Source organism: Arachis stenosperma, chromosome 5 (genome assembly GCF_014773155.1).
Source record: "Arachis stenosperma cultivar V10309 chromosome 5, arast.V10309.gnm1.PFL2, whole genome shotgun sequence".
Classification (NCBI taxonomy): domain Eukaryota; kingdom Viridiplantae; phylum Streptophyta; class Magnoliopsida; order Fabales; family Fabaceae; genus Arachis; species Arachis stenosperma.
The window spans coordinates 74,290,984-74,363,072 of record NC_080381.1 but is presented as its reverse complement, the minus strand read 5'-3'; the positions used below and the strand labels follow the sequence as shown (position 1 = coordinate 74,363,072).

Sequence of the window (72,089 nt, the reverse complement as noted above, 5' to 3'; positions counted from 1 at the left end):
AAATGGTTGCAAATAACCAATTCATGTACACTTCTGAAAGGAATCCTGTGAACAATGGGACAAATCAGAAGAAAGGAGTTCTTGAGATTGATACTCTGAATGCCATACTGGCTCAGAACAAAATATTGACCCAACAAGTCAATTTGATCTCTCAAAGTCTGTCTGGAATGCAAAATGCACCAGGCAGTACTAAGGATGCTTCATCTGAAGAAGAAGCTTATGATCCTGAGAACCTTTCAATGGAAGAGGTGAATTACATGGGAGAACCCTATGAAAACACCTATAATTCTTCATGGAGAAATCATCCAAATCTCTCATGGAAGGATCAACAGAGACCTCAACAAGGTTCCAACAATAATAATGGTGGAAGAAACAGGTTTAGCAATGGCAAGCCTTTTCCATCATCTTCTCAGCAACAGACAGAGAATTCTAAGCAGAACCACTCTGACTTAGCAACCATGGTCTCTGATCTAATCAAAACCACTCAAAGTTTCATGACTAAAACAAGGTCCTCTATTAGAAACTTGGAGGCACAAGTGGGACAGCTGAGCAAGAAAATTACTGAACTCCCTCCTAGTACTCTTCCAAGTAATACAGAAGAAAATCTAAACGGAGAGTGCAAGGCCATCAACATGGCCGAATTGGGAGAGGAGGAAGAGGCAGTGAATGCCACTGAGGAAGACCTCAATGGGCGTGCACTGACCTCCAATGAGTTCCCTAATGAGGAACCATGGGAATCTGAGGCTCACGCTGAGACCATAGAGATTCCAATAGATTTACTTCTGCCATTCATGAGCTCTGATGAGTATTCTGCCTCTTAAGAGGATGAGTATGTCACTGAAGAGCAAGTTGCTAAATACCTTGGAGTAATCATGAAGCTAAATGACAAGTTATTTGGTAATGAGACTTGGGAGAACGAACCTCCTTTGCTCACCAAAGAACTGGATGACTTGTCTAGGCAGAGATTACCTCAAAAGAGACAAGATCCTGGGAAGTTTTCAATACCTTGTACCATAGGCACCATGACCTTTAAGAAGGCTCTATGTGACTTAGGATCAAGTGTAAACCTCATGCCTCTCTCTGTAATGGAGAAGCTAGGGATCTTTGAGGTACAAGCTGCAAGAATCTCATTAGAGATGGCAGACAATTCAAGAAAACAAGCTTATGGACTTGTAGAGGATGTTTTGGTGAAGATTGAAGACCATTACATCCTTGCTGATTTCATAGTCCTAGAGACTGGGAAGTGCATGGATGAATCCATCATCCTTGGCAGACCCTTCCTAGCCACAGCAAAGGCTGTGATTGATGTTGACAAAGGAGAATTGATCATTCAAGTGAATGAAGAATCCTTTGTGTTTAAGGCTCAAGGATATCCCTCTGTCACCATGGAGAGGAAGCATGAAGAGCTTCTCTCAAAACAGAGTCAAATAGAGCCCCCACAGTCAAACTCTAAGTTTGGTGTTGGGAGGTTCCAACAATGCTCTGAGTGTTTGTGAGGCTCCATGGTAGCCCTCTGTCAAGCTACTGACATTAAAGAAGCGCTTGTTGGGAAGCAACCCAATGTTATATTTTATCTATTTTCCTTTGTTATTTTATATTTTCTGTAGGTTGATGATCATGAGAAGTCACAAAATCAATTGAAAAAGCAAAAACAGAATGAAAAACAGAAAGAAAAATAGCACACCCTGGAGGAGAACTTGATGGCGTTTAAACGCCAGTGAAGCTAGCAAATGGGCGTTTAACGCCCAGCCTGGCACCATTCTGGGCGTTTAACGCCAGAAAGGGGCACCAGACTGAAGTTAAACGCCAGAAAAGGGCAAGCACCTGGCGTTAAACGCCAGAAATGGGCACTAGCCCGGCGTTTAATGCCAGAATTGGCAAAGGGTGCATTTTTGCACGCCACTTGGTGCAGGGTTGATTTTTCCTTGATACCTCAGGATCTGTGGACCCCACAGGATCCCCACCTACTCCACCACCCTCTCTCTTCTTTACCCATTCACCAATCACCTCAACCACTCTTCCCCAAAAACCCCTCACCTATCAAATCCCATCTTTCTCTTCACCACTCAAAATTCAATCCATTTTCATACACCCTAAACACTACTTCTCCCCCCTTTGGCCGAACCACAAAGCCACCTCCATCTCCTCCATTTCTTCTTCTTCTTCTCTCTTCTTTCTTCTTTTGCTCGAGGACGAGCAAACCTTTTAAGTTTGGTGTGGTAAAAGCATTGCTTTTTATTTTTCCATAACCATTTATGGCATCCAAGGCCGGAGAAACCTCTAGAAAGAGGAAAGGGAAGGCAAAAGTTTCCACCTTCGAGTCATGGAAGATGGAGAGATTCATCTCAAGGGTGCATCAAGACCACTTCTATGAAGTTGTGGCCTTGAAGAAGGTGATCCCCGAGGTCCCTTTCAAACTCAAAAAGAGTGAATATCCGGAGATCCGACATGAGATTCGAAGAAGAGGTTGGGAAGTTCTTACCAACACCATTCAACAAGTCGGAATCTTAATGGTTCAAAAGTTCTATGCCAATGCATGGATCACCAAGAACCATGATCAAAGTGTGAACCCGGACCCAAAGAATTGGCTTACAATGGTTCGGGGGAAATACTTAGATTTTAGTCCGGAAAATGTAAGGTTGGCATTCAACTTGCCCATAATGCAAGGAGATGAACACCCTTACACTAGAAGGGTCAACTTTGATCAAAGGTTGGACCAAGTCCTCATAGACATCTGTGAAGAGGGCACCCAATGGAAGAGAGATACAAGAGGGAAGCCGGTTCAACTAAGAAGGCATGACCTCAAACCCGTGGCTAGGGGATGGTTGGAGTTTATCCAACGCTCAATCATTCCCACTAGCAACCGGTCCAAAGTTACTATAGACCGGGCCATCATGATTCATAGTATCATAATTGGAGAGAAAGTGGAAGTCCATGAGGTTATAGCCCAAGAACTCTATAAGGTGGCGAACAAGTCCTCTACCTTGGCAAGGTTAGCCTTTCCTCATCTCATTTGTCACCTCTGTTATTCAGTTGGAGTGGACATAGAAGGAGACATCCTCATTGATGAGGACAAGCCCATCACTAAGAAAAGGATGGAGTAAACAAGAGATCCCACTCATCATGAAATCCCTGAGATGCCTCAAGGGATGCACTTTCCTCTATAAAACTATTGGGAGCAAATCAACACCTCCCTAAGAAAATTGAGTTCCAACATGGGACAACTAAGGGTGGAGCACCAAGAACATTCCATCCTCCTCCATGAAATTAGAGAAGATCAAAGAATCATGAGAGAGGAGCAACAAAGACAAGGAAGAGACATTGAGGAGCTCAAGCACTCCATAAGATCTTCAAGAGGAAGAACAAGCCGCCATCACTAAGGTGGATCTGTTCTTTAATTTCCTTGTTCTTTATTTTCTTGTTTTTTCGAAAATTATGCTTATGTTTATCTATGTTTGTGTCTCATGATCATTAGTGTCTTAGTGTCTATGCCTTAAAGTTATGAATGTCCTATGAATCCATCACCTTTCTTGAATGAAAAATGTTCTTAATTGAAAAAGAGAAGAATTGCATGAATTTTAAATTTTATAACAGATTAATTATTTTGATGTGGTGGCAATACTTTTGTTCTCTGAATGTATGCTTAAACAGTGCATATGTCTTTTGACTTTGTTATTTATGATTGGTTTGCTCTTGAAAGAATGATGAAAAAGGAGACATGTTACTGAGGATCTGAAAAATCATAAAAATGATTCTTGAAGCAAGAAAAAGCAGTGAATACAAAAAAAAAAGAAAAGAAGCGAAAAAAAAAGAGAAAGAGAAAAACAAAAAAAAGGGGGAGAAAGAGAAAAAGAAAAAGAAAGAGATAAAGTTGTGATCCAAGGCAAAAAGAGTGTGCTTAAGAACCCTGGACACCTCTAATTGGGGACTCTAGCAAAGCTAAGTCACAATCTGAAAAGGTTCACCCAATTATGTGTCTGTGGCATGTATGTATCCAGTGGTAATACTGGAAGACAGAGTGCTTTGGGCCACGACCAAGACTCATAAAGTAGCTGTGTTCAAGAATCATCATACTTAACTAGGAGAATCAATAACACTATCTGGATTCTGAGTTCCTATAGAAGCCAATCATTCTGAATTTCAAAGGATAGAGTGAGATGCCAAAACTGTTCAGAGGCAAAAAGATAAAAGCCCCGCTCATCTAATTAATACTGATCTTCATAGATGTTTTTGGAATTCATTGCATATTCTCTTCTTTTTATCTTATTTGATTTTCAGTTGCTTGGGGACAAGCAACAATTTAAGTTTGGTGTTGTGATGAGCGGATAATTTATACGCTTTTTGGCATTGTTTTTAGTATGTTTTTAGTATGTTTTAGTTAGTTTTTAGTATATTTTTATTAGTTTTTAGTTAAAATTCACTTTTCTGGACTTTACTATGAGTTTGTGTGTTTTTTTGTGATTTCAGGTATTTTCTAGCTGAAATTGAGGGACCTGAGCAAAAATCTGATTCAGAGACTGAAAAGGACTGCAGATGCTGTTGGATTCTGACCTCCCTGCACTCGAAGTGGATTTTCTGGAGCTATAGAAGCCCAATTGGCGCGCTCTCAACGGCGTAGGAAATTAAACATCCTGGGCTTTCCAGCAATTTATAATAGTCCATACTTTGCCTGATATTTGATGGCCCAAACCGGCGTTCCAAATCAGCTCAAAACTGGCCGGCGTTTAACGCCGGAACTGGCACAAGAATGGGAGTTAAACGCCCAAACTGGCACAAAAGCTGGCGTTTAACTCCAAGAAGAGTCTCTACACGAAAATGCTTCAATGCTCAGCCTAAATACACACCAAGTGGGCCCGGAAGTGGATTTTTATGTCATTTACTCATCTTTGTAATTCTTAAGCTACTAGTTCCCTATAAGTAGGACCTTTTGCTATTGTATTTGACATCGGGGTAGCTATCTGGAGATCTTTGAATCTTTTGATCACTGGGGGCTGGCCTCACGGCCATGCCTAGACCTCATTCTTATGTATTTTCAACGGTGGAGTTTCTACACACCATAGATTAAGGTGTGGAGCTCTACTGTACCTCGAGTATTAATGCAATTACTATTGTTCTTCTATTCAATTCGGCTTGTTCTTATTCCAAGATATTCATTCGCACTCAAGAACTTGATGAATGTGATGATTATGTGACGCTCATCATCATTCTCACTTATGAACGCGTGCCTGACAACCACTCCCGTTCTACAAGCAAACAAGGCTTGAATGTTCATCTCTTGGATTCTTTAACCGGAATCTTCGTGGTATAAGCTAGAATTGATGGCGGCATTCAAGAGAATCCGGAAGGTCTAAACCTTATCTGTGGTATTCTGAGTAGGATTCAATGATTGAATGACTGTGACGAGCTTCAAACTCGCGATTGTGGGGCATTAGTGACAGACGCAAAAGAATCACTGGATTCTATTCCGACATGATCGAGAACCGACAGCTGGATAGCCGTGCCGTGACAGGTTACGTTGAACATTTCCACTGAGAGGACGGGACTGTAGCCATTGACAACGGTGATGCCCAACATACAGCTTGCCATGGAAAGGAGTAAGAAGGATTGGATGAAGACAGTAGGAAAGCAGAGAGACGGAAGGGACAAAGCATCTTCATACGCTTATCTGAAATTCTCATCAATGAATTGCATAAGTATTTCTATCCTTATCTTTATGTTTTATTCATAAATCATTCATAACCATTTGAGTCTGCCTGACTGAGATTTACAAGATGACCATAGCTTGCTTCATACCAACAATCTCCGTGGGATCGACCCTTACTCGCGTAAGGTTTATTACTTGGACGACCCAGTGCACTTGCTGGTTAGTTGTGCGAAGTTGTGTTTATGCCATGGTATTGAGCACCAAGTCTTTGGGGCCATTACTAGGGATTATTTGAGTAGTGAAGAAAATAGATCACAATTTCGTGCACCAGCATGCATGTATCTTCTCATAATTCATACCAAGCTTCAAGATAGTTTTCTTTGCTTCATAAAATGAACTTGAAAACTCTGCAAGTTCAAATGCATCATGTAAGAGTTCAAATATCATCGACATTGCCTTGTCAGTCATCCCACATATACACTTAATATGATACATCTTCACCAAAAAGAATAATCTTGAATATCTTGTACACTCTCCATACAATGGTAGTTCTGCATGACTTGCTAATTCTTCAAACTCCGCTGCATCATGTTGTTCATGAGCTACATTTGCCATCACTCTTTCAACTCCATCAATGTCTTCATCTGACTCTAATGATACTTCATTTGCCCAGTGCATATCAGTCCCAAGAGCATCTCCAAGCATGTCATGAATAGAATCCTGATTAAGCAAATCATCAAAAGCATTTGAAGCATCACTATTTGAGACATTACTACTGGGATCCCTTACCTCAATCTCACCATGACAAAACCAAAGTGTATATTCTTTCGGGAATTGGGTACATACCAAGTGATCGTACATCTCACCCTTTGTCACTTTTTTTCTAAAACCCCACTACAAATAAGGGCATACAGTTGTTTCAGCTAAACTAATTTCAAAGGCAAAATCAATAAACCTCCTAACCCTTTGCTCATACTCTATTGAGTTTCGCGGCTTTGTGATCCATGACTTATCCATTAAACCAATATAAGAATCTTCCTTCAAATTTAAAACAAGAGTATATCCTTAATTCTATCTACAATGCAATAAATACTAAACTATGAAAAGTACCATGCAATAAAAATATAGTTTGTTGATGAGCGGATAATTTATACGCTTTTTGGCATTGTTTTTAGTATATTTTTAGTATGATCTAGTTAGTTTTTAGTATATTTTTATTAGTTTTTTGTTAAAATTCACTTTTCTGGACTTTACTATGAGTTTGTGTGTTTTTCTGTAATTTCAGGTATTTTCTGGCTGAAATTGAGGGTCCTGAGCAAAAATCTGATTCAGAGACTGAAAAGGACTGCAGATGCTGTTGGATTCTGACCTCCCTGCACTCGAAGTGAATTTTCTGGAGCTACAGAAGCCCAATTGGCGCGCTCTTAACGGCATTGGAAAGTAGACATCCTGGGCTTTCCAGCAATGTATAATAGTCCATACTTTGCCCGAGATTTGATGGCCCAACCCGGCGTGGCAAATCAGCCTCAGAATTTCCAGCATTTAACGCTGGAACTGGCATAAAACTTGGAGTTAAACGCCCAAACTGGCATGAAAGCTGGCGTTTAACTCCAGAAAAGGTCTCTACACATGAAAGCTTCAATGCTCAGCCCAAGCACACATCAAGTGGGCCCGGAAGTAGATTTTTCTGTCATTTACTCATTTCTGTAAACCTTAGGTTACTAGTTCACTATTAATAGGATCTTTTGACATTGTATCTGCACCTCATGACACTTTACACATTTCTTTGTGTACTTCTTACAGCATGAGTCTCTAAACCCCATGTTTGGGGGTGAGGAGCTCTGCTGTGTCTTGATGGATTAATGCAATTACTACTGTTTCTTATTCAATCATGCTTGCTTCCATTCTAAGATATCACTTGCTCTTAACCCGGATGAATGTGATGACCTGTGACACTCATCATATTCTCAACTATGAACGTGTGCCTGACAACCACCTCCGTTCTACTTTAGATTGAGTAGATATCTCTTGGATTCTTTAATCAGAATCTTCGTGGTATAAGCTAGAACTGATGGCGGCATTCAAGAGAATCCGGAAGGTCTAAACCTTGTCTGTGGTATTCTGAGTAGGATTCAATGATTGAATGACTGTGACGAGCTTCAAACTCCTGAAGGCGGGGCGTTAGTGACAGACGCAAAAGAATCACTGGATTCTATTCCGGCCTGATTGAGAACCGACAGATGAATTCCGCTATGCTGTGACAGAGCATATGCAATCGCTTTCACTGAGAGGATGGGAGGTAGCCACTGACAACGGTGAAACCCTACACACAGCTTGCCATGGAGGGAGACTTGCGTGTTTAAAGAAGAAGACAGTAGGAAAGCAGAGATTCAGAAGATGGAGCATCTCCAAACCTCAACCTATTCTCCATTACTGCAATACAAGTAACCATTTCATGTTCTTTTGCTCTTTACAATCAATCCTGATAATTTCTGATATCCTGACTAAGATTTACAAGATAACCATAGCTTGCTTCAAACCGACAATCTCCGTGGGATCGACCCTTGCTCACGCAAGGTATTACTTGGACGACCCAGTGCACTTGCTGGTTAGTTGTGCGAGGTTGCAAAAGTGTGATTGCAATTTCGTGCACCAAGTTTTTGGCGCCGTTGCCGGGGATTGTTCGAGTTTGGACAACTGACGGTTTATTTTATTGCTTAGATTAGGACTGTTTTATTTTTGTTGGTTTAGAGTCTTTTAGTTGAATCTAGTTTCATATTTTAAGTTTGGTGTCAATTGCATGCTGTTGTTTTTCTTTTGATTTTCGAATTTTTCTTGTTCTTAGTCCTTTTTTGATTCATAAAAGTTCTAAGTTTGGTGTCCTCTTTGTGTTTTTCCTTTAAAATTTTCGAAAAAATTAGTGTTTGATTTTCTAAAATTTTAAGTTTGGTGTCTTTTTGTGTTTTTCTCTTTCCTCTTTTTAAGAATCAAATCTTTTTCATAAAAATTTTTCAATCATATCTTTTTAATTGCTGTTTTCAAAATCTTTTTTTTTACTAATTGATTCAGTTCTCAATTTGCTTTGATCTCATTTTCCCTTTTGATTTTCGAATTTTTTTTATTTTTTATTTCCTTTTGTTTATTTTTTTCGGTTATTCAAAAAAAAATAAAAAATAAAAATAAACAAAATTTATCTCTTTGCAATCATTATCATTTCCCTTTTGTCCATTATGGACTTAAGTGGAATTGATCAGTCCAGAAGGACTCTGGGGTCATATGCTAACCCCATTACAGCTGCATATGGGAGTAGCATCTGCACGCCCCCCATCAAAGCAAGCAGCTTTGAGCTAAATCCTCAATTCATTATCATAGTGCAGCAAAATTGCCAGTATTCCGGTCTTCCACAGGAAGAACCTACTGAGTTTCTGGCACAGTTCTTACAAATTGCTGACACAGTACATGATAAAGAGGTAGATCAGGATGTCTACAGACTATTACTGTTTCCATTTGCTGTAAAAGATCAAGCTAAAAGGTGGTTGAATAACCAACCTACAGCAAGCATAAAGACATGGAAACAGTTGTCAGACAAATTCCTGAATCATTTTTACCCTCCAAAGAGGATGACACAGCTAAGGCTGGACATCCAAGGCTTTAAACAAGAGGATAATGAATCCCTTTACAATGCCTGGGAGAGGTATAGAGGTATGCTAAGAAAATGCCCCTCTGAAATGTTTTCAGAGTGGGTACAGTTAGACATTTTCTACTATGGGCTTACAGAGAAAGCTCAGATGTCTTTAGACCACTCAGCTGGTGGATCTATACACATGAGGAAGACAATTGAAGAAGCTCAAGAGCTTATAGACACTGTTGCTAGAAACCAATATTTGTACTCTAGCAATGAGTTCTCTCCAGAAGAGGAAGTCATGACAGTAGTCACTGACTCTAATCCTCAAGAACAGATAATGGAGCTTAATCAACAACTACTCCTGATGACAGAACAGTTAGCAGAATTTAAAGAGATGCTCCATGAAACTAAAGTTGCTAATAAGAGCATAGAACTACAGTTGAATCAAGCAAAACAGCAAATATCTAAACAGATAACAGAGGAGTCTCAAGCAGTTCAATTGAGGAGTGGGAAGAACTTGAATACCACTGCTCAAAAGAGCAAAAAGCCTAATAAGGAACAAATAACAGAGGACAACCAAACCACTGTTCAAAATCCCTCAGAGGACAGTAAGAGCCCAGAGAGGAATATTGGCGTTCAAACGCCAGAAAGGGAAGGAAAGTTGGCGTTAAACGCCCATTCCTTGCCCAGTTCTGGCGTTCAAACGCCAGAAAAGGGGGAAAAGTTGGCGTTAAACGCCCATTTTCCACCCAATCCTGGCGTCCAAACGCCAAGGGAAAAACAGACACCCGAGAGTGCTGACAGTAATCCCTCTAACAAGGCTTCTTCAACCACTTCTGTAGGGAATAAACCTGCAGCATCTAAGGTTGAAGAATATCAAGCCAAGATGCCTTATCCTCAGAAACTCCGCAAAGCGGAACAGGATAAGCAATTTGCCCGCTTTGCAGACTATTTAAGGACTCTTGAAATAAAGATTCCGTTTGCAGAGGCACTTAAGCAAATACCTTCTTATGCTAAGTTCATGAAGGAAATCTTAAGTCATAAGAAGGATTGGAGAGAAACTGAAAAAGTGTTTCTCACTGAAGAATGCAGTGCAGTCATTCTGAAAAGCTTACCAGAAAAGCTTCAAGATCCTGGAAGCTTTCTGATACCATGCACATTAGAAGGCACTTGCACCAAGACAGCTTTATGTGATCTTGGAGCAAGCATCAATTTAATACCTGCATCCACTATCAGAAAGCTTGGGTTGATTGGAGAAGTCAAACCAACCAGGATATGCCTCCAACTTGCTGATGGCTCCATTAAACACCCATCAGGCATAATAGAGGACATGATTGTCAAGGTTGGGCCATTTGCCTTTCCAACTGACTTTGTGGTACTGGAAATGGAGGAGCACAAGAGTGCAACTCTCATCCTAGGAAGACCTTTCCTAGCAACTAGACGAACTCTCATTGATGTACAAAAGGGGGAAGTAACCTTGAGAGTCAATGAGGATGAGTTCAAGTTGAATGCTGTAAAAGCTATGCAGCATTCAGACACACCAAATGACTGCATGGGCGCTGACATTATTGACTCTCTGGTAGAAGAGATCAATATGGCTAAAAGCCTAGAATCAGAGCTTGAGGACATCTTCAAAGATGCTCAAACTGATCAGGAAGAGCCAGAGGAGGCAAAGGAATTTTTGAAAATTCCTCAGGAGAAGGATAAACCTCCCAAGCCTGAACTCAAACCACTACCATCATCCCTGAAATACGCATTTCTGGGAGAGGATGAAACTTTTCCAGTGATCATAAGCTCTGCTTTAAATCCACAGGAAGAGGAAGCACTGATTAAAGTGCTAAGGACGCACAAGACAGCTCTTGGGTGGTCCATAAGTGATCTCAAGGGCATTAGCCCAGCTAGATGCATGCACAAGATCCTGTTGGAGGATAATGCCAAACCAGTGGTTCAACCACAGAGGAGGCTAAATCCAGCCATGAAGGAGGTGGTGCAAAAAGAGGTCACTAAATTACTGGAGGCTGGGATTATTTATCCTATTTCTGATAGCCCCTGGGTGAGCCCTGTCCAAGTTGTCCCCAAAAAGGGAGGCATGACAGTGGTTCATAATGAAAAAAATGAACTGGTTCCTACAAGGACAGTCACAGGGTGGCGCATGTGTATTGATTACAGAAGACTCAATACAGCCACCAGAAAGGATCATTTTCCTTTACCATTCATAGACCAAATGCTAGAAAGATTAGCTGGTCATGATTATTACTGCTTTTTGGATGGCTATTCAGGCTACAACCAAATTGCAGTAGATCCCCAGGACCAAGAGAAAACAGCATTCACTTGCCCTTCTGGCGTGTTTGCCTACAGGAGGATGCCTTTTGGTCTGTGCAATGCACCTGCAACCTTTCAGAGGTGCATGCCCTCTATCTTCTCAGATATGGTAGAGAAATTTCTGGAAGTCTTCATGGATGACTTTTCAGTATATGGAGACTCATTTAGCTCCTGTCTTAATCACCTAGCACTTGTCTTGAAAAGGTGCCAAGAGACTAACCTGGTTTTAAACTGGGAGAAATGTCATTTTATGGTGACTGAAGGAATTGTCCTTGGGCAAAATTTCAAGCAGGGGAATAGAGGTGGATAAGGCAAAGGTAGAGGTAATTGAAAAATTACCACCACCTGCCAATGTTAAGGCAATCAGAAGCTTTTTGGGGCATGCAGGATTCTATAGAAGGTTTATCAAGGATTTTTCGAAAATTGCAAAACCTTTAAGTAACCTGCTAGCTGCTGACACGCCATTTGTGTTTGACACACAGTGTTTGCAGGCATTTGAGACCCTGAAAGCTAAGCTGGTCACAGCACCAGTCATCTCTGCACCAGATTGGGCACTACCATTTGAATTAATGTGTGATGCCAGTGATCATGCCATTGGTGCAGTGTTGGGACAGAGGCATAACAAACTTCTGCATGTCATTTATTATGCTAGCCGTGTTCTAAATGATGCACAGAAGAATTACACAACCACAGAAAAAGAATTACTTGCAGTGGTCTATGCCATTGACAAGTTTAGATCCTACTTAGTGGGATCAAAGGTGATTGTGTACACTGACCATGCTGCTCTTAAATACTTACTCACAAAGCAGGATTCAAAACCTAGGCTTATAAGATGGGTGTTGCTTCTGCAAGAGTTTGATATAGAAATAAGAGACAGAAAAGGGACAGAGAACCAAGTGGCTGATCATCTGTCCCGGATAGAACCAGTAGCTGGGACGTCCCTCCCTTCTACTGAGATCTCTGAGACTTTCCCAGATGAGCAACTCTTAGCCATTCAGGAAGCTCCATGGTTTGCAGATATTGCAAACTATAAAGCTGTGAGGTTCATACCCAAAGAGTACAGTTATGTGCAGAGAAAGAAACTAATTTCAGATGCCAAGTACTACCTTTGGGATGAACCATATCTCTTTAAGAGATGTGCTGACGGAGTGATCCGCAGGTGTGTACCCAGAGAAGAAGCACAAAGGATCCTATGGCACTGCCATGGATCCTAGTATGGGGGACATTTTGAAAGTGAGCGAACAGCCACTAAAGTTCTCCAGTGCGGCTTCTACTGGCCTACTCTCTATAAAGATTCCTGAGAGTTTGTGCGTAACTGTGACAGTTGCCAAAGAGCTGGTAACCTGCCTCACGGATATGCCATGCCTCAACAAGGGATATTAGAGATAGAATTGTTTGATGTATGGGGAATTGATTTCATGGGACCATTCCCACCATCATACTCAAACACTTATATTCTGGTGGCAGTGGACTATGTATCTAAGTGGGTAGAAGCAATTGCTACACCCACTAATGATACCAAGACCGTGCTGAAATTCCTCCAGAAAAACATTTTCAGCAGGTTTGGCGTTCCCAGAGTGCTAATCAGTGACGGGGGCACTCATTTCTGCAACAAACAGCTATACTCTGCTATGGTTAGATATGGAATTAGCCATAAAGTGGCAACTGCATATCATCCACAGACAAATGGGCAAGCTGAAGTCTCTAACAGAGAACTAAAAAGAATCCTGGAACGGACTGTAATGGCCCGAAGAAAGGATTGGGCAAAGAGCTTGGATGATGCTCTGTGGGCATATAGAACAGCATTCAAGACTCCTATAGGAACCTCCCCATACCAACTAGTATATGGGAAGGCCTGTCATTTGCCTGTAGAACTGGAACATAAGGCCTACTGGGCAACCAGATTCCTAAACATGGATGCACAGTTAGCTGGTGAGAAAAGGCTGCTCCAGCTAAATGAGCTAGAGGAGTTCAGACTCAATGCCTTTGAAAATGCAAAAATTTATAAGGAAAAGGCAAAGAAGTGGCATGACAAGAAGTTGTCAACCAGAGTCTTTGAGCCAGGACAAAAAGTTCTGCTCTTCAACTCCAGGCTCAAATTGTTTCCAGGAAAACTCAAATCCCGGTGGAGGGGTCCGTATGTGATTACAGGAGTATCACCATATGGATATGTTGAGCTTCAGGATATTGATTCTGACAAGAAGTTCATTGTTAATGGACAGAGAATCAAGCACTATCTTGAAGGAAATTTTGAGCAGGAATGCTCAAAACTGAGACTCGAGTGACTCTCAGTGAAAGTCCAGCTAAAGACAGTAAAGAAGCGCTTGCTGGGAGGCAACCCAGTCATTAGAAGGTTGTATGAATTGTTCTTACAGAGGCAAGTATCAAAAATGAAGGAATTCACAGAGTTACAGAAGGATTCAGCTCAAAAAGCAGAGAAAATGAGCTTACTAGCGAAAAAACGCCAGTAAGAGGCATTTTGGGCGTTAAACGCCAGAATGGGCACCATTCTGGGCGTTTAACGCCAGTAATGGTACCATTTTGGGCGTTAAACGCCAGAATGGGCACCATTCTGGGCGTTTAACGCCAGGTGTGCAGCATCCTGGGCGTTTTGGAAAAACGCCCAGTGACAAAGGATTTCTGGCGTTTAACGCCAGCCAGGGCACCTGGCTGGGCGTTAACGCCCAAAAGGGGTAGCAAATGGGCGTTAAACGCCAGAATGGGTGCCATTCTGGGCGTTTAACGCCAGAAAGGTGGGGGGACCACATTTTTGTTTTCAACTCAATTTTTTTCAAACTTTCCTCTTTTTAACCATACTCTTCTACATAAATGCACTTCAACCTTTCATCATTCACTTTCAAATCTTCACAAATCAAAACCATTCTTCAAATCTATTTCAAATTAATCCCAAATCTTCTTCAAAAACTCACCCTTTCCTCAATTTCTTTTCATATCTTCTCAAATCTCCTTTCAAATTTTTATTTTTTTCGAAATCTCTTCTCCCCTCCCTTATAAATTCACGTTTGGAACCCCCTTTACCCACACCATTCGAATTTCCTCTTTCTCTCTCTCTCTTCTTTCTTTTCTTTTGCTTGAGGACAAGCAAACCTCTAAGTTTGGTGTGCTTTTCCGTGATCACTAAGCCAAGATTCATCAATATCATGGCTCCTAAGGGAAAACAAACCAATTTAAGAGGCAAGAAAGAGAATAATCCAAAGAATCTTTGGAATCAAGAGAAGTTCTTAACCAAAGAACATGAAGACCATTATGACAAAATAATGGGTCTGAGGTCAGTGATCCCGGAAGTTAAATTTGATCTGAAAGAAGATGAATATCCGGAGATCGAAGAGCAAATTCGAAACAGAGGATGGGAAGTTCTGACCAATCCTGAAATAAAGGTTGGAAGGAACATGGTTCAGGAATTCTACTCAAATCTGTGGCTAACAGATAAACAGAGAATGACTGGAACTGCTTACCATACCTACAGAACCATGGTCAGAGGGAAAGTTATGTACTTCCATCTGGACAAAATAAGAGAAATCTTCAAGTTACCCCAACTACAAGATGATCCTGACTCCTTCAATAGGAGGATGGTGAGAGTAGATAAAGGGTTGGATCAAGTTCTAGAGGACATATGCCTCCCTGGGACTAAGTGGATAACCAATTCAAAGGGTGTCCCAAACCAACTCAAGAGGGGAGACCTCAAGCCAATTGCAAGAGGTTGGCTAGACTTCATTGGGCGCTCCATATTGCCCACTAGCAACCGTTCTGAGGTCACCATCAAGAGAGCAGTGATGATTCATTGCATTATGCTTGGAAAAGAGGTGGAGGTCCATCATGTGATTGCTTGTGAGATCTACACAATTGCAAATAAGAATTCCACTGAAGCAAAATTGGCTTATCCAAGCTTGATTTCCTTGCTCTGTAAAGAGGCTGGGGTGAAGATGGGAGTAGATGAGTTCATACCCATTGAACACCCAATCACCAAGAAGTCAATGGAAGGACAAGTGCAAGACAACTCCATCAAGAGGAGGGCGCAGGAATTCCTCCCTGAATTCCCAAGAATTGACTACTGGTCCAGCCTAGAAGCATCTATCACCAAGTTGCAAGAGACTATGGAGCAACTGAAGGAAGAACAGCAGAATCAGAACTGCATGCTCTGCAAATTGCTGAAGGAACAAGAGAAGCAGGGGCGTGAACTCCAAGAGTTGAAACGCCAAAAGTTCTCCTCTCAAGCTGAGGGAGCATCCACTTCTCAAAATCAAGGTTGTTGAGTCCTAACTCTGTGAAAACCTCTATCATTAGGAGCCTATTTTTTTCGTTTTTCTTGTTTTGTTTTCTATTCTTATATCTATATTTGAGTCTTATTCTTAATTCATAATTAATAAAATTTATGTTTATGCCTTAAAGCTATGAATGTCCTATGAATCCATCACCTCTCTTAAAAGAAAAATGCTTTAATCACAAAAGAACAAGAAGTACAGGATTTCGAAATTTATCTCTGAAACTAGTTGAATTAGTTTGATGTGGTGACAATACTTTTTGTTTTTTGAATGAATGCTTGAACAGTGCATATGTCTTTTGAATTTGTTGTTTTTAAGAATGTTAAATTTGTTGGCTCTTGAAAGAATGAGGAGAAAGAGAACTGTTATTGAGGATCTGAAAAATCATCAAAATGATTCTTGAAGCAAGAAAAAGCAGTGAACACAAAAAAAAAATTTTCGAAAAAAAAAAAGAGAAAGAAATAAAGTTGTGATCCAAGGCAAAGAGTGTGCTTAAGAACCCTGGACACCTCTAATTGGGAACTTTAGCAAAGCTGAGTCACAATCTAAAAAGGTTCACCCAATTATGTGTCTGTGGCATATATGTATCCGGTGGTAATACTGGAAGACAGAGTGCTTTGGGCCACAGCCAAGACTCATACACTGGCTATGTTCAAGAATCAATATACTTAACTAGGAGAATCAATAACACTATCTGAGTTCTGAGTTCTTATAGATGCCAATCATTCTGAACTTCAAAGGATAGAGTGAGATGCCAAAACTGTTCGGAGGCAAAAAGCTACTAGTCCCGCTCATCTAATTGGAGCTATGTTTCTTTGATATTTTGGAGTCTATAGTATATTCTCTTCTTTTTATCCTATTTTGATTTTCAGTTGCTTGGGGACAAGCAACAATTTAAGTTTGGTGTTGTGATGAGCGGATAATTTGTACGCTTTTTGGCATTGTTTTTAGTATGTTTTTAGTATCTTTTAGTAAGTTTTTAGTATATTTTTATTAGTTTTTAATTAAAATTCACTTTTCTGGACTTTACTATGAGTTTGTGTGTTTTTCTATGATTTCAGGTATTTTCTGACTGAAATTGAGGGTCCTGAGCAAAAATCTGATCCAGAGACTGAAAAGGACTGCAGATGCTGTTGGATTCTGACCTCCCTGCACTCGAAGTGGATTTTCTGGAGCTACAGAAGCCCAATTGGCACGCTCTCAACGGCATTGGAAAGTAGACATCCTGGGCTTTCCAGAAATATATAATAGTCCATACTTTGCCCAAGATTTGATGGCCCAAACCGGCGCTCAAAGTCACCTACAAAAATTCCAGCGTTAAACGCCGGAACTGGCATAAAATTTGGAGTTAAACGCCCAAACTGGCATGAAAGCTGGCGTTTAACTCCAGAAAAGGTCTCTACACGAAATTCCTTCATTGCTCAGCCCAAGCACACACCAAGTGGGCCCGGAAGTGGATTTTTCTGTCATTTACTCATTTCTGTAAACCTTAGGACACTAGTTTACTATTAATAGGATCTTTTGACATTGTATCGGTACCTTATGACCTCATGACATTTTTTTACACGTTTCTTGTGTACTTCCACAGCATGAGTCTCTAAACCCCATGGTTGGGGGTGAGGAGCTCTGCTGTGTCCTGATGGATTAATGCAATTACTACTGTTTCTTATTCAATCATGCTTGCTTCCATTCTAAGATATCACTTGTTCTTAACCCGGATGAATGTGATGATCTGTGACACTCATCATATTCTCAACTATGAACGTGTGACTGACAACCACTTCCGTTCTATCTTAGATTAAGTAGATATCTCTTGGATTCTTTAATCGGAATCTTCGTGGTATAAGCTAGGACTGATGGCGGCATTCAAGAGAATCCGGAAGGTCTAAACCTTGTCTGTGGTATTCTGAGTAGGATTCAATGATTGAATGACTGTGACGTGCTTCAATCTCCTGAAGGCGGGGCGTTAGTGACAGACGCAAAAGAATCACTGGATTCTATTCCGGCCTGATTGAGAACCGACAGATGAATTCCGCTATGCTGTGACAGAGCATATGCAATCGCTTTCACTGAGAGGATGGGAGGTAGCCACTGACAACGGTGAAACCCTACACACAGCTTGCCATGGAGGGAGACTTGCGTGTTTAAAGAAGAAGACAGTAGGAAAGCAGAGATTCAGAAGATGGAGCATCTCCAAACCTCAACCTATTCTCCATTACTGCAATACAAGTAACCATTTCATGTTCTTTTGCTCTTTACAATCAATCCTGATAATTTCTGATATCCTGACTAAGATTTACAAGATAACCATAGCTTGCTTCAAGCCGACAATCTCCGTGGGATCGACCCTTGCTCACGCAAGGTATTACTTGGATGACCCAGTGCACTTGCTGGTTAGTTGTGCGAGGTTGCAAAAGTGTGATTGCAATTTCGTGCACCAATGATCCTATGGTAATAACCATGATCCTAGCGAGTGCTAATCTCCACCGGAACTTGATAGACTAAGGTAGCTCGGCTGATATTTTGTTTAAACCCATCTTTGACAAGCTTGGGTTAGAAGAAAAGGATTTAAAGGCATATCCCGACAACCTCTTCGGATTGAGAGATACCTCTATCCGACCCCTTCGTTATATCTCATTATACACCACTTTTGAAAAAGGTATCCGATCAAAGATGCTAAGCATCGACTACACAGTAGTCGATGTAACTTCGGCCTACAATGCCCTGATAGGTCGTACTACCTTAAACTGACTTGCAGCTATCCTCTCTACTCCTCACCTCTGCATGAAGTTCCCAACAACAGATGGGATTACTACTGTAAAAGGGGACTAAAGGTTAGCTCGAAAATATTAAAATGAGAGCCTCAGTTTGAAAGGCAATCCAAGGGGAAAAGAGGTCAACACCTTTGAGCTAGGGGGGTCCGAACCCGTGAAGAATTATGCCCCCAACCTAAGGGTAAAATAGAAGAAGTGAAAATCAGAAACCATTCTGATAAGACAACGAGCATAGGGGCAAACCTAGAAGAAAACTTGAAGAAACAGCTCGTACACCTGTTAAGGGAAAACTTTGACTTCTTCGCCTGGAAAGCTTTCGACAAGCCTTACATAAATCCTGAATTGATGTCCATAAGCTTGCAGTGTATCTGGGTTCTCAACCTATACAGCAAAAATGCAGGAAGCTCGGACCAGAACGTACGCAGGTCATAGAAGAGCAAGTACAAGCATTGCTGGAGGCAAGGTTTATAAGGGAGGTAAAATATCCACTTTGGTTAGCTAACGTAGTGTTAGTGAAAAAAAAAACACAAAGTGGAGAATGTATGTTGCTTATATCGACCTCAACAAAGCCTGCCCTAAGGACACTTTTCCACTCCCCAATATTGATGCCCTGGTCGACTCAGCATCAGGCTACAGATACTTATCCTTTATGGATGCATACTCGGGGTATAATCAAATCCCGATGTATAAGCTGGATCAAGAAAAGACCTCGTTCATAACTCCAAAGGCTAACTATTGCTGCGTAGTAATGACTTTTGGATTAAAGAAGAGGGGGCTTTGATGACTAGAATTCACTACCCATTTCAAAAATTAGTGAATTAGTTCTTTTGGCAAGCGCACCAAAATTATCGCCAAGTAATAACCCACAGTGGAGTGGGATCGTATCCACAGAGATTGGCAAATTCAAGCAGTTTTAATTGATTGATGAATTAGTCAAGCGGATCAATAAGATTATGAAGTGCAGAATTGTAAATGACATAAATGTAAATGACTAGAATATAAAGAAAAGCTATAAAGTACAGAAATGGAAATTGCAGAATGCAAAGTGCTGAATCATAAATGACTTGAATGTAAATGGGAGTGGGGATTTGCTGAATGTAAAATTAAGCACTAAAGAAATGGATAAATAAGAATGGGGAAGTTCATTGAGAATGGGAGATGTTGTCTCTTTGGATCAAATCTAGCTTATATCCTCTTCAATCATGCAACTCATTGACCCCTTGGCAATCATGATTGATTGAGCCCCAATCCCTTGGTGACTCAATCTCTCATATCTTTATCAATAGCCAATTCTTTGGTCTAATTTCTCATGAAGAGAGATATGCTTGGTCCTTGATTATACCACACACCCTTATAGGTCTAGGTAGAGGGAGGATTATATGTCACGTATCCAAACACCAAAACCCAGATTCTACTCAAGTGTGAGAAGGGATTTCAAGCATGGTTTTATGTTTCCTTTCCCAAGGTTCTCATGAAACCCAATTGCATTCAATCTCTTTCCCAAGATAATTGAACACTAAGCATTAAGAACGAAATTCCTTCTAGCAAAACCAAAGAGAAGATGAAGAGAAGAAGAATTTCACTATTATCAATCCATCAAGTACAACAGAGCTCCCTCTCTCAATGAGAGGGAAGTTAGCTACTCATAGCTCAAAAAGTGCTCAAAAGTGAAGTGTAAACGTAGATCTAAAACTAACTACTTAACCCCCTCTTTAGTACTCTTTAGGGCTATTTATACTACTCCTAGTAAAATAAAAGAATTACAAAAGTGAAAAGGGAAAATTACATTTTGGAGGGAAAAGAAAACACTCAATAAGCGTGACTTCCTAGCTGGCCTGTGGCTGGCGCTTTACTGGCGTGTCACGTGCCTTTCATTTCTAGCTTGGCGTGCCACGCCCAATCCTTCAAGTGGCACGCTCGTCCCTTTGTCAACCTTGGCGTGCCACGGCTTCGAACTCAAGTGGTACGCCATAGTGGAGTTCTTGTGTTGGCGTGCCACGCCTTCGAACTCAAGTGGCATGCCCTTTGCCTTTTTCCACTTTTATTTGCCTCTGGAAACTTGAACTAGCGTGGCACGCCAAGGATCTGGCATGCCACGCCCTTGCTGTGTGCTTGGCTAAGCTCCTCTGGAAAGTTGCACTAGCATGGCACGCCCAGGGTCTGGCGTGCCACGCCTCTTTGTGAGTGAGTGGTTACTTTGTTTGGCATGACACGCCACGAACTGAAGTGGCACGCCCCAATGCTTCTTTGCCCTCTGAATGACACTGGCGTGCCACGCCTGGTTCCTCAAGTGGCACGCCTAAGTGAAGAATAGTGAGTGGCGTGCCACGCCTTTGATACCAAGTGGCACGCCCCATGTAATTGGCCTCTTTCATCCTCTCTGAAAACATATACCAGCGTGCCATGCCTGATGAATGGCGTGCCACGCCCATGATATTGTCTTGTTCCAGTAGTTGGTGTGCCACGCCTCGGCCTTCAAGTGGCACACCATAGTGACATGCTCGGGTTGGCGTGCCACGCCTTCGACACCAAGTGGTACACCCAGTCCTTGCTTTCGTTATCTTTGTGCATTGGCGTGCCACGCCTGGTTGCTTGATGAGCGGATAATTTGTACGCTTTTTGGCATTGTTTTTAGTATGTTTTTAGTATGTTTTAGTTAGTTTTTAGTATATTTTTATTAGTTTTTAGTTAAAATTCACTTTTCTGGACTTTACTATGAGTTTGTGTGTTTTTCTGTGATTTCAGGTATTTTCTGGCTGAAATTGAGGGACTTGAGCAAAAATCTGATTCAGAGACTGAAAAGGACTGCAGATGCTGTTGGATTCTGACCTTCCTGCACTCGGAGTGGATTTTCTGGAGCTACAGAAGCCCAATTGGCGTGCTCTCAACGGCGTTGGAAAGTAGACATCCTGGGCTTTCCAGCAATGTATAATAGTTTATACTTTGTCCGAGATTTGATGGCCCAAACCGGCGTTCCAAATCAGCTCAAGAATGCCCGGCGTTAAACGCTGGAACTGGCACAAGAATGGGAGTTAAACGCCCAAACTGGCACAAAAGCTGGCGTTTAACTCCAAGAGAAGTCTCTACACGAAAATGCTTGAATGCTCAGCCCAAGCACACACCAAGTGGGCCCGGAAGTGGATTTTTATGTCATTTACTCATTTCTGTAAACCCTAGGCTACTAGCTCTCTACAAATAGGACCTTTTTGCTATTGTATTTTCATCTGGGGATCTTAGATCATCTTTAGATCTTTGAATCTTTTGATCACATTTTGGGGGCTGGCCTCACGGCCATGCCTAGACCTTGTTCTTATGTATTTTCAACGGTGGAGTTTCTACACACCATAGATTAAGGTGTGGAGCTCTGCTGTACCTCGAGTATTAATGCAATTACTATTGTTCTTCTATTCAATTCAGCTTGTTCTTATTCCAAGATATTCATTCGCACTCAAGAACTTGATGAATGTGATGATTATGTGACGCTCATCATCATTCTCACTTATGAACGCGTGCCTGACAACCACTCCCGTTCTACAAGCAAACAAGGCTTGAATGTTTATCTCTTAGATTCTTTAATCGTAATCTTCGTGGTATAAGCTAGAATTGATGGCGGCATTCAAAAGAATCCGGAAGGTCTAAACCTTGTCTGTGGTATTCTGAGTAGGATTCAATGATTGAATGACTGTGACGAGCTTCAAACTCCTGAAGGCTGGGCGTTAGTGACAGACGCAAAAGAATCAATGGATTCTATTCCAACCTGATTGAGAACTGACAGATGATTAGCCGTGCCGTGACAGGGTGCGTTGAACATTTTCACTGAGAGGACGGGATTGTAGCCACTGACAACGGTGATGCCCAACATACAGCTTGCCATGGAAAGGAGTAAGAAGGATTGGATGAAGACAATAGGAAAGCAGAGAGACGGAAGGGACAAAGCATCTCCATACGCTTATCTAAAGTTCTCACCAATGAATTACATAAGTATCTCTATCTTTATATTATGCTTTATTCATATATCATCCATAACCATTTGAATCTGCCTGACTGAGATTTACAAGATGACCATAGCTTGCTTCATACCAACAATCTCCGTGGGATCGACCCTTACTCGCGTAAGGTTTATTACTTGGACGACCCAGTGCACTTGCTGGTTAGTTGTGCGAAGTTGTGTTTATACCATGGTATTGAGCACCAAGTTTTTGGATTCATTACCGGGGATTATTTGAGTTGTGAAAAGTAGTGATCACAATTTCGTGTACCAAGTTTTTGGCGCCGTTGCCGGGGATTGTTGAGTTTAGACAACTGACGGTTCATCTTGTTGCTTAGATTAGGTATTTATCTTCAGAGTTCTTAAGAATGAATTCTAGTGTTTCAAGGTGATGTTCTTATCATCACCAAAGCTGATTGATTCTCATCAATTTAGCTCTTGAATGCAATGTCCTTGATGAGCGGATAATTTATACGCTTTTTGGCATTATTTTTAGGTAGTTTTTAGTAAGTTCAAGCTACTTTTAGGGATGTTTTCCTTAGTTTTTATGTTAAATTCACATTTCTGGACTTTACTATGAGTTTGTGTGTTTTTCTGTGATTTCAGGTAAATTCTGACTTAAATTGAGGGATTTGAGCAAAACTCTGAAAAAGGCTGACAAAAGGACTGCTGATGCTGTTGGAATCTGACCTCCCTGCACTCAAAATGGATTTTCTGGAGCTACAGAACTCCAAATGGCGCGCTCTCAATGGCGTTGGAAATTAGACATCTAGAGCTTTCCAGCAATATATAATAGTCCATACTTTATTCGGAAATTGACGACGTAACTTGGCGTTGAACGCCAAGTTCATGCTGCTGTCTGGAGTTAAACGCCAGAAAAACGTCATGATCCGGAGTTGAACGCCCAAAACACGTCATAACTCGGAGTTCAACTCCAAGAGAAGCCTCAGCTCGTGGATTGATCAAGCTCAGCCCAAACATACACCAAGTGGGCCCCGGAAGTGGATTTATGCATCAATTACTTACTCATGTAAACCCTAGGAGCTAGTTTATTATAAATAGAACATTTAACTAATGTATTTGACATCTTGGGACGCATAGTTCTCAGATCATGGGGGCTGGCCATTCATCCATGCCTGAACCTTTTACTTATGTATTTTCAACGGTGGAGTTTCTGCACACCATAGATTAAGGGTGTGGAGCTCTGCTGTACCTCAAGTATTAATGCAATTCTATTTTCTTTTATTCAATTCTCTTTTATTCTTATTCCAAGATATTCATTCGCACCCAAGAATATGATGAATGTGATGATTAGATAACCCTCATTATCATTCTCACTTATGAACGCGCGTGATTGACAACCACTTCCGTTCTACATGCAACAGAGCTTGAATGTGTATCTCTTAGATTCCCCAACAGAATCTTCGTGGTATAAGCTAGATGGATGGCGGCATTTATGAGGATCCGGAAAGTCTCACCTTGTCTGTGGTATTCCGAGTAGGATCCTGGGAATCCGGAAAGTCTATCCTTATCTGTGGTATTCCGAGTAGGATTCCGGTAATGAATGACTGTGACGTGCTTCAAACTTGCAAGTGCTGGGCGTTAGTGACAGACGCAAAAGAATCAAGGGATTCTATTCCAGTAGGCGCGGGAACCAACCAGTGATTAGCCGTACTGTGACAGAGTGCGTGAGCATTAGTTTTCACTGCGAGGATGGGATGTAGCCATCAACCATGGGTGATGCCTCCAGACGATTAGCCATGCGAGTGACAGCCGCATAGGATCATTTTCCCGAGAGGATTGAAAGTAGCCACCGCTGATGGTGAACCCCTATACAAAGCTTGCCATGGAAAGGAGTAAGAAGGACTGAGTAGAAGCGGTAGGAGAGCAGGCGTCCTTGAGTCATACAGCATCTCCATTCACTTATCTGAAATTCCTACCAATGAATCTGCATAAGTATTCTATCCCTTTTATTATTTTCTTATTATTAATTTCCGAAATCTTAAACAATTTTAATCTGCCTAACTGAGATTTGCAAGGTGACCATAGCTTGCTTCATACCAACAATCTCTGTGGGATTGACCCTTACTCACGTAAGGTTTATTACTTGGACGACCCAGTACACTTGCTGGTTAGTTGAACGGAGTTGTGAATTTAACCAAGAGACACAATAGTTTTTGTGTACATACCAAAGAGCCAATATTGATGATCACAATTTCGTCCACCAAGTTTTTGGCGCCGTTGCCGGGGATTGTTCGAGTATGGACAACTGACGGTTCATCTTGTTGCTCAGATTAGGTAATTTTCTTTTCAAAAACTTTTCCAAAATCTTTCTTTTCTTTTTCGTTTTTCTAAAAATATTTTCGAAAAAAAAAATAATAATAAAAATACAAAAAAATCATAAAATCATAAAAACCAAAAATATTTTGTGTTTCTTGTTTGAGTCTTGAGTCAATTTTTAAGTTTGGTGTCAATTGCATGCTTTAAAAATCATTCTTGCATTTTTTCGAAAAATCCCATGCATTCATGGTGTTCTTCATGATCTTCAAGTTATTCTTGGTAAGTCTTCTTGTTTGATCTTGATGTTTTCTTGTTTTGTGCAGTTTGTTGTTTTTCATGTGCATCTTTGCATTCATATTTTCCATGCATTAAAGATTTCTAAGTTTGGTGTCTTGCATGTTTTCTTTGCATTACAAATTTTTCAAAATTATGTTCTTGATGTTCATCATGATCTTCAAAGTGTTCTTGGTGTTCATCTTGACATTCATAGCATTCTTGCATGCATTCATTGTTTTGATCTAAAAATTTTATGCATTGAATATTGTTGTTGTTTTTCTCTCTCATAATTAAAAATTCAAAAATCAAAAAAAATATCTTTTCCTTATTTCCCTCCAAATTTTCGAAATTTTGGATTGACTTGGTCAAAAATTTTCAAAATTAGTTGTTTCTTACAAGTCAAGTCAAAATTTCAATTTTAAAAATCTTATCTTTTCAAAATCATATTTTTTTCAATTTTTTTATTATTATTTTCGAAAATTTCAAAAATATTTTTGAAAATTATTTTCAAAATCTTTTTCTTATCTTTATATCATATTTTCAAAAACTCACTAATAATTAATGTGATTGGTTCAAAAATTTGAAGTTTGTTACTTTCTTGTTAAGAAGGGGTCAATCTTTAAAGTTCTAGAATCTTATCTTGTAGTTTCTTGTTAGTGAAGTAAATAATTTCAAAATTTTTGAATTAAATCTTTTTATCTTTTATTTTCTCTTTTTCAAAAAAAAAATATTTTATATTTTTCAAAAATTTGATTTCAAAATATCTTATCTAGCTTCTTATCTTCTTATCTTTTTAAATTTTGATTTCAAATCTTTTTCAATCAACTAACTAACTTTTTGTTTGTTTCTTATCTTTTTCAAAACCACCTAACTACTTCTCTCTCTTCTATTTTCGAAAATATCTCACTCTTTTTCAAAAATTCTTTTTAATTAACTAATTGTTTCAAATTTTAATTTTAATTACATTTATCTTTAATTTTCGAAAATTACTAACTCCTTTTCAAAATTATTTTCGAATTCTCCCTCCTCTTCTCTTCTTCTATTTAATTATTTAATTACTAACACTTCTCTTCACCTCTCTTCATCCAAAAAATCCGAACCCTCTTCTTCATTCTTCTACCCCTTTCTTTTTCTACTAACATAAAGGAATCTCTATACTGTGACATAGAGGATTCCTCTCTCTTTTCTTGTTTTCTTCTCTTTCATATGAGCAGGAACAAGGATAAAGGCACTCTTGTTGAGATTGATCCAGAACCTGAAAGGACTCTGAAGAGAAAATTAAGAGAAGCTAAATTACAACAATCCAGAAACAACCTTTCAGAAATTTTCGAACAAGAGAAGGAGATGGCAGCCGAAAATAATAATAATAATGCAAGGAGAATGCTTGGTGACTTCACAAAGCCAACGTCCAAGTTTGATGGAAGAAGCATCTCCATTCCTGCCATTGGAGCCAATAACTTTGAGCTTAAGCCTCAACTAGTTGCTTTAATGCAACAAAACTGCAAGTTTTATGGACTTCCATCTGAAGATCCTTATCAGTTTTTAACTGAATTCTTGCAGATCTGTGAGACTGTAAAGACGAATGGAGTTGATCCTGAAGTCTACAGACTCATGCTTTTCCCTTTTGCTGTAAGAGACAGAGCTAGAATATGGTTGGATTCACAACCCAAGGATAGCCTGGACTCATGGGATAAGCTGGTCACTGCCTTCTTGGATAAATTCTTTCCTCCTCAAAAGCTGAGCAAGCTGAGAGTGGATGTTCAAACCTTCAAACAAAAAGATGGTGAATCCCTTTATGAAGCTTGGGAAAGATACAAGCAGTTGACTAAAAGATGTCCATCTGACATGTTTTCAGAATGGACCCTATTAGATATATTCTATTATGGTCTCTCTGAATTTTCGAAAATATCATTGGACCATTCTGCAGGTGGATCTATTCACCTGAAGAAAACGCCTGAAGAGGCTCAAGAACTCATTGACATGGTTGCAAACAACCAGTTCATGTATACCTCTGAGAGGAATTCCGTGAATAATGGGGTACCTCAGAAAAAAGGAGTTCTTGAAATTGATGCTCTGAATGCCATATTGGCTCAGAACAAAATGTTGACTCAACAGGTCAACATAATCTCTCAAAATCTGAATGGATTGCAACATGCATCCAACAGTGCTAGAGAGGCAGCTTCTGAAGAAGCTTATGATCCTGAGAACCCTGCCATGGCAAAGGTTAATTACATGGGTGAACCTTATGGAAACACCTACAACTCATCATGGAGAAATCACCCAAATTTCTCATGGAAGGATCAACAAAAGCCTCAACAAGGCTTTAACAATGGTGGACGCAATAGGCTGAACAATAGTAAGCCATATCCATCATCTTCTCAGCAACAGACAGAGAACTCTGAACAAAACAATTCTAATTTAGCCAATATAGTCTCTGATCTGTCAAAGGCCACTTTCAGTTTCATGAATGAAACCAGATCCTCCATTAGAAATTTGGAAGCACAAGTGGGCCAGCTGAGTAAGAAAGTTATTGAAACTCCTCCCAATAGTCTCCCAAGTAATACAGAAGAAAATCCAAAAGGAGAATGCAAGGCCATTGACATAGTCAATATGGCCGAATGCACAAGGGAGGAGGAGGACGAAAATCCTAATGAGGAAGACCTCCTGGGACGTTCCTCAAGCAAGAAGGAGTTTCCTATTAAGGATCCTGAGGAATCTGAGGCTCATCTAGAGACCATAGAGATTCCTTTAAATCTCCTTCTGCCATTCATGAGCTCTGAAGAATATTCATTCTCTGAAGAGAATGAAGATGTGACTGGAGAGCAAGTTGCTCAATACTTAGGAGCTATCATGAAGCTGAATGCCAAGCTGTTTGGTAATGAGACTTGGGAAAGTGAACCTCCCTTGCTCATTAGTGAACTAGATACTTGGATTCAGAGAACTCTACCTCAAAAGAAACAAGATCCTGGCAAGTTCTTAATACCTTGCACCATTGGCACCATGAGCTTTGAAAAAGCTCTATGTGATCTTGGGTCAGGGATAAATCTTATGCCACTCTCTGTAATGGAGAAGCTGGGGATCATTGAGGTACAACCTGCCTTGTTCTCATTACAATTGGCAGATAAGTCCATAAGACAAGCTTATGGAATAGTGGAGGACGTGCTAGTAAGGGTTGAAGGCCTTTACATCCCTACTGATTTCATAATCCTAGACACTAGGAAGGAAGATGATGAATGCATCATCCTAGGAAGACCTTTCCTAGCCACAGCAGAAGCTGTAATAGATGTCAACAGAGGTGAGTTAGTCCTTCAATTGAATGGGGACTGATGAGCGGATAATTTATATACTTTTTGGCATTGTTTTTAGTATGTTTTTGGTTTGATCTAGTTAGTTTTTAGTATATTTTTATTAGTTTTTAGTTAAAATTCACTTTTCTGGACTTTACTATGAGTTTGTGTGTTTTTCTGTGATTTCAGGTATTTTCTGGCTGAAATTGAGGGACCTGAGCAAAAATCTGATTCAGAGACCAAAAAGGACTGCAGATGCTGTTGGATTCTGACCTCCCTGCACTCGAAGTAGATTTTCTGGAGCTACAGAAGCCCAATTGGCGCGCTCTCAACGGCGTTGGAAAGTAGACATTCTGGGCTTTCCAGCAATATATGTTAGTCCATACTTTGCCCAAGATTTGATGGCCCAAACCGGCGTTCAAAGTCACCTCAAGAAATTCCAGCGTTAAACGCCGGAACTGGCACCCAAATGGGAGTTAAACGCCCAAACTGGCACCAAAGCTGGCGTTTAACTCCAAGAAGAGTCTCTACACGAAAAATGCTTCATTGCTTAGCCCAAGCACACACCAAGTGGGCCCGGAAGTGGATTTTTATGTCATTTACTCATTTCTGTACACCTTAGGCTACTAGTTTTCTATAAGTAGGACCTTTTACTATTGTATTAAAAATCTTCGGATCTTTGGAACCTTTTTCTTTAGATCTTTTGATCACTTTGGGAGGCTGGCCATTCGGCCATGCCTAGACCTTGTTCTTATGTATTTTCAACGGTGGAGTTTCTACACACCATAGATTAAGGTGTGGAGCTCTGCTGTACCTCGAGTATTAATGCAATTACTATTGTTCTTCCATTCAATTCCGCTTGTTCTTGTTCTAAGATATCACTTGTTCTTCAACTTGATGAATGTGATGATCCGTGACACTCATCATCATTCTCACCTATGAACAAGGTGACTGACAACCATTCTTGTTCTACAAGCAACCAAGGCTTAGTGAATATCTCTTGGATTCTTTAACCAGAATCTTCGTGGTATAGGCAGGACCTGATGGCGGCATTCAAGAGAATCCGGAAGGTCTAAACCTTGTCTGTGGTATTCTGAGTAGGATTCAATGATTGAATGACTGTGACGTGCTTCAAACTCCTAGCAGGCGGGGCGTTAGTGACAGACGCAAAAGTATCGATGGATATTATTCCGGCCTGACCAAGAACCGACAGCTGAATTCCGCTATGCCGTGACAGGACATATGCAATCGCTTTCACTGAGAGGATGGGAGGTAGCCATTGACAACGGTGAAACCCTACACGAGCTTGCCATGGAAAGGAGTAAGAAGGATTGGATGAAGGCAGTAGGAAAGCAGAGAGACGGAAGGGAAGGCATCTTCATGCGCTTATCTGAAGTTCCTACCAATGAATTACATAAGTATCACTATCTTTATCTTTTATGTTATTTTCGTTCATCATCATATACATTTTAGTTTGCCTGACTAAGATTTACAAGATGACCATAGCTTGCTTCAATGCTAACAATCTCCGTGGGATCGACCCTTACTCACGTAAGGTATTACTTGGACGACCCAGTGCACTTGCTGGTTAGTTGTGCGAAGTTGTGTAATGCCATGGAATTGAACCACCAAGTTTTTGGAGTTCATGACCAGGGATTATGAGAGTTGTGAAAAGTATTGTTCACAATTTCATGCACCAAGTTTTTGGCGCCGTTGCCGGGGATTGTTCAAGTTTTGAGCAAGCTTTTAGTAACAATGCCGGGGATTGTTCAGTTTGGACAACTGACGGTTCATCTTGTTGCTTAGATTAGGCATTTATTTTTTTTCGAAATTCTTGAAGATGAATTCTAGAGTTTCATGATGATTTGTTGAAATCTGGCTGGCTGAGAAGCCATGTCTAATCTGATTGGACCGAGGTTTCAACTTATCACCACAAAAGCTTGTTGATTTTCATCAATTTTGCTTTTGGAGCAGTGATCTGCTAAGGCTTGGCTGACCTTTGGTCATGTCTAGTGTTTTGGACCGAAGCTTTCTTTGAAAGCTTGGCTGGCTGTGAAGCCATGTCTAATTCCTGGACCGGAGTCTTAGACTAGCATTGCACTGATTCCTGGAATTCTCATTAAGAATTTTGATACCTTTTTCCACTTAATTTTCGAAAAACACAAAAAAAATTACAAAATCATAAAAACCAAAAATATTTGATGTTTCTTGCTTAAGTCTAGTGTCTCATCTTAAGTTTGGTGTCAATTGCATGCATTCATTCATGTGTCTTAAGGATCTTCAAGAAATTCTTGATGATTTCTTACTCTGATCTTTGAATTCTTTTGGCTTGAGTGTTTATGCGTCTCATATAGTGTCAGTAGTATACAAACTGCTAAGTTTGGTGTCTTGCATGCATTGTTATTTGATTCTTGTTGCATTTTGATTATTAAAAATCCAAACATATTTTTAATTTGTGTCTTTTCAAGTCAATGATACAAAGAATTGAAGATTCAGAACATACTGCAGAGGAATTATACAGAAAAAGCTGAGCATTCAAAAATGCCCAGTGAAGAAGACAGACTGGCGTTTAAACGCCAGCCAGGATACCTGGTTGGGCGTTTAACGCCCAAAGAGGTAGCATTTTGGGCGTTAAACGCCAGAATGTATACCATTCTGGGCGTTTAACGCCAGGATGGTGCTAGGGGGAAGATTTTGTTTTCAAAATCAATTTTTTTTCAAGTTTTCAAAGTTTTTCAAAATCAAATCTTTTTCAAATCATATCTTTCAATCAAATGTTTTCAAAATCAATTTCTTTCCTTTTCAAAGATACTTCCTAACAATTAATGATTTGATTGAACATCTCAATTTGTTACCTTTTCTGTTGAGAAAGGTTTAATGTTTGAATCATATCTTTTCTTGTTAGGCAAGTCACTAATCTTCAAAATCAAATCTTTTAAAATAATTTTCAAAACATATCTTTTAAAAATTGTTTTCAAATCATATCTTCTCAATCACATTTTTTTTAAAACCAATCATATCTTCTCAACCACATCTTTTTCAAAATAGTTTTCAATCAAATCTTTTTAACTTCTAATCTCAAAATCTTTTTCAAAAATCACTTTATTTCTTTTCCACTTTCAATTTTCAAAAATTATCAATCAATTTTTAAAATGTTTTTGACATCTTTTTAATTAATTTTCGAAAATCCTCTTCCCTCCTTCTCACATCCTTCTATTTATGGAGTACTGCTCCTTCTTAATGCACAATTCGAACTCTATCTCATCAAGTTCGAATTCTTCTACCTTCTTTCTTCTATTTTTCTTTTCCTCTGACACTTCAAGGAATCTCTATACTGTGACATAGAGGATTCCACATTTCTCTTGTTCTCTTCTCTTTCATATGAGCAGGAGCAGAGACAAAGGCATTCTTGTTGAAGCTGACCCTGAACCTGAAAGGACCTTGAAGAGAAAGCTAAGAGAAGCTAAAGCACAACTCTCTGTTGAGGACCTGACCGAATTCTTCAAGGAAGAAGAACCCATGGCAGCCGAAAACAACAACAATGCCAACAATGCAAGGAAGGTGCTGGGTGACTTCACTGCACCTACTCCTGATTTCTATGGGAGAAGCATCTCTATCCCTGCCATTGGAGCAAACAACTTTGAGCTTAAGCCTCAATTAGTTTCTCTAATGCAACAGAATTGCAAGTTCCATGGACTTCCAATGGAAGATCCTCATCAGTTCTTAGCTGAATTCTTGCAAATCTGTGACACAGTCAAGACTAATGGGGTTAATCCTGAGGTCTACAGACTGATGCTATTCCCTTTTGCTGTAAGAGACAGAGCTAGAATATGGTTGGATTCTCAACCTAAAGAAAGCCTGGACTCTTGGGAAAAGCTAGTCAATGCTTTCTTGGCAAAGTTCTTTCCACCTCAAAGATGGAGTAAGCTTAGAGTGAAAGTCCAAACCTTCAGACAGAAGGATGGAGAATCCCTCTATGAAGCTTGGGAAAGTTACAAACAATTAATCAGAAGATGTCCCTCAGACATGCTTTCTGAATGGAGCATCATAGGTATTTTCTATGATGGTCTCTCTGAACTATCCAAGATGTCTTTGGATAGCTCTGCTGGAGGATCTCTTCATCTGAAGAAGACGCCTACAGAGGCTCAAGAGCTAATTGAAATGGTTGCAAATAACCAATTCATGTACACTTCTGAAAGGAATCCTGTGAACAATGGGACTAGTCAGAAGAAAGGAGTTCTTGAGATTGACACTCTGAATGCCATACTGGCTCAGAACAAGATATTGACTCAACAAGTCAATATGATTTCTCAAAGTCTGTCTGGAATGCAAAATACACCCGGCAGTACTAAGGAAGCTTCATCTGAAGAAGAAGCTTATGATCCTGAGAATCCTTCAATGGAGGAGGTGAATTACCTAGGAGAACCCTATGGAAACACCTACAACTCTTCATGGAGAAATCACCCAAATTTCTCATGGAAGAATCAAGAGAGACCTCAACAAGGTTTCAACAACAATAATGGTGGAAGAAACAGGTTTAGCAATGGCAAGCCTTTTCCATCATCTTCTCAGCAACAGACAGAGAGTTCTAAGCAGAGTACTTCTGACTTAGCAACAATGGTCTCTGATCTAATAAAGACCACTCAAAGTTTCATGACTGAAACAAGGTCCTCCATTAGGAATTTGGAAGGACAAGTGGGTCAGCTGAGTAAGAAAGTTACTGAACTCCCTCCTAGTACTCTCCCAAGTAATACAGAAGAAAATCCAAAGGGAGAGTGCAAGGCCATCAACATGGCCGAACCCTGGAAGGAAGAGGAGGCAGAGGACGCCACTGAGGAAGACCTCACTGCACGTCCACTGGCCTCTAATAAGTTCCCCAATGAGGAACCATGGGAATCTGAGGCTCAAAATGAGACCATAGAGATTCCATTGGACTTACTTCTGCCTTTCATGAGCTCTGATGAGTATTCTTCCTCTGAAGAGGATGAGTATGTCACTGAAGAGCAAGTTGCTAAATACCTTGGAGCAATCATGAAGCTAAATGACAAGTTATTTAGAAATGAGACTTGGGAAGATGAACTTCCCTTGCTCACCAAAGAACTGGATGACTTGTCTAGGCAGAAACTGCCTCAAAAGAGGCAGGATCCTGGGAAGTTTTCTATACCTTGCACCATAGGCACCATGACCTTCAAGAAGGCCTTGTGTGACTTAGGGTCAAGTGTAAACCTCATGCCCCTCTCTGTAATGGAGAAATTAGGGATCTTTGAGGTGCAAGCTGCAAAAATCTCACTAGAGATGGCAGACAACTCAAGAAAACAAGCCTATGGACTTGTAGAGGATGTTCTGGTAAAAGTTGAAGACCATTACATCCCTACTGATTTCGTAGTCCTAGAGACTGGGGAGTGCATGGATGAATCCATCATCCTTGGCAGACCCTTTCTAGCCACAGCAAAGGCTGTAATTGATGTTGATAGAGGAGAGTTAATCATTCAAGTGAATGAAGAATCCTTTGTGTTTAAGGCCCAAGGACATCCCTCTATCATCATGGAGAGGAAGCATGAAGAGCTTCCCTCAAACAGAGCCAAGCAGAGCCCCCACAGTCAAACTCTAAGTTTGGTGTTGGGAGGCCACAACCAAACTCTAAGTTTGGTGTTGAACCCCCACATTCAAACTCTAAGTTTGGTGTTGGGAGGTTCCAACACGGTTTCTGAGTATTTCTGAGGCTCCATGAGAGTCCTCTGTCAAGCTAATGACATTAAAGAAGCGCTTGTTGGGAGGCAACCCAATGTTTTATAGTTAACTATTTTCTTTTGTTATTTTATCTTTTTTGTAGGTTGATGATCATAAGAAGTCACAAAAGCAATAAAAAAAGCAAAAACAGAATGAAAAACAGGAAGAAAAACACACACCCTGGAGGAAGATGCTGCTGGCGTTTAAACGCCAGTAGCCTAGCAGTTGGGCGTTTAACGCCCAGTCTGGCACCATTCTGGGCGTTTAACGCCAGAAAGGGGCACCAGACTGGCGTTAAACGCCAGAAAAGGGCTAGAACCTGGCGTTAAACGCCAGGAATGGGCACCAGCCCGGCGTTTAACGCCAGAAATGGCTCAAACGTGAATTTTGATACCACTTGGTGCAGGGATGACTTTTCCTTGACACCACAGGATCTGTGGACCCCACAGGACCCCACCACCACTCTCTCTTCTTCCCCCATTCACCAATCACCTCAACACCTCTTCCCCAAAATCCTTCACCTATCAAATCCCATCTTTCTCTTCACCACTCACATCCATCCTTCATAATCCCCACCAACCTCACCCTTCAAATTCAAACCACTTTCCCTCCCAAACCCACCCATAATGGCCGAACCATTACCCCCCCTCTCCTATATATACCTTCTTCAACCCTTCATTTTCACACAACCTAAACACCACTTTCCCCCCTCTTTGGCCGACCCCACCACCATCTCCCTCTTCTTCATTTCTTCTTCTTCTACTATCTTCTTTCTTCTTTTGCTCGGGGACGAGCAAACATTTTAAGTTTGGTGTGGTAAAAGCGTTGCTTTTTCATTTTTCCATAACCATTATGGCATCCAAGGCCGGAGAAACCTCTAGAAAGAGGAAAGGGAAGGCAAAAGCTTCCACCTCCGAGTCATGGGAGATGGATAGATTCCTCTCAAGGGTGCATCAAGTCCACTTCTATGAAGTTGTGGCCTTGAAGAAGGTGATCCCCGAGGTCCCCTTTTCACTCAAAAAGGGTGAATATCCGGAGATCCGCCATAAGATCCGAAGAAGAGGTTGGGAAGTACTCACCAACCCCATTCAACAAGTCGGAATCTTGATGGTTCAAGAGTTCTATGCCAATGCATGGATCACAAAGAACCATGACCAAAGTGTGAACCCGAATCCAAAGAATTATCTCACTATGGTTCGGGGGAAATACTTGGATTTTAGTCCGAGAGTGTAAGGGTGGCGTTCAACTTGCCTATGATGCAAGGAGATGAGCATCCTTATACAAGAAGGGTCAACTTTGATCAAAGGTTGGACTAAGTCCTCACAATCATATGTGAAGAGGGCGCACAATGGAAGCAAGATTCAAGAGGAAAGCCGGTTCAATTGAGAAGGCATGACCTCAAGCCCGTGGCTAGAGGATGGTTAGAGTTCATACAACGCTCAATCATTCCCACTAGCAACCGGTCCGAAGTTACTCTAGACCGAGCCATCATGATTCATAGCATCATGATTGGAGAAGAAGTGGAAGTTCATGAGGTTATAGCCCAAGAACTCTATAAAGTGGCGGACAAGTCTTCCACCTTGGCAAGGCTAGCCTTCCCTCATCTCATTTGTCACCTCTGTTATTCAGTAGGAGTTGACATAGAAGGAGATACCCCCATTGATGAGGACAAGCCCATCACCAAGAAAAGGATGGAGCACAAGAGACCCCTCTCATCATGAGATCCCTGAGATGCCTCAAGGGATGCACTTTCCTCCACAAAATTATTGGGAGCAACTAAACACCTCCCTAGGAGAGTTGAGTTCCAACATGGGACAACTAAGGGTGGAGCATCAAGAACACTCCATCATCCTTCATGAAATTAGAGAAGACCAAAGAATCATGAGGGAGGAGCAACAAAGACAAGGAAGAGACATTGAGGAGCTCAAGCACTCCATAGGATCTTCAAGAGGAAGAAAGAGCCGCCATCACTAAGGTGGACCCGTTCTTTGATTTCCTTATTCTTTATCCTTCTGTTTTTCGAATTTTATGCTTATGTTTATCCATGTTTGTGTCTTGTGATCATTAGTGTCTTAGTGTCTATGCCTTAAAGTTATGAATGTCCTATGAATCCATCACCTTCCTTGAATAAAAACGTGCTTAATTGAAAAGGAAAGAATTGCATGAATTCTGAATTTTATAATAGTTTAATTAATTTGATGTGGTGGCAACACTTTTGTTCTCTGAATGTATGCTTGAACAGTGCATATGTCTTTTGAATTTGTGGTTCATGAATGTTGGCTCTTGAAAGAATGATGAAAAAGGAGACATGTTACTGAGGATCTGAAAAATCATAAAAATGATTCTTGAAGTAAGAAAAAGCAGTGAATACAAAAAAAAAAAAAGAGAAAGGAGACGAAAAAAAAAAAAGAAGAAAAACCGAAAAAAAAAGAAAGAAAAAGAAAGAATAAAGTTGTGATCCAAGGCAATAAGAGTGTGCTTAAGAACCCTGGACACCTCTAATTGGGGACTTTAGCAAAGCTGAGTCACAATCTGAAAAGGTTCACCCAATTATGTGTCTGTGGCATGTATGTATCCGGTGGTAATACTGGAAGACAGAGTGCTTTGGGCCACGGCCAAGACTCAATAAGTAGCTGTGTTCAAGAATCATCATACTTAACTAGGAGAATCAATAACACTATCTGGATTCTGAGTTCCTAAAGAAGCCAATCATTCTGAATTCCAAAGGATAGAGTGAGATGCCAAAACTATTCAGAGGCAAAAAGTTAAAAGCCCCGCTCATCTGATTAATACTGATCTTCATAGATGTTTTTGGAATTCATTGCATATTCTCTTCTTTTTATCTTATTTGATCTTCAGTTGCTTGGGGACAAGCAACAATTTAAGTTTGGTGTTGTGATGAGCGATAATTTATATACTTTTTGGCATTGTTTTTAGTATGTTTTTGGTATGATCTAGTTAGTTTTTAGTATATTTTTATTAGTTTTTAGTTAAAATTCACTTTTCTGGACTTTACTATGAGTTTGTGTGTTTTTCTGTGATTTCAGGTATTTTCTGGCTGAAATTGAGGGACCTGAGCAAAAATCTGATTCAGAGACCAAAAAGGACTGCAGATGCTGTTGGATTCTAACCTCCCTGCACTCGAAGTGGATTTTCTGGAGCTACAGAAGCCCAATTGGCGCGCTCTCAACGGCGTTGGAAAGTAGACATCCTGGGCTTTCCAGCAATATATGATAGTCCATACTTTGCCCAAGATTTGATGGCCCAAACTGGCGTTCAAAGTCACCTCAAGAAATTCCAGCGTTAAACGCCGGAACTGGCACCCAAATGGGAGTTAAACGCCCAAACTGGCACCAAAGCTGGCATTTAACTCCAAGAAGAGTCTCTACACGAAAAATGCTTCATTGCTCAGCCCAAGCACACACCAAGTGGGCCCGGAAGTGGATTTTTATGTCATTTACTCATTTCTGTACACCTTAGGCTACTAGTTTTCTATAAGTAGGACCTTTTACTATTGTATTAGAAATCTTCGGATCTTTGGAACCTTTTTCTTTAGATCTTTTGATCACTTTGGGAGGCTGGCCATTCGGCCATGCCTAGACCTTGTTCTTATGTATTTTCAACGGTGGAGTTTCTACACACCATAGATTAAGGTGTGGAGCTCTGCTGTACCTCGAGTATTAATGCAATTACTATTGTTCTTTCATTCAATTCCGCTTGTTCTTGTTCTAAGATATCACTTGTTCTTCAACTTGATGAATGTGATGATCCGTGACACTCATCATCATTCTCACCTATGAACAAGGTGACTGACAACCATTCTTGTTCTACAAGCAACCAAGGCTTAGTGAATATCTCTTGGATTCTTTAACCAGAATCTTCGTGGTATAGGCAGGACCTGATGGCGGCATTCAAGAGAATCCGGAAGGTCTAAACCTTGTCTGTGGTATTTTGAGTAGGATTCAATGATTGAATGACTGTGACGTGCTTCAAACTCCTAGCAGGCGGGGCGTTAGTGACAGACGCAAAAGTATCGATGGATATTATTCCGGCCTGACCGAGAACCGACAGCTGAATTCCGCTATGCCGTGACAGGACATATGCAATCGCTTTCACTGAGAGGATGGGAGGTAGCCATTGACAACGGTGAAACCCTACACGAGCTTGCCATGGAAAGGAGTAAGAAGGATTGGATGAAGGCAGTAGGAAAGCAGAGAGACGGAAGGGAAGGCATCTTCATGCGCTTATCTGAAGTTCCTACCAATGAATTACATAAGTATCACTATCTTTATCTTTTATGTTATTTTCGTTCATCATCATATACATTTGAGTTTGCCTGACTAAGATTTACAAGATGACCATAGCTTGCTTCAATGCTAACAATCTCCGTGGGATCGACCCTTACTCACGTAAGGTATTACTTGGACGACCCAGTGCACTTGCTGGTTAGTTGTGCGAAGTTGTGTAATGCCATGGAATTGAACCACCAAGTTTTTGGAGTTCATGACCAGGGATTATGAGAGTTGTGAAAAGTATTGTTCACAATTTCGCGCACCAAACACCAAACTTAAAGTTTGGCACAAGAATTAATCAAAGAAAAATTATTTTTGAAAAAGTTTTAAAAAGAAGATACCCAATTGCCAAGAACATAAGCCAACGCTCTAGCCAACTGAGCTATAAATGTAACGTGTTTTAAAGATGTATTATTTTAATAGATAAAAATAAAATTTTTTTAAAACTAATATTTTGAAAAAGCACAAGAAAAACAAGAAAAGACACAGAACAAGACAAACCAAAGATCAAACAAGAAAAATTGACAAGAACAATTTGAAGATCAAGGAAAAACAAAGAACACTAATTCGAAAATTTAAAGAAAAATACAAGATATGCAATCGACACCAAACTTAGAACAAGACACTAAACTTACGAAAAAAATTAAAATTTGATAAAGAAAAATAATTATTTTTGAAAATTTTTTATCAAGAATTTACATCCCTGCACCAATTAGGCATGTAAAATGCCTTAGCATACCCTTCTGGCGTTTAAACGCCGAAGTGATGTACGTTCTGGGCGTTCAACGCCCATGTGCAGCATGTTTCTGGCGTTGAACGCCAGTTCCATGCTTGTTACTGGCGTTCAGCGCCAGCTTTCCTCAGGGCATATTCCTGGCGTTCAAAAGCCAGGATGTTGCTTGTTTCTGGCGTTCAGCGCCAGATCCATGCTCTATTCTGGCATTGAACGCCAGCCAGATGCACCTTACTGGCGTTTAAACGCCAGTAGGTCCTTCCTCCAGGGTGTGATTTTTCTTCTGCTGTTTTTGATTCTGTTTTTAATTTTAATAATTTTTTCGTGACTCCACATGATCATGAACCTACTAAAACACAAAATAACAATTAAATAAAAATAAAATTAGATAAATAAAAATTGGGTTGCCTCCCAACAAGCGCTTCTTTAATGTCAATAGCTTGACAGTGGGCTCTCATGGAGCCACAAAGGTGGTCAGGTCAATGTTGTGGACTCCCAACACCAAACTTAGAGTTTGGATATGGGGGTTCAAAACCAAACTTAGAGTTTGGTTGTGGCCTCCTAACACCAAACTTAGAGTTTGATTGTGGGGGCTCTGTTTGACTCTGTACTGAGAGAAGCTCTGCATGCTTACTCTCCCTTGTTACAGAAGGATAGCCGTGTGCCTTAAACACAAGGTAGTCCCCATTCAATTGAAGGACTAATTCTCCTCTGTTAACATCACTCACAGCACCTGCTGTGGCTAGGAAAGTTCTTCCAAGGATGATGCATTCATCCTCTTCCTTCCTAGTGTCTAAGATTATGAAATCAGCAAGGATGTAAAGGCCTTCAACCTTTACTAACACGTCCTCTACTGATCTATAAGCTTGTCATACTGACTTGTCTGCAAATTGTAATGAGAATAAGGCAGGCTGTACCTCAATGATCCCCAGCTTCTCCATTATAGAGAGTGGCATAAGATTTATGCCTGACCCTAGGTCACACAGAGCTTTTTCAAAGGTCATGGTGCCTATGGTACAGGGTATTAAGAATTTCCCAGGATCTTGTTTCTTTTGAGGTAGAGTTTGCTGAACCCATGTATCAAGTTCACTAATGAGCAAGGGAGGTTCACCTTCCCAAGTCTCATTACCAAATAACTTGGCATTCAGCTTCATGATGGCTCCTAGATATTGAGCAACTTGCTCTCCAGTCACATCTTCATTCTCTTCTGAGGAAGAATAGTCTTCAGAGCTCATGAATGGCAGAAGGAGATTTAGTGGAATCTCTATGGTCTCTATATGAGCCTCAGATTCCTTTAGGTCCTCAATAGGGAACTCCTTCTTGTTTGAGAGACGTCCCAAGAGGTATTCCTCACTAGGATTTTCGTCCTTCTCCTCCCTTGTGCATTCGGCCACATTGATTACATCAATGGCCTTGCATTCTCCTTTTGGATTCTCTTCTGTATTGCTTGGGAGAATACTGGGAGGAGTTTCAATGACTTTCTTACTCAGCTGGCCCACTTGTGCCTCCAAATTTCTGATGGAGGACCTTGTTTCACTCATGAAACTTAAAGTGGCCTTAGACAGATCAGAGACTAAATTTGCTAAATGAGAGGGGCTCTGCTCAGAATTCTTTGTTTGTTGTTGAGAAGATTATGGAAAAGGCTTGTTATTATTTAGCCTGTTTCTTCCACCATTATTAAAGCCTTGTTGAGGCTTTTGTTGATCCTTCCATGAGAAATTTGGATGATTTCTCCATGATGAATTATAGGTATTCCCATAAGGTTCACCCATGTAATTTACCTCTGCTATTGCACGGTTCTCAAGATCATAAGCTTCTTCAGAAGCTGCCTCTTTAGTACTGTTGGATGCATTTTTGGTGCACGAAATTTTAATCCCAATATCAAAATCAAGATTTCTTATGATTTCGTACCACTAACCAGCAAGTGCACTGGGTCGTCCAAGTAATACCTTACGTGAGTAAGGGTCGATCCCACGGAGATTCTTGGTTTGAAGCAAGCTATGTTTATTTTATTATTCTTAGTCAAGATATCAATTACAATTATCAATTTGAATTATTAGAAAAATAAAAGAGCGTGAAATAATTACTTGTTGTGCAGTAATGGGAAATATGTTGGAGTTTTGGAGATGCTTTGTCCTTCTCATTTAAGCTTTCCTCCTGTATTCCTCTTCCCACACGCAAGGCTCCTTCCATGGCAAGCTATATGTAGGGTGTCACCGTTGTCAATGGCTACTTCCCATCCTCTCAGTGAAAATGGTCCAAATGCTCTGTCACAACACGGCTAATCATCTGTTGGTTCTCGATCATGTCGGAATAGAATCCATTGATTCTTTTGCGTTTGTCATCACGCCCAATACTCGCGAGTTTGAAGCTCGTCACAGTCATCCAATCCCAGAATCCTACTCGGAATACCACAGACAATGTTTAGACTTTTCGGATTCTCATGAATGCCGCCATCAATTCCAGCTTATACCACGAAGATTCTGATTAAGGAATCTAAGAGATACTCATTCAATCTGATGTAGAACGGAGGTGGTTGTCAGGCACACGTTCATGGATTGAGGAAGGTGATGAGTGTCACGGATCGTCACCTTCTTCATAGTTAAGCGCGAATGAACATCTTAGATAAGAACAAGCGTGTTTGAATGGAAAATAGAAGTAATTGCATTAATTCATCGAGACGCCGCAGAGCTCCTCACCCCCAACAATGGAGTTTAGAGACTCATGCCGTCAAAGAGTATAAAATTCAGATCTAAAAATGTCATGAGATACCAAATAAGTCTCTAAAAGTTGTTTAAATACTAAACTAGTAACCTAGGTTTACAGAGAATGAGTAAACTAAGATAATTGGTGCAGAGATCCACTTCTGGGGCCCACTTGGTGTGTGTTGGGGCTGAAACTTAATCCTCTCACGTGCTTGGGCTGTTTCTGGAGTTGAACGCCAGGTTGTAACGTGTTTTGGGCGTTGAACTCCAACTTGTAAACTATTTCTGGCGCTGGATGCCAGACTGCAACATGGAACTGGCGTTGAACGCCAGTTTACGTCATCTATCTTCACGTAAAGTATGAACTATTATATATTGATGGAAAGCCCTGGATGTCTACTTTCCAACCCAATTGAAAGCGTGTCAATTGAACCTCTGTAGCTCCAAAAAATCCATTCCGAGTGCAGGGAGGTCAGGATCCAACAGCATCAGCAATCCTTTTTCAGCCTAACTCAGATTTTTGCTCAGTTCCCTCAATTTCAGCCAGAAAATACCTGAAATCACAGGAAAACACACAAACTCATAGAAATTCCAGAAATATGATTTTTTCCTAAAAACTAATAGAATTATATTAAAAACTAATAAAAACATGCTAAAATCTATATGAAATTACCCCCAAAAAGCGTATAAAATATCAGCTCATCAATTTTGCCATTCATTCAGACTTTGAGAGATCATGTTGACTTGCTGAGTCAACACTTTGTTCTGAGCCAATATGGCATTCAGAGCATCAATTTCAAGAACTCCCTTCCTTTGAGGCGTACCATTATTCACGGAATTCCTCTCAGAAGTGTACATGAATTGGTTATTTGCAACCATGTCAATAAGTTCTTGAGCTTCTGCAGGCGTTTTCTTTAGGTGAATGGATCCACCTGCACAATGGTCCAATGACATCTTGGAAAACTCAGATAGACCATAATAGGATATATCTAATATGGTCCATTCTGAAAACATGTCAGAAGGACACTTTTTAGTCATCTGCTTGTATCTTTCCCAAGCTTCATAGAGGGATTCACCATCTTTTTGTTTGAAGTTCTAAACATCCACTCTAAGCTTGCTCAGCTTTTGAGGAGGAAAGAATTTATCCAAGAAGGTCGTGACCAGCTTATCTCAGGAGTCAGGCTATCTTTAGGTTGTGAGTCCAACCATGTTCTAGCTCTGTCTCTTACAGCAAAAGGGAAAAGCATGATCCTGTAGACTTCAGGATCTACTCCATTTGTCTTAACAGTCTCACAAATCTGCAAGAACTCACTTAAAAACTGATAAGAATCTTCAGATGGAAGTCAATGAAATTTGCAGTTCTGTTGCATCAAAGCAACTAATTGAGGTTTCAGCTCAAAATTGTTTGCTCCAATGGCAGGAATTGAGATGCTTCTTCCATCAAACTTGGACGTTGGTTTAGTGAAATCACCAAGCATCCTCCTTGCATTATTGTTGTTGGGTTCGGCTGCCATCTCCTTCTCTTGTTCAAAAATTTCAGAAAGGTTGCTTCTGGATTGCTGTATTTTAGCTTCTCTTAATTTCCTCTTCAGAGTCCTTTCAGGTTCTGGATCAGCTTCAACAAAGATGCCTTTTTCCTTATTCCTGCTGATATGAAAAAGAAGAGAAAAAGAAAAAAGAAGAGGAATCCTATATGTCACAGTAAAGAGGATCCTTATTATTAGTAGAAGAAGAAAGGAATAAAAGTGAAGAAGAACCCAAACACAAGGGTGAGGATAGAAGCAGTGATTGGAGATGAAGAGAGGTAAAGAGAAGTGTTAGTGAATGAATAAATAAATAGAATAATATGAGAGAAGGAGAAATTTTCGAAAATAAATTTTAAAAAAGAGTTAAATGATTTTTGAAAAATTAAAGATGAGATAGAATTAAAATTAAAATTTTAAAATAATTAGTTAATTAATTAAAAAGAATTTTGAAAAAGAGGTGTGATATTTTCGAAAATTAGAGAGGGAGAAGTAGTTAGGTGGTTTTGAAAAAGATAAGAAACAAACAAAAAGTCAAATAGTTAGTTGAAAAAAAAGATATTAAAATCAAATTTGAAAAGATAAGAAGATAAGAAGTTAAATAAGATATTTTAAAATCAAATTTTTGAAAAAGATAAAATTTTGAAAAAGATATGATATAAAAGATAAGATAAGATAGATTTAATTTTTAAAATTAAAATTAATTACTTGACTAACAAGAAACTAAAAGATATGATTCTAGAATTTAAAGATTGAACCTTTCTTAACAAGAAAGTAACAAAGTTCAAATTTTTGAATCAATCACATTAATTGTTAGCATAATTTTCGAAAATAAAGATAAAATTAAGAAAAAGATTTTTGAAAAATATTTTTAAATTTTCGAAAATCATAAGATAAAAATGAAAAAAATTTGTTTTTTGAAAAAGTTTTGAAAAGATAGGATTTTTAAAATTGAAAATTTGACTTGACTTGTAAGAAACAACTAATTTTAAAAATTTTTTACTAAGTCAACTCAAATTTTCGAAAATTATGAGAAAATTAAGGAAAATATATTTTTTTATTTTTGAATTTTTAATGATGAGAGAGAAAAACAACAAAAATGACTCACAACATGAAATTTATGAATCAAAACTCATGATGCATCCAAGAACACTATGAATGTCAAGATGAACACCAAGAACACTTTGAAGATCATGATGAACATTAAGAACATATTTTTGAAAAATTTTTTATGCAAAGAAAGCATGCAAGACACCAAACTTAGAAATCTTTAATGCTTGGACAATATGAATGCAAGAATGCACATGAAAAACAAGAAAAGACACAAAACAAGAAAACATCAAGATCAAACAAGAAGACTTACCAAGAACCACTTGAAGATCATGAAGAACACTATGAATGCATGGATTTTTGAAAAATGCAAGAAAAATTTTAAAAGCATGCAATTGACACCAAACTTAAAAGTTGACTCAAGACTTAAACAAGAAACAAAAATTTTTTTGGTTTTTATGATTTTCTAATTTTTTTACATTTTCTTTTATTTTTTTTCGAAAATGTTCTTTGGAAAACCGAAAATAATAATAATAAAAAATTTTTTTTGAAAGATTTTTGAAAAGAAAATAAAAAGAAAATTACCTAATCTGAGCAACAAGATGAACCGTTAGTTGTCCAAACTCGAACAATCCCCGGCAACGGCGCCAAAAACTTAGTGGACGAAATTGTGATCATCAACAATGGCTCCAATAATTTGGTAGCTCTCACACGTGAATTACACTTAGTCACAACTCCGCACAACTAACCAGCAAGTGCACATGGTCGTCCAAGTAATACCTAACGTGAGTAAGGGTCGATCCCACGGAGATTGTTGCTATGAAGCAATCTATGGTCATCTTGTAAATCTCAGTCAGGCTGATTCAAATATGATTGGATTAGATATTTAAAAGATAAATAAAATAAACAGGGAATAAAGATAAAGTTAATCATGAAATCCAATGGTGGGAATTTCAGATAGGTGCATGGAGGTGCTGTGTTCCTTCCGAATCTCTACTTTCTTATTACATTCATCCAATCATTCTTACTCATTTCCATGACAAGCTGTATGTAGGGCATCACCGTTGTCAATGTCTACATCCCATCCTCTCAGTAAAAATGGTCCAAATGCTCTGTCACAGCACGGCTAATCATCTGTCGGTTCTCAATCAGTTTGGAATAGAATCCCGTGATTCTTTTGCGTTTGTCACTAATGCCCAGCCTTCAGGAGTTTGAAGCTCATCACAGTCATTCAATCCTGGACTCCTACTCGGAATACCACAGACAAGGTTAGACTTTCCGGATTCCCATGAATGCCGACATCAATTCTAGCTTATACCACGAAGATTCTGATTAAGGAATCCAAGAGATATGCGCCCGGTCTAAGGTAGAACGGAAGTAGTTGTCAGTCACGCGCGTTCATAGGTGAGAATGATGATGAGTGTCACGGATCATCACATTCATCAAGTTGAAGTGCAACAAATATCTTAGAACAGGAATAAATCGAATTGGATAAAAAATAATAGTAATTGCATTGAAGCTTGAGGTACAGCAGAGCTCCACACCCTTAATCTATGGTGTGTAGAAACTCCACCATTAAAAATACATAAGTGAAAGGTCCAGGCATGGCCGAATGGCCAGCCCCCATGATCTGAGAACTAAACGTCCCAAGATGTCTAATACAATAGTAAACTATCCTATTTATACTAGACTAGCTACTAGGGTTTACAAGAGTAAGTAATTGATGCATAAATCCACTTCCAGGGCCCACTTGGTGTATGTTTGGGCTGAGCTTGATCTATCCACGAGTTGAGGCTTCTTTTGGAGTTGAACGCCAAGTTGTAACGTGTTTTGGGCGTTCAACTCCGGTTTGTGACGTGTTTCTGGCGTTTGACTCCAGATAGCAGCATGAAACTGGCGTTGTGCGCCAGTTTACGTCATCTAATCACGAATAAAGATGGACTATTATATATTGTTGGAAAGCTCTGGATGTCTACATTCCAAAGCCGTTTAGAGCGTGCCATTCGAAGTTCTGTAGCTCCAGAAAATCCATTTCGAGTGCAGGGAGGTCATATTCCAACAGCATCAGCAGTCCTTTGTCAGCCTCCTATCAGAGTTTTGCTCAGGTCCCTCAATTTCAGCCAGAAAATACCTGAAATCACAGAAAAACACATAAACTCATAGTAAAGTCCAGAAATGTGAATTTAGCATAAAAACTAATGAAAATATCCCTAAAAGTAATTAGATCATACTAAAAACTAACTAAAAATAATGCCAAAAAGCGTATAAATTATCTGCTCATCAGTGGGTGAAGAACTGAAGATTGATGCTTTAGAAGTTATAGTAAACTCTCGTTAGAAGTATAGTTACTAAACCAAGCAATCAACCTTTCTTACAAACGTTTTGGTTGTCACAAGTAACAAACCCTTTTAAAATTGATAACCGAGTATTCAAACCTCGGGTCGTCTTCTCAAGGAATTGCAGGGAGGTATGTTCTTATTATTGGTTATGGGTTTTTGTAAATTGGGGTTTTGAAAGTGAGGAACAAGTAAATTCAATGACAAATAAAATAAATAATTAACTATAAAATAAACTTTTGGCAAGATATGAAAATTCGGAAGTCCTATCCTAGTTACTCCTATGAGAATGGAAGTTAATCCCACTTAGTTAACCTTTGCGTAAGCAAGGGAAAGTCAAGTGAACCAATTGGTTAGATTTCCCAAGTCCTAGCCAACTCCTAATGAAAGACTAGAGTTAGTGAAATTCCAATTAATCAGCCGACATAACAATCAATCCTGAATAGTTGATAACTCAAGAGCTTCCAGTTAATCAATTAAAGCCAATAATATAAAAAGCTAAATAAGAATCATAAATATCTGGAATATCTCAAATAACATTCATTCAAAGCAGTCAAATCTAACATGGAAAATATTCATAAGCCAATTGGGCAACATAAATCAAACATAAATAAAAGCATTAAAGTATCTCAAAGTAGAAGAGAAATATAAAGTTAAAGAAATATTGAACCTGATGAAGAGTTGAAATAAATCCTAATTTCTAAAAATCCTAATTTCTAAATCCTAAGAGAGAGGAGAGAGCCTCTCTCTCTAAAATCTACATCTAAAACCTAAAATTGTGAATTATGAAAGCATGATTATGAATGGATGCATTCCCCCACTTTATAGCCTCTAATTTATGTTCTCTGGACCGAAAACTGGGTCAGAAATAGCCCAGAAATTGCTGATTGTGAAATCTGGTCCGTACAGGTCGCGGCAAAGTGACGCGGAGGCGTCATCCACGCGGAGGCGTCATCCCGGCATTCGCGTCGCCTATTTGTATGGCCACTATGGCAAATTATATATCAAATCGAAGCCCCAGACGTTAGCTTTCTAACGCAAGTAAAACCGCATCATTTGGACCTCTGTAGCTCAAGTTATGATCGTTTTAGTGCAAGAGGGTCAGGTTGACAGCTTTGCAGTTCCTTCAACTTCTTGTATTCCTTCCTTTCCATCCTCCAAGCCATTCCTGCCCTGTAATCTCTGAAAACACTTAACACACATATCAAGGCATCTAATGGTAATAAGAGAGGATTGAAGTTAGTAATTTAAAGGTCAAAGAAGCATATTTTCAATCATAGCACAAAATCAAGAAGGAAAACGTAAAACATGCGAATAGTATGAATAAGTGGGTGAAGAGTTGATAAAAACCACTCAATTGAGCACAAGATAAACCATGAAATAGTGGTTTATCAACCTCCCCATACTTAAACATTAGCATGTCCTCATGCTAAGCTCAAGAGAAGCTATAAAAGTGAAGAGGAATGGTAGAATGCATGAAATGCAACCTATGAATGTAACTACATGCAAATGCTTTTACTTACTTGGTTAAGAGTAAATAAGTTCTTCAAGACAAAAGTAATTCAAATTTCACTAATTCAAATCATATAATAAAAAGCAAGTAAACTTGTAAGAAGATAGCTCATGAAAGTAGGGGACATAGAATCAAGCATTGAACCCTCACTGGTAGTGTATATCACTCTAGTCTCTCAAGTGTATAGGGTACTTCACTCTAATCTTCTCTAATCATGCTTTCTAAACTTTGTTCTTTAGCTAACCAATCAACAAATATTTAGTATACCAATGCAAACATCATGAGGTCTTTTCAAGGTTGTAATGGGGCTGAGGTAAAGGTAAGGATGTATATATAAGGCTAAGTGAGCTAACAAAGTGAATCCTTGATTAGTCTAAGATCTCACCTAACATATACATACTTTATACAATTTTAAAATGCTTTACCTAGCTACCCAAATTTTTTTCACTTTTGTACTACATGCTCATGTATCAAACTTATTTTTGAATTTTGTCCCATGTGCATTGATTCTTTTTATTTTGCATTCGGGGTAATATATTTTTATTTTTTTATTTTTTTATTTTTTTGTATCCCCTTATTTAATTACTTAATAATAATTTTTTTTCTTTTCTTTCTTTTTTTTCTTTTTTTTTGTCAATGCACATGATAATTTAATTATTTTGATTTCATATGAGCATGCTTCCCAAATTTTCAAATAACTTATTCAATTTAATTCCCCTTTTTTTATCATCCCATGTTCCCATAAAATTTCCCACACTTAAATTATACACAATTTCTATCTTAAGCTAACCAAGGATTCAACTTGGGATTTTTATTTTGTTTTTCTGCTTAAGGCTAGTAATGTGGTTATAAAATAAGAGGGGAGTAAAAAGCTCAAGGTGGCTGACAAGGGTGAAATAAAAGGGTAGGCTTATTTGGGATAAGTGAGCTAAAATCAAATAATGGCCTCAATCATATGCAAACATGTAAAAACACTAAATATTGGACATATAGAATGGAACAAAATAAAGATTGCAATCATAGAGAAGAAAAACACACAAGAATAAAATATTATGGTTAAATAATGTAACCATGCAATTAAGCTCAAAATCTCACAGGTTATGTGTTCTTTGGCTCAAAAACCATGTTCCAAATACAACTTCAAAATAAGTTTAACACAAATTTTTCAATTTAAATTAGTGAAATACTATAAAAATTTCTTGAAAAAGAAAATATTACTTCAACCAAGTAGTGACTAAATGCATAAAATCAAACAAACATGCAATCAAGTATGCAAATATAGCAATTAACAAATTAACATTGGTGTTGAAAAAAAGAAGTAACTAACCCACGGAGATCGGTATTGACCTCCCCACACTTAAAGATTGCACTGTCCTTGGTGCATGCTAAGATGTACAGGTGGATGGGTGGCTCCGCAGCTAGTGCTCTTTTTGTTCCTTTCCTTGCCAGTGGTATGGGAGTAGCTTTCTCTTTACCTTTCTTGGTGGCCATCCTGAAAGGAAACGAGGAAAGACATTAGCATTCAAGGGTTATAGCAAGGAAAAGAATAGGAAAGGTGGTAATCAATGCACAGGTATGGATAATGATGTGAACACATGGTCATGACTATATGTGGCAAATCAACAATAGAAATATAGCAAGTGCATGTGAGAAAAGTTGAATGCAAGGTGTTTATTGGCATGCCGGCAAAGGGCATGAGTAGCATAGGTCAAGCATTCAATGTCCAAATTAGATTACCAAGTCTCTCAAATTAATAATATGTTTGTAAAAATAATTATATTTAAATAATAAAATAGAGAAGGGGTTATTTGAAAAGTAGGCATTTATAGTAGTAGATTTAAAAGAAATCCAAGAATAGTGCAAAATGCCATATATGCGTTTTCACAAACACATAGCATGCATGTTAAATAAGGTATGGAAAATATTAATTAGAACATGCAATTAACCTTTATAATAATATATAATTGTTTAAACAAATCCCAAATAATCCATAAGCAACATATAAAAATAATGACCCAAATAAAATTCCAACACCAATGAAGATAATGCAATGAATGAGGGTATGCAAATAAATGGAATGAAATACAATGGAAGTGAAGAGAGATGAGAAGTGAAATAGATGAAGAAGAAGAAAGTAAGAAAAGGAGGAAGAAAGAAGAAAAGATAGAAGAGATTAGGATTAGAGAAGAAAAAAATAAGATAATCGGCGCTGATATGGATAAGTTGTGCGGCGCAGGTGACGCAGACGCGTGGGGTGACGAGTTCGTGCGGGTGGTGCTATTGTCAAGTGACACGGCCGCGTGGGGCACGCGGTCGCGTGAGTGAATTTGTGCTACTAGTGCGAGGGCAGCCTCGCGGTCACGCAACTCTCTGTTAGAAATTCATATTGCCAAAATCCTTGGGTGACGCGATCGCGTGATTGATGCGATCGCGTGGATGACCTGAATGTGAAAACGGTGCGGACGCGTGGGGCACGCGTACGCGTGGCAAGGCTTGTGCTTCTAGCACGAGTCCAGCTCAATTCTAGCTCAACTTTCGGCCATACAACCTTTTTACGTCGATTTCAAGGCACGCGTTCGCGTGGGTGACGCGGACGCGTGGGAGGCATTTTTCCCACATGACACGGACGCGTCAGCGACGCGGTCGCGTCGGTCAAATTGTGCCAAAGGCACGCCTCTAGCCACGCTCTCGCGCGACTCTCTGTTCACTTTTTTTTTCTTCCCAACGCACCGATGATGCGGACGCGTCAGCGACGCTGCCGCGTCGTGTGAGTGCTTTCCCCTTTATTTTTCTTTTTTTTATGCAGTGTGCAGAATGAAAAATGCAATGAATGTTATGCAAAAATTTCAGGTTCAATCAATATTCAAAAACAAACAAAACATACTAGAATTAAAACTGAAAAGGGACGATCATACCATGGTGTGTTGTCTCTCACCTAGCACTTTTAGTTAAAGTCCTTAAGTTGGACATTTGGTGAGTTCCTTGTCATGGTGGCTTATGCTTGTACTGATCCAGGAATCTCCACCAATGTTTGCAAATCCAATATCCTCCGGGATCCCAAATCTTGTTTCTGCACCCGTCTTCAAGTTAATTATCATGATTCCATCCGGGTGGTTCAGCTTTAGAATTCTCACTGAAGCGTCCAAACAACTTCCTAGACCTATTCAATTGAGCTCTATATCAACCCCTTGCAGTTAAACTTAAAGCTTCCAACCATAAGGAACTTTGCAGGACAATTCTCACCACTGACAATCTTCCTCTTACTCTTAATGCCAAAAAGAGCTCTAAGCTGACCATCCGTCTCTAGTAGCCCATATTCAAGTGGAAAAGTACAGGATAAGGATTGGAATTTTACCCACTTGAATGTTGTGTTGGACGGTAATGGTCTTGGGAGAGATATTTCTAATAAATTTGCAAGCTCTACTCCCTTGTGCTCTTCTCTGACAACTTCCACCTCTTTGTAAGCTTCTTCAATTTCAACCTCTTCCTCTTGGTGGCTGTCTTCCAATTCAACCTCTTCTTTATTGTTTACTAAGGGCATGAAAGGTTGTGCTTATTCTTCTTTAAACTCTATCTCTTGATCAACCTCTTCCAAGTCTTCAACCCTGACATGCCTTGGAGGTTGTACACCCTCCTCAACAACAAATTCAAACTCCTTAGAAGAGGGTTCTGTGACTTGAGGTTCCCGTGGAGGTTCTGCATCTCCTAAATCTTCAACCACTTCTTCCTTTGCAACTATTATAGCTTCCTCCACTTGTTCCAGTACAAAGTCATGCTCCTTATTGTCCACTGGAGTCTCTAGTGTCTCTTTCATGCCACGTTCTTCATTAGATTGTCCACATGAAGCCATGGGGGTTCCTTGAGTGTCCGAACGTCGGGAAGCTAATTGATTTATAGCTTGATTCAATTGATGAAGGATTGCGTGAAATTGATCCACTATTTCCTTGAGACGATCCGTTGATTCTTGTTTCGCTTGGGTTTCATAAGTAAGACCATAGTGCTCTTGGATTGATGGATATGGAGATGGTGTATATTGAGGTGGTGGTTCTTGGGAGTAGTTAGGGTGGAATTGTGGTGGATCTATATATGGTTCATTTGGCTCATAAGATGGTTGGTATGGTGGTTGAGGGTTAGGATCATATGAGGGTGTTTGGTGGTAAGGGGCTAGTGAGTATGGTGGTCCAAAGCTATGTTGAAGAGGGGGTTCATAGGCGTATGGTGGTGGTTGTTGATAATCAAAAGAGTGTTCACCATAGCCGTTATCTTGGTATGCATCACAGAATGGTTGTTGATAGTCCATTGGAGGTGGTTGTTGCCATGAAGGTTGATCAAATCCTTGTGGCTCCTCCCATCTTTGATACTTCCAACCTTGATGCTTGTTCTCATTGTAATTTCCTCTTCCTGCAACATAATTGTAACCAGACTCATAGCCAAAGGGGTGAGAGTTCATAGTAGTAAGAGAAAATAAAAACAAAAACTAACAAAAAGAAAATATTTTGAAAAAAATAAGATAAGATTTTGAGAAAGATATAATTTTTGAAAAAAAAAAGATAAGATAAGATTTTTGAAAAAGATATGATTTTTTTATTTTGAAAAAGATTTGAATTTTGATATTTAAAACTAAGATAAGATAAGATAAAAATTTTAAAATAAAAATCTGAATTTTTTTTTGAAAAATATTTACAATAACCAATAATAAGGCACACGTTTGCAATTCCCCGGCAACGGCGCCATTTTGAAGAACTGAAGATCGATGGTTTAGAAGTTATAGTAAACTCTCGTTGTAAGTATAGTTACTAAACCAAGCAATCAACCTTTCTTACAAACGTTTTGGTTGTCACAAGTAACAAACCCTTTTAAAATTGATAACCGAGTATTCAAACCTCGGGTTGTCTTTTCAAAGAATTGCTGGGAGGTATGTTCTTATTGTTGGTTATGGTTTTTTGTAAATTGGGGTTTTGAAAGTGAGGAACAAGTAAATTCAATGACAAATAAAATAAATAATTAACTATAAAATAAACTTTTGGCAAGATATGAAAATTCGGAAGTCCTATCCTAGTTACTCCTATGAGAATGGAAGCTAATCCCACTTAGTTAACCTTTACGTAAGCAAGGGAAAGTCAAGTGAACTAATTGGTTAGATTTCCCAAGTCCTAGCCAACTCCTAATGAAAGACTAGAGTTAGTGGAATTCCAATTAATCAGCCGACATAACAATCAATCCTGAATAGTTGATAACTCAAGAGCTTCCAGTTAATCAATTAAAGCCAATAATATAAAAAGCTAAATAAGAATCATAAATATCTGGAATACCTCAAATAACATTCATTCAAAGCAGTCAAATCTAACATGAAAAATATTCATAAGCCAATTGGGCAATATAAATCAAACATAAATAAAAGCATTAAAGTATCTCAAAGTAGAAGAAAAATATAAAGTAAAAGAAATATTGAGCCTGATGAAGAGTTGAAATAAATCCTAATTTCTAAAAATCCTAATTTCTAAATCCTAAGAGAGAGGAGAGAGCCTCTCTCTCTAAAAACTACATCTAAAACGTAAAATTGTGAATTATGAAAGTATGATTATGAATGGATGCATTCCCCCACTTTATAGCCTCTAATCTGTGTTCTCTGGGCCAAAAACTGGGTCAGAAATAGCCCAGAAATCGCTGATTGTGAAATCTGGTCCATACAGGTCGCGGCAAAGTGACGCGGAGGCGTCATCCACGCGTTTGCGTTGAATGAGATTCGCAGATGCGACGCGTCCGCGTGGATCGGGCGTTCGCGTCATCTATCTGTACGGCCACTATTACGAATTATATATCAAATCGAAGTCCTGGACGTTAGCTTTCCAACGCAAGTGGAACCGCATCATTTAGATCTTTGTAGCTCAAGTTATGATCGTTTTAGTGCTAGAGGGTCAGGCTGACAGCTTTGCAGTTCCTTCAACTTCTTGTATTCCTTCCACTTTTGCATGCTTCCTTTCCATCCTCCATGCCATTCCTGCCCTGTAATCTCTGAAAAAACTTAACACACATATCAAGACATCTAATGGTAATAAGAGAGGATTGAAGTTAGTAATTTAAAGGTCAAAGAAGCATGTTTTCAATCATAGCACAAAATCAGGAAGGAAAACGTAAAACATGCGAATAGTATGAATAAGTGGGTGAAGAGTTGATAAAAACCACTCAATTGAGCATAAGATAAACCATGAAATAATGGTTTATCAGCGGGCATGAAATTGGAGCACAAACAAGAGGCATCTTTTAAACTCCAAAATCACTAACTGGGTAGCAAGTGTGATGTTAGCCACACTAACTTCAGCACTAATGCCACACTTGTAGCATTAGTGTGGCTAACGGAAGCAATAAAGCCAAGTCACCCTGGACCTCAATCTGATTCACTTCTCTTTCAAGGACCACCCAACCTCAAGGAAGCAAGCCCACAAGTTTCAACCAATCAAGGCCGCAAGAAGCATCTAGAATAGGAATTTTTATTTAATTGTAATTTTCTTTTAATTTCATTTTGTAATTTAGGAGAGCCTATATAAAGGCCTTAGTTTGTACATTCAAAGGAGGCTGGAAATTGGGGATTGAAGAGGGGTCTTCGGACTCCCTCCTCTCACACACTTTTCCTTCTCTTTCTTTTCTTTGTACTTTTCATTTGTGAATTTGGAAGTTTCAATGTTAGTTTTAATCTTCATCTTTACTTTTCTACACTTTCTTTCTTTTCTATTTTGGCAGAGTGGTGCACGAAATTGTGATCAATACTTTTCACAACTCACATAATCCCCGGTAATGAATCCAAAAACTTGGTGTTCAATACCATGGCATAAACACAACTTCGCACAACTAACCAGCAAGTGCACTGGGTCGTCCAAGTAATAAACCTTACGCGAGTAAGGGTCGATCCCTCGGAGATTGTTGGTATGAAGCAAGCTATGGTCACCTTGTAAATCTTAGTCAGGCAGACTCAAATGGGTATAGATGATGAATAAAACATAAAGATAAAGATAGAGATACTTATGTAATTCATTGGTAGGAATTTCAGATAAGCGTATGAAGATGCTTGATCCCTTCCGTCTCTCTGCTTTCCTACCGTCTTCATCCAATCCTTCTTACTCCTTTCCATGGCAAGCTTATGCAAGGGTTTCACCGTTGTCAGTGGCTACCTCCCATCCTCTCAGTGGAAATGTTCAACGCACCCTGTCACGGCACGGCTATCCATCTGTCGGTTCTCAATCAGGCCGGAATAGAATCCAGTGATTCTTTTGCGTCTGTCACTAACGCCCCGCCCTCAGGAGTTTGAAGCACGTCACAGTCATTCAATCATTGAATCCTACTCAGAATACCACAGACAAGGTTAGACCTTCCGGATTCTCTTGAATGCCGCCATCAGTTCTTGCCTATACCACGAAGACTCTGATCTCACGGAATGGCTGGCTCGTTTGTCAGGCGATCAACCATGCATCGTGTATCAGGAATCCAAGAGATATTCACCCAATCTAAGGTAGAACGGAGGTGGTTGTCAGTCACACGTTCATAGGTGAGAATGATGATGAGTGTCACGGATCATCACATTCATCAAGTTGAAGAACAAGTGATATCTTGGAACAAGAACAAGCGGAATTGAATAGAAGAACAATAGTAATTGCATTAATACTCGAGGTACAGCAGAGCTCCACACCTTAATCTATGGTGTGTAGAAACTCCACCGTTGAAAATACATAAGAACAAGGTCTAGGCATGGCCGTGAGGCCAGCCTCCCAAAGTGATCAAAAGATCTAAGATCAAAAGATTCCAAAGATCAGAAGATGTAAATACAATAGTAAAAGGTCCTACTTATAGAAAACTAGTAGCCTAAGGTTTACAAAGATGCGTAAATGACATAAAAATCCACTTCCGGGCCCACTTGGTGTGTGCTTGGGCTGAGCATTGAAGCATTTTCGTGTAGAGACTCTTCTTGGAGTTAAACGCCAGCTTTTATGCCAGTTTGGGCGTTTAACTCCCATTTTGGTGCCAGTTCCGGCGTTTAACGCTGGGAATTCTGAAGGTGACTTTGAACGCCGGTTTGGGCCATCAAATCTTGGGCAAAGGATGGACTATCATATATTGCTGGAAAGCCCAGGATGTCTACTTTCCAACGCCGTTGAGAGCGCGCCAATTGGGCTTCTGTAGCTCCAGAAAATCTACTTCGAGTGCAGGGAGGTCAGAATCCAACAGCATCTGCAGTCCTTTTCAGTCTCTGAATCAGATTTTTGCTCAGGTCCCTCAATTTCAGCCAGAAAATACCTGAAATCATAGAAAAACACACAAACTCATAGTAAAGTCCAGAAAAGTGAATTTTAGCTAAAAACTAATAAAAATATACTAAAAACTAACTAGATCATACTAAAAACATACTAAAAACAATGCCAAAAAGCGTACAAATTATCCGCTCATCACAACACCAAACTTAAATTGTTGCTTGTCCTCAAGCAACTGAAAGTCAAATAAGATAAAAAGAGGAGAATATGCAATGAATTCCAAAAACATCTATGAAGATCAGTATTAATTAGATGAGCGGGGCTTTTAGCTTTTTGCCTATGAATAGTTTTAGCATCTCACTCTATCCTTTGAAATTCAGAATGGTTGGCTTCTTTAGGAACTCAGAATCTAGATAGTGTTATTGATTCTCCTAGATAAGTATGATGATTCTTGAACACAGCTACTTATTGAGTCTTGGCTGTGGCCCAAAGCACTCTGTCTTCCAGTATTACCACCGGATACATACATGCCACAGACACATAATTGGGTGAACCTTTTCAGATTGTGACTCAGCTTTGCTAGAGTCCCCAATTAGAGGTGTCCAGGGTTCTTAAGCACACTCTTCTTGCCTTGGATCACAACTTTATTCCTTTCTTTTTCTTTCTCTCTCTTTTTTTTTCGTTTTTTTTTCACTGCTTTTTCTTGCTTCAAGAATCATTTTTATGATTTTTCAGATCCTCAGTAACATGTCTCCTTTTTCATCATTCTTTCAAGAGCCAACATTCATGAACCACAAATTCAAAAGACATATGCACTGTTCAAGCATACATTCAGAAAATAAAAGTGTTGCCACCACATCAAAATAATTAAACTGTTATAAAATTCAAAATTCATGCAATTCTTATCTTTTTCAACTAAGAACATTTTTCATTTCAGAGAGGTGATGGATTCATAGGACATTCATAACTTTAAGGCATAGACACTAAGACACTAATGATCATAAGACACAAACATAGATAAACATAAGCACTAAATTTCGAAAAACAAGAAAATAAAGAACAAGGAGATTAAAGAACAGGTCCACCTTAGTGATGGCGGCTTGTTCTTCCTTTTGAAGGTCTTATGGAGTGCTTGAGCTCCTCAATGTCTCTTCCTTGTCTTTGTTGCTCCTCTCTCATGATTCTTTGATCTTCTCTAATTTCATGGAGGAGGATGGAATGTTCTTGGTGCTCCACCCTTAGTTGTCCCATGTTGGAACTTAATTCTCCTAGGGAGGTGTTCAGTTGCTCCCAATAGTCTTGTGGAGGAAAGTGCATCCCTTGAGGCATCTCAGGGATCTCATGATGAGAGGGGTCTCTTGTTTGCTCTATCTTTTTCTTAGTGATGGGCTTGAGGTCATGCCTTCTCTGTTGAACCGGCTTTCCTCTTGAATCTCTCTTCCATTGAGCGCCCTCTTCACAAATGTCTGTGAGGACTTGGTCCAACCTTTGATCAAAGTTGACCCTTTTTGAGTTTGAAAGGGACCTCATGGATCACCTTCTTCATGGCCACAACTTCATAGAAGTGGTCTTGATGCACCCTTGAGATGAATCTCTCCATCTCCCATGACTCGGAGGTGGAAGCTTTTGCCTTCCCTTTCCTCTTTCTAGAGGTTTCTCCGGCCTTGGATGCCATAAATGGTTATGGAAAAACAAAAAGCAATGCTTTTACCACACCAAACTTAAAAGGTTTGCTCGTCCTTGAGCAAAAGAAGAAAGAAGAGAGTAGAAGAAGAAGAAATAAGGAAGAAGGGAATGGCTTTGTGTTCGGCCAAAGAGGGGGAGAAGTGGTGTTTAGGTTGTGTGAAAATGAAGGAGTGAAGAAGGGTTAATATAGGAGAGGGGGGCTCATGGTTCGGTCATGTATGGGTGGGTTTGGGAGGGAAAGTGGTTTGAATTTGAAGGGTGAGGTAGGTGGGGTTTTGTGGAGGATGGATGTGAGTGGTGAAGAGAAGATGGGATTTGATAGGTGAAGGGTTTTTGGGGAAGAGGTATTGAGGTGATTGGTGAATGGGGAAGAAGAGAGAGAGTGGTGGGGTTGGTGGGGATCATGTGGGGTCCACAGATCCTGAGGTGTCAAGGAAAAGTCATCCCTGCACCAAATGGCATGCAAAATTGTGTTTTTAGCCAATTCTGGCGTTAAATGCCGGGCTGGTGCCCATTTCTGGCGTTTAACGCCAGGTTCTTGCCCTTTCCTGGCGTTTAACGCCAGTCTGGTGCCCCTTTCTGGCGTTAAACGCCCAGAATGGTGCCAGACTGGGCGTTAAACGCCCATCTGCTAGCCTTACTGGCGTTTAAACGCCAGTAGGTTCTTCCTCCAGGGTGTGCTGTTTTTTTTCCTGTTTTTCATTCTATTTTTGCTTTTTCAATTGATTTTGTGACTTCTCATGATCGTCAACCTACAGAAAACATAAAATAACAAAGGAAAATAGATAAAATATGACATTGGGTTGCCTCCCAACAAGCGCTTCTTTAATGTCAGTAGCTTGACAGATGGCTCTCATGGAGCCTCACATTTTCTCAGAGCAATGTTGGAACCTCCCAACACCAAACTTAGAGTTTGAATGTGGGGGTTCAACACCAAACTTAGAAGTTGGTTGTGGCCTCCCAACACCAAACTTAGAGTTTGACTGTGGGGGCTCTGTTTGACTCTGATTTGAGAGAAGCTCTTCATGCTTCCTCTCCATGGTGACAGAGGGATATCCTTGAGCCTTAAACACAAAGGATTCTTCATTCACTTGAATGATCAGTTCACCTCCATCAACATCAATCACAGCCTTTGCTGTGGCTAGGAAGGGTCTGCCAAGGATGATAGATTCATCCATGCACTTCCCAGTCTCTAGGACTATGAAATCAGCAGGGATGTGATGGTCTTCAATCTTTACCAGAACATCCTCTACAAGTCCATAGGCTTGTTTCTTTGAATTGTCTGCCATCTCTAGTGAGATTCTTGCAGCTTGCACCTCAAAGATCCCTAGCTTCTCCATTACAGAGAGAGGCATGAGGTTTACACTTGACCCTAAGTCACACAGAGCCTTCTTGAAGGTCATGGTGCCTATGGTACAAGGTATTGAAAACTTTCCAGGGTCTTGTCTCTTTTGAGGTAATTTCTGCCTAGACAAGTCATCCAGTTCTTTGGTGAGCAAAGGGGGTTCATCCTCCCAAGTCTCATTTCCAAATAACTTGTCATTTAGCTTCATGATTGCTCCAAGGTATTTAGCAACTTGCTCTTCAGTGACATATTCGTCCTCTTCAGAGGAGGAATACTCATCAGAGCTCATGAAAGGCAGAAGTAAGTCCAATGGAATCTCTATGGTCTCATTTTGAGCCTCAGATTCCCATGTTTCCTCATTGGGGGACTCAGTGGAGGCCAGTGGACGTCCATTGAGGTCCTCCTCAGTGGCGTTCACTGCCTCTCCTTCCTCTCCAAATTCGGCCATGTTGATGGCCTTGCACTCTCCTTTTGGATTTTCTTCTGTATTGCTTGGGAGAGTACTAGGAGGGAGTTCAGTAATTTTCTTGCTCAGCTGTCCCACTTGTGCCTCTAAATTCCTAATGGAGGACCTTGTTTCAGTCATGAAACTTTGAGTGGTTTTGATTAGATCATAGACCATGGTTGCTAAGTCAGAGGGGTTCTGCTTAGAATTCTCTGTCTGTTGCTGAGAAGATGATGGAAAAGGCTTGCTATTGCTAAACCTGTTTCTTCCATGATTATTGTTGTTGAAACCTTGTTGAGGTCTCTGTTGATCCTTCCATGAGAAATTTGGATGATTTCTCCATGAAGAATTATAGGTGTTTCCATAGGGTTCTCCTAGGTAATTCACCTCTTCCAGTGAAGGGTTCTCAGGATCATGAGCTTCTTCTTCAGATGAAGCATCCTTAGTACTGCTTGGTGCATTCTGCATTCCAGACAGACTTTGAGAAATCAAATTGACTTGTTGAGTCAATATCTTGTTCTGAGCCAGAATGGCATTCAGAGTATCAATCTCAAGAACTCCTTTCTTCTGATTTGTCCCATTGTTCACAGGATTCCTTTCAGAAGTATACATGAATTGGTTATTTGCAACCATTTCAATTAGCTCTTGAGCTTCTGTAGGCGTCTTCTTCAGATGAAGAGATCCTCCAGCAGAGCTATCCAAAGACATCTTGGATAGTTCAGAGAGACCATCATAGAAAATACCTATGATGCTCCATTTAGAAAGCATGTCAGAAGGACATTTTCTGATCAATTGTTTGTATCTTTCCCAAGCTTCATAGAGGGATTCTCCATCCTTCTGTCTGAAGGTTTGGACTTCCACTCTAAGTTTACTCAATTTTTGAGGTGGAAAAAACTTTGCCAAAAAGGCATTGACTAGCTTTTCCCATGAGTCCATGCTTTCTTTAGGTTGTGAGTCTAACCATGTCCTAGCTCTGTCTCTTACAGCAAAAGGGAATAGCAAAAGTCTGTAGACCTCAGGGTCAACCCCATTAGTCTTGACAGTGTCACAGATTTGCAAGAATTCAGCTAAGAACTGATGAGGATCTTCCAATGGAAGTCCATGGAACTTGCAATTCTGTTGCATTAGAGAAACTAATTGAGGCTTAAGCTCAAAGTTGTTTGCTCCAATGGCAGGGATAGAGATGCTTCTCCCATAGAAGTCGGGAGTAGGTGCAGTAAAGTCACCCAGCACCTTCCTTGCATTGTTTGCATTGTTGTTGTTTTCGGCTACCATGTCTTCTTCTTTGAAGATTTCTGTTAGGTCCTCTACAGAGAGTTGTGCCTTAGCTTCTCTTAGCTTTCGCTTCAAGGTCCTTTCAGGTTCATGGTCAGCTTCAACAAGAATGCTTTTGTCTTTGTTCCTGCTCATATGAAAGAGAAGAGAACAAGAAAATGTGGAATCCTCTATGTCACAGTATAGAGATTCCTTGAGGTGTCAGAGAAGAAGAAAATTAGAAGGAAGAGGTAGAAGAATTCGAACTTAATCAGATAGAGTTCGAATTGTGCATTGAGAAGGAGTGGTACTCCATAAATAGAAGGATGTGAGAAGAGAGGAAGAAATTTTCGAAAATTAATTAAAAAGATTTTAAAAACATTTTGAAAAACTTTAATTTGATTTTCGAAAAACAAGAGTGAGAAAGAGATCAAGTAATTTTTGAAAAAGATTTTGAAATTAGAAATAAAAAAGATATGATTAAAAATCGTTTTGAAAAAGATGTGATTAAAAAGATTTGATTGAAAAAGTTATGGTTTTAAAAAGATATGATTGAAAAACAATTTTAAAAAGATTTGATTTTAAAAATTAATGACTTGCCTAACAAGAAAAGATATGATTCAAACATTAAACCTTCCTCAACAGAAAAGGCAACATACTTAAAATGTTCAATCAAATCATTAATTGTTAGCAATATCTTTGAAAAAGGAAAGAAATTGATTTTGAAAACATTTGATTGAAAAGATATGATTTGAAAAAGATTTGATTTTGAAAAACTTTGAAAACTTGAAAAAAATTGATTTTGAAAACAAAATCCTCCCCCTTGTGCCATCCTGGCGTTAAACGCCCAGAATGGTGCACATTCTGGCGTTTAACGCCCAATGCACTACCTTTTTGGGCATTAAACGCCTAACCAGGCACCCTGGCTGGCGTTTAAACGCCAGTCTGTCCTTCTTCACTGGGCGTTTTGAACGCCCAGCTTTTTCTGTGTAATTCCTCTGCTGCACATTTTGAATCTTCAGTTCCCTGTACTATTGACTTGAAAATAGAACCAAGATCAAATAAACAATGCATGCAAGACACCAAACTTAAAATTAGACACTAGACTCAAACAAGAAACATAAAATATTTTTGGTTTTTATGATTTAAAAAAAAATTTTTTTTTGAATTTTTCGAAAATTAAGTGAAAAGGAAAATAAAGGTATCAAAATTCTTAATGAGAATTCCAGGAATCATGCAATGTTAGTCTAAAGCTACAGTCTAAAGGAATTAGACATGGCTAGCCAAGCTTCAGCAGGACATTGCATTCAAGAGCTAAATTGATGAGAATCAATCAGCTTTGGTGATGATAAGAACATCACCTTGAAACACTAGAATTCATTCTTACGAACTCTGAAGATAAATACCTAATCTAAGCAACAAGATGAACCGTCAGTTGTCCATACACGAAACAATCCCCGACAACGGCGCCAAAAACTTGGTGCACAAAATTGTGATCAATACTTTTCAGAACTCAAATAATCCCCGGTAATGAATCCAAAAACTTGGTGTTCAATACCATGGCATAAATACAACTTCGCACAACTAACCAGCAAGTGCACTGGGTCGTCCAAGTAATAAACCTTACGCGAGTAAGGGTCGATCCCACGGAGATTGTTGGTATGAAGCAAGCTATGGTCACCTTGTAAATCTTAGTCAGGCAGACTCAAATGGGTATAGATGATGAATAAAACATAAAGATAAAGATATAGATACTTATGTAATTCATTGGTAGGAATTTTAGATAAGCGTATGAAGTTGCTTGATCCCTTCTATCTCTCTGCTTTCCTACCGTCTTCATCCAATCCTTCTTACTCCTTTCCATGGCAAGCTTATGCAAGGGTTTCACCGTTGTCAGTGGCTACCTCCCATCCTCTCAGTGGAAATGTTCAACGCACCCTGTCACGGCACGGCTATCCATCTGTCGGTTCTCAATCAGGCCGGAATAGAATCCAGTGATTCTTTTGCGTCTGTCACTAACGCCCCGCCCTCAGGAGTTTGAAGCACGTCACAGTCATTCAATCATTGAATCCTACTCAGAATACCACAGACAAGGTTAGACCTTCCGGATTCTCTTGAATGCCGCCATCAGTTCTTGCCTATACCACGAAGACTCTGATCTCACGGAATGGCTGGCTCGTTTGTCAGGCGAGCGCTCGGTTGTCAGGCGATCAACCATGCATCGTGTATCAGGAATCCAAGAGATATTCACCCAATCTAAGGTAGAACGGAGGTGGTTGTCAGTCACACGTTCATAGGTGAGAATGATGATGAGTGTCACGGATCATCACATTCATCAAGTTGAAGAACAAGTGATATCTTGGAACAAGAACAAGCGGAATTGAATAGAAGAACAATAGTAATTGCATTAATACTCGAGGTACAGCAGAGCTCCACACCTTAATCTATGGTGTGTAGAAACTCCACCGTTGAAAATACATAAGAACAAGGTCTAGGCATAGCCGTGAGGCCAGCCTCCCAAAGTGATCAAAAGATCTAAGATCAAAAGATTCCAAAGATCAGAAGATGTAAATACAATAGTAAAAGGTCCTACTTATAGAAAACTAGTAGCCTAAGGTTTACAAAGATGAGTAAATGACATAAAAATCCACTTCCGGGCCCACTTGGTGTGTGCTTGGGCTGAGCATTGAAGCATTTTCGTGTAGAGACTCTTCTTGGAGTTAAACGCCAGCTTTTATGCCAGTTTGGGCGTTTAACTCCCATTTTGGTGCCAGTTCCGGCGTTTAACGCTGGGAATTCAGAAGGTGACTTTGAACGCCGGTTTGGGCCATCAAATCTTGGGCAAAGTATGGACTATCATATGTTGCTGGAAAGCCCAGGATGTCTACTTTCCAACGCCGTTGAGAGCGCGCCAATTGGGCTTCTGTAGCTCCAGAAAATCCACTTCGAGTGCAGGGAGGTCAGAATCCAACAGTATCTGCAGTCCTTTTCAGTCTCTGAATCAGATTTTTGCTCAGGTCCCTCAATTTCAGCCAGAAAATACCTGAAATCACAGAAAAACACACAAACTCATAGTAAAGTCCAGAAAAGTGAATTTTAGCTAAAAACTAATAAAAATATACTAAAAACTAACTAGATCATACTAAAAACATACTAAAAACAATGCCAAAAAGCGTACAAATTATCCGCTCATCACAGAGCAATGATCAACTAACTCTTTTCATTGGGTTAGAGAGCTCTATTGTGATTCAATGGATCAATTGTAGTTCTTATTCTTCTTCTTCTTCTTTCTTTCTTCTTGATTTTACTAGAAAGCTTTCGATCTTCATCCAATTGGTTAGTTGTCTTGGAAAAGAAACACTCCATAATTGGATCTCCTCTGAGCCTTGGAAAAGGGATGAGGAGATCATGCTAGAAATGCTTTCTCACATTGGATTAGGTTGGGGGTTGGATGGATATAGTGACATGTAATCCTCCCAATACTTTGACCTATGAATGTGTGTGGTATAATCAGTGACCAAACTTCATCTCTTCCAATGAGCAATTAAATCAAGGAATTGGTAATTGTTCAAGCTTAGAGAGATTAGATTGCCAAGAAATTGGGATCCAATCACTTAAGATTGCCAAGGAGATCAATGAATGCATTGATTGAGGAAGAGATGAGAATGAACTTGATCCGGAGGATTTGCAATATCTCTTGATCCCAATGTTCATTTTATTTTTAGTTCTTACATTTACTTTTCTTCCCATTTTACTTTTCTGCACTTTATTGCTTTCTTTACTTTTATGCCATTTACATTTTCTTGTTACTTATCACTCCAATATGATTAGTCTAACTAGGATAATCAATTAACCATTGATTGCTTAATCCGTTAATCCTTGTGGGATTCGACCTCACTTTATTGTGAGTTTTTACTTGACGACAATTTGATATACTTGCCGAAGGAAAATTTGTTGAGAGACAAGTTTCCGTGCATCAAGTTTATGGCGCCATTGCCGGGGATTAATTGTGATTAACAAGCTACCGGTTGATTGATTTACTAGATTAGACACGTTTCTTTTGTTTTTGTTTTCTTTTGTTTCTTTATTTTCTTTTGCTAACAAACTGTTTATGATATTTCCTCACTGGGAATTTCCTCATCTGTGACAAGGGAAATTCCAAATCTCTTTTATCTTGGTGATTGTTGTTTGATACAGAGTATTTTGTAGAAAAATGGAGTATAGATCATCCTTTGGTCAATCAAATTTCAGGAGAAACTCTCCACCACTACTGAATGATTCACTTTGCTATGCTCATGGTGGATGGGAGTATCAAGAACATGAAATGGGGTGCTTCCCAAGGTCACAAAATGGTCCATATTTTGATGACTTTGATCACTACTCAAGCTGTGCCTGGGGAGATCAAAACCAAAGAAATTTCACTTATTCACACCCCATTCATCATGAGCCATCATCCTTTAATTATTCAACCTCACCTCCTAGCTTTGCACATCAAAACCCTTCACCACTTGGACATGCCTCAACACAAAATTCCTTCCCACATCCATATAATTCATCTCACTACTCACACAATGCATTCCATTAAACACAAAATTCTTCTCCCAGTCAACAAAACCCATATCATTACCCACAAAAGTCATACCACTCTCAAAACATACAACCACAAAACAACCAATTCCATTCACAAAGTAGCCACCCTCAACCTCCAAATTTCACCCCAGCTGCACACCCTTCCCTCGAGGAAAAGCTATCAAGGATAGAGAACCTATTGGCAATTCTCTTGGAAGAATCTATGGACATGAGGACTTTCAAGGAGGAAGTAAAATCCATTATGCAGAACCGTGGGGCTGCCCTTAAGAAGCTTGAGGCACAAGTTGGATATCTATCAAAGCAATTCAATACCCATAATTCCCTTAGTGACACCATGGCAAACCCAAGGGAAGAATAAGAAGAAAAAGAAAAAAGAGGCACCTATACAAAGTGAGATTTCTATGAAGAAGGAGGAGGTTGTGAGAATATATAAGCCTAAGGCTCCATACCCACAGAGGTTACTAGTGGTGACAAAGGAACATGCAAACTCACTCCCAAAAGAGTCAATGCAACATCATGTAGATGAAAGGGAGGAAGTCAATCAAGGGAGCCCACACTCCAATGAAACAGAGAGTTGCATAGAGGGTGAGTTCATTGAACCACCAATTTAAGATGCACTTGATGAAGAAGATGCTCCAACCATCATACAACACCCAAGTACTGAAATTAAGGTGGTGAAGGCAATCAACATGAGCACTAAAAGGAGGATGGTGACCAAGAAAAGAAGGGCAATATCCATGAAGAAGAAAAGGTCAACCAAAACCCATCCCACCCCTACCCCAACAAGCAAGTTTCCTCAAGCAAACAAGAAAAGAAAGCTTGCTGGGGAGAGGCACTCCAAACAAGGGGCATTAACTGGCTCCTCTTTCCTCTTAAGGTCATTCCTCTTGACAAACAGGAAGAAGAGGAACAAAGTCATGAACAACATGTCAAGCTAATGACATTAAAAGAGCGCTTGTTGGGAGGCAACCCAACCGTAGGTAACATTTTCTTTCCTTGGTTAGTTTACTTTCAATAATTTGACATATGATGGCATTCTAAGTTTGGTGTTGCCATGCAACAATTTGATTTTCAATCTTCACTGGGTACTTGCAACATTCTAAATTGAGAGTGTTACACTAAGTTTGGTGTTGCCACTTATCTTTCATACAAGGTACCAAGCACACCACTTATTAATGCAATCAAAATGTCTTTGTTTGTATCTCTTGTGCCTTTATTGTATCCTTAATCTTGCTTGGTGAAACACATGCATACTCACATTTCATTCTAAGACATTCATGATCCATCATAGACCCCATCACCACTGTTTTAATTGTTGCTTGAGTATAAGCAATCATTCTAAGTTTGGTGTGCGAAGGGGAAGAATAGGAGGAAAAGGGCAACAACAATGAAGATGAACTACAAGGTGGTAAAGTTCCTTTTTTCTCTTACTTATTTCCCGCACTTTAAATTGCATGATTGTCTTCTATTTTCTTTGTATGCATGTGTGATTACTCCTTGTGAATAAGCATAATTTGATATTTGATTTGTAACATGTTGCTATGATATCATGATTATCATCTTGAATTTTACTTGCATCCAATATCTCTAAGAATGCAACAAAGGAATCATTCTTTTGAAAGGAAAATATTGAAGAGTTTTATAAATCTTGGGGCAAGAAAAAGATTAAGAGGAGTGGAGGTTTTGATTGTATGATTTTGTATGGAGGTTCCATGTTTGTGAAAACTTGCATGGAAGCGCATAGACAGGAAATGAAGTTTAGAGAAGTATTATGGAATTCCTCAAACATCTATTGATCCAAGAAGCAGTAATAAAAGAAAACAAAAGAAAAAGAAAAACAAAGAACAAGCCCAAGGCTCTGAGCATCAATTTCTAGGAAGAAAAAGAAAGAAACAAGAACTCAAAGAGTTATTGTCCTAGTTAAATGCTTGTGGTGGATTTGTATCAAAGAGAGAGGCTTGAGCAAGTAAATCCTAAGGGGTGCTTCAACATCTAATACCTTAGACCAACTGGTTTGGGAGTTTTGATTGAAAGCTTATCTTAAAAAGCCGCTTTGATACATGACACCTAGAGTCGAGGCCAAATTCAAAAAAAAAGAAAGAAAAATGCTAGAAAATAAGTGCTGCTTCAAGGTGACAATCTATAAAGAGGATTCCATAATATCATTTGAATGGAAGTCCTAAGATCTAAGACTTCCAAAATGTAAGGACTAATGAGCACTGGAATCCTGGCATAAGCATATAATTTAGAGTTCACCCCACTGTCACTTATTCACTTCACCCACTAAGGCATCATAAGAAATTCTTCAATACATTCCAATTAAGAGAATTCTTTGTGCATAGTTTTTTTTTTGCTTGGGGACAAGCAAGATTTAAGTTTGGCATCTTGTCTAGTTTTACTAGCCATTTTTTGTATGCTTTAGGTTGGTTTCATGCATTTTCTTAGGAAATAAGCAAGTATTTAGTTGAAAATGCAATCATACCATGATTCAAGCAAACATTGTGAATTTTGAATGATTTCATGAGAATTATGCATGAATTGAATGATAAATTGGATGATGCATGATCCCATGATTAAGAGCAAGACTTTGATGTACTTTATTTGATTGATTTCAGGTAACAAGAAGCAGAGAAAAGCCACGTTATTGGCTACGTTAGTACCACTAACGTGGCCATTAACGTGGAAGAAAAGAGAAGCCTCAACGTTAGTGAGAAAGTTAATGGCATTAACTTTGAAGAAGGAGAGCATGGAACGTTAGTGGTAAAAGTAAGCACCACTAACGTTAGCGAAGGACAAGAAGACCCACGTTAGCTTCCACGTTAGTTACATTAACGTTGGAACTAATGTGGAAGGAAGGGAAAAGGCCAACGTTAGTGGAAAAAGTGAGTGCCACTAACGTTTGTGAAGCAAGAAGACCCACGTTAGCTTCCACGTTAGTTACATTAACGTGGGAACTAACGTGGAAGGGAAGGGAGACGCCAAAGTTAGTGGGAAAGGTGAACGCCACTAACGCTAGCAAAGAAAAGGAAGACCCACGTTAATGGCCACGTTAGTTACACTAACGTGGACATTAACGTGGGCAAAAGTCTCACCTGGCAGCCTGACCATGCCTTCTTCAAACAAGAATAACTTGAGCCACAAAACTCCAAATGAGGTGAATCCAAAGGCATTGGAAAGTATGATTCTAGAGCTTTCCAAGCATATATGGCACTACAAGGTGGACACTAAATTTGAGGGAGAAAACCTGCCCCGAAATTGCAAAGATGATCATGGTATCAACCTGTAGTAAGGCCAACTGACCTCTTCACCTTCCAAGAAGTGTAACTCGAGCTGTAGAGCTCCAAATGATGCGCTTCCAAAGGCGTTAGAAAGTAGACATCCAAAGATTTCCAAAAATATTTAATACTATGGAGTGGATAGTAAGTTTGACCTCCATAACCTGGCAATATTAAGCCACTGATCGCTAGCGTTATCGTGACTCACGTTTTCCAGTAACGCTAGCGACTGTGCCAGCGACCTTGTCCACTTCAAAGGAGCATAACTTGAGTTATAGAGATCCAATTGAGGTGATTCTAGTTACGTCAGAAAGCTGACATTCAGAGCTTTCCAAAGATATATAATAGTCTATAGTGGGCATGAAATTGGAGCACAAACAAGAGGCATCGTTTAAGCCCCAAAAATACCAACTGGGTAGCAAGTGTGACGTTAACCACACTAACTTTAGCACTAACGCCACACTTGTAGCGTTAGTGTGGCTAACAGAAGCAATAAAGCCAAGTCACCCTGGACCTCAATCTGATTCACTTCTCTTTCAAGGACCACCTAACCTCAAGGAAGCAAGCCCACAAGTGTCAACCAATCAAGGCCGCAAGAAGCATCTAGAATAGGAATTTTCATTTAATTATAATTTGCTTTTAATTTCATTTTGTAATTTAGGAGAGCCTATATAAAGGCCTTAGTTTGTACATTCAAAGGAGGCTGGAAATTGGGGATTGAAGAGGGGTCTTCGGACTCCCTCCCCTCACACACTTTTCCTTCTCTTTCTTTTCTTTGTACTTTTCATTTATGAATTTGGAAGTTTCAATGTTCGTTTTAATCTTCATATTTACTTTTCTGCACTTTCTTTCTTTTCTATTTTGGTAGAGCAATGATCAACTAACTCTTTTCATTGGGTTAGAGAGCTCTATTGTGATTTAATGGATCAATTGTAGTTCTTATTCTTCTTCTTCTTTCTTTCTTCTTGATTTTACTAGAAAGCTTTCGATCTTCATCCAATTGGTTAGTAGTCTTGGAAAAGAAACTCTCCATAATTGGATATCCTTTGAGCCTTTGAAAAAAGATGAGGAGATCATGCTAGAAATGCTTTCTCACATTGGATTAGGTTGGGGGTTGGACGCATATAGTGACATGTAATCCTCCCAATACTTTGACCTATGAATGTGTGTGGTATAATCAGTGACCAAACTTCATCTCTTCCCATGAGCAATTAGATCAAGGAATTGGGAAATTGTTCAAACTTAGAGAGATTGGATTGCCAAGGAATTGAGATTCAATCACTTAAGATTGCCAAGGAGATCAATGAATGCATTGATTGAGGAAGAGATGAGAATGAACTTGATCCGGAGGATTGCAATATCTCATGATCCCAATGTTCATTTTATTTTTAGTTCTTACATTTACTTTTCTTGCCATTTTACTTTTCTGCACTTTATTGCTTTCTTTACTTTTATGCCATTTACATTTTCTTGTTACTTATCACTCCAATATGATTCGTCTAACTAGGATAATCAATTAACCATTGATTGCTTAATCCGTTAATCCCTGTGGGATTCGACCTCACTCTATTGTGAGTTTTTACTTGACGGCAATTCGGTATACTTGTCGAAGGAAAATTTGTTGAGAGACAAGTTTTCGTGCATCAGGTTTATGGTGCCATTGTCGGGGATTAATTGTGATTAACAAACTACCGGTTGATTGATTTACTAGATTAGACACGTTTCTTTTGTTTTTGTTTTCTTTTGTTTCTTTATTTTCTTTTGCTAACAAACTATTTGTGATATTGCCTCACTGGGAATTTCCTCATCTGTGACAAGGGGAATTCCAAATCGCTTTTATCTTGGTGATTGTTGTTTGATACAGAGTATTTTGTAGAAAAATAGAGTATAGATCATCCTTTTGGTCAATCAAATTTCAGGAGAAACTCTCCACCACCACAGAATGATTCACTTTGCTATGCTCATGGTGGATGAGAGTATCAAGAACATGAAATGGGGTGCTTCCTAGGGTCACAAAATGGTCCATATTTTGATGACTTTGATCACTACTCAAGCTGTGCCTGGGGAGATAAAAACCGAAGAAAGTTCACTTATTCACACCCCATTCATCAAGAGCCATCATCCTTTAATTATTCAACCCCACCTCCTAGCTTTCCACATCAAAACCCTTCAACACTTGGACATGCCTCAACACAAAATTCCTTCCCACATCCATATAATTCATCTCACCACTCACACAATGCATTCTATTACAAACAAAATTCTTCTCATAGTCCACAAAACCCATATCATTACGCACAAAAGTCATACCACTCTCAGAACATACAACCACAAAATAACCAATTCCATTCACAAAGTAGCCACCCTCAACCTCCAAATTTCACCCCAGCTGCACACCCTCCCCTCGAGGATAAGCTATCAAGGATAGAGAACCTACTGGTAATTCTCTTAGAAGAATCTAAGGACATGAGGACTTTCAAGGAGGAAGTAAAATCCATTATGCAGAACTGGGGGGCTGCCCTTAAGAAGCTTGAGGCACAAGTTGGATATCTATCAAAGCAATTCAATACCCATAATTTCCTTAGTGATACCATGGCAAACCTAAGGGAAGAATCAGAAGAAGCAAAAAAGAGACACCCATACCAAGTGAGATTTCTATGAAGAAGGAGGAGGTTGTGAGAATATATAAGCCTAAGGCTCCGTACCCACAGAGGTTACTAGTGGTGACAAAGGAACATGCAAACTCACTCCCAAAAGACACAATGCAACATCATGTAGAAGAAAGGGAGGAAGTCAATCAAGGGAGCCCACGCTCCAATGAAACAGAGAGTTGCATAGAGGGTGAATTTATTGAACCACCAATTCAAGAAGCACTTGATGAAGTGGATGC

General features: G+C 39.5%; 4 non-coding genes across 4 annotated transcripts; 2 read left to right on the top strand and 2 right to left on the bottom strand.

Annotated features, from left to right (window-relative positions):
- Positions 1 to 26,935: 26,935 nt before the first annotated feature.
- Positions 26,936 to 27,039, bottom strand: LOC130984014 (small nucleolar RNA R71). The gene has a single exon (XR_009087976.1). It is a non-coding gene; the product is annotated as a small nucleolar RNA R71 (small nucleolar RNA).
- A 5,364-nt stretch (positions 27,040 to 32,403) lies between these two features.
- LOC130983810 (small nucleolar RNA R71) lies at positions 32,404 to 32,511 on the bottom strand. Its single transcript, XR_009087784.1, has one exon. It is a non-coding gene; the product is annotated as a small nucleolar RNA R71 (small nucleolar RNA).
- A 10,440-nt stretch (positions 32,512 to 42,951) lies between these two features.
- On the top strand, positions 42,952 to 43,055 carry LOC130984448 (small nucleolar RNA R71). The gene has a single exon (XR_009088384.1). It is a non-coding gene; the product is annotated as a small nucleolar RNA R71 (small nucleolar RNA).
- Positions 43,056 to 60,842: 17,787 nt separating this feature from the next.
- Positions 60,843 to 60,950, top strand: LOC130932255 (small nucleolar RNA R71). Its single transcript, XR_009067413.1, has one exon. It is a non-coding gene; the product is annotated as a small nucleolar RNA R71 (small nucleolar RNA).
- Positions 60,951 to 72,089: the final 11,139 nt, after the last annotated feature.